This window comes from Protopterus annectens, chromosome 2.part0 (genome assembly GCF_019279795.1).
Source record: "Protopterus annectens isolate FY-2018-M chromosome 2.part0, PAN1.0, whole genome shotgun sequence".
Classification (NCBI taxonomy): domain Eukaryota; kingdom Metazoa; phylum Chordata; order Ceratodontiformes; family Protopteridae; genus Protopterus; species Protopterus annectens.
Genome location: NC_056728.1, coordinates 982,798,067 through 982,870,155, shown reverse-complemented (window position 1 = coordinate 982,870,155; position 72,089 = coordinate 982,798,067).

The window sequence follows — 72,089 nt, the reverse complement described above, 5'->3', positions numbered from 1 at the left end:
GTGACTATTCTTTCCAGTGGCAGTTTTACTATGGTGGTGGTGTCTAAATCTGCTCCGATAAAGGAAATACGCTGCAATGGTGACAACTCAGACTTGTCGAAATTTTTAGAATTCCTAACTGCGAACACAGAGTGTGATCCCTGGATTGAACTAGTTGATGCCTGGAGGTGGCGGTGAGGAACCAGTCGTCCAGGTAAGGAAGCAATCTGAATCCATAATGCCTCAGGTGAGCCGTAACCACTGCCACACATTTGGTAAATACTCTGGGCGCTGTTGTGAGACCAAAGGGCAGTGCTCGGAACTGATAATGACTGGCTCCCAGATGGAAAAGTACAGTTGTGTACACTTACCATAAATGCAGATGTTTGAGTGTATTCACTGTTGCAGTCATCACATTTGGGTTATCTGCTTGCAGTAGCCCTCAGTTGGCCTGATTATCAAAGTCTTGGGTCCTGCGTTGGTTGCTGTCTCATCTTCCATGACGTCAGGTAGTCAGGGGTATAAAGCATGCAGCCAACACCATTACATCAGTTTTTCTTGCCCCAGATATCAGGTGCCCCTCTAATGGGAGGCAATTAAACATAAATATGCAAGGTTATACCTGCAACAAAAAAGCAAATACATTAAAAAGCTTTTAAGCATAGTAAAGGAGAATAGAGGTACAGCCAAAAGAAGTCAGGGAGCTGGAGGGAGGGTAACCAGGACTGCAACAGTGAATACACTCAAACATCTACATTTATGTTAAGTGCACACAACTGTACTATGTTCTTCGTGTTTCACTGTTACAGTCATCACATTTGGGTAGATTCCCAAAGCTAAGGATGAGAGGAGGAATTTAGATAGCATTAGGACCAGCTATAAGTCCCTGCAAGACTGCAGTGGCAAAAACCAGCTCTGGATTTAGACAAAATAGGCAAATGGTAATGTTTAGGTTCATAGGTTCATACTAGGCTATCTGCGCTAGGGCATTTATAAGCCTAGCCAGAGTGTGTTTGGCTTTCGCCACCCATTTTAAATTAATTTTGCTATGCCTTTTTTTGAGGTTAGTATACTGTGCCTCTGTCTAACAGTGACACAGAAGTGATAGCCGGGGTAAACCTATGATCTCCCATCCACTCATCAAGATTCCTCTTGAAGAGAGTCAATGTGGGACTCTGCCTAACCTGGACTGGGATTTTATTCCAGAGTGAAGGGAGCCTCTGGGTTATGAATCTGTCCCTCCAGCATGTCCTATTTATTTCAGTGCTGAGGTTCAAGTCTCTCGAAGCGTAGCTCGATGGGATTTGGATTTTCTGAGGTGCAGCATGTCCATTAATTCGGGTTGGACATGGCTTTATCGTCAGGCACAGATCGCCTCTGAGCTGGCGGTATGCCACTGAGTAGAGCTGGAGTTTCTTTAACCGGGCAGCATATGGCATCTGTTTGAGCCCTTTGATCCTCTTGGTGAGGTACTTTTGGGGTCTTTCCAGTTGCTGCAGGTGTCTGGTAAGGTACATCCCAAAAGGGGCATTGTACTCAATTATGGGCCTGATGAGGGATGAGTAAAGAGGCACGATGACCTCTCCTGATCTAGATGTGAATCCCTTCATGATTAGGTGGGCTATATAAAATGTTTTTCTAACCACTTTGGCCACGTGGTTGTCAAATGAGAGATTGCTATCAACTTGGGTCCCCAGGTCCCTAATGACTTCTTTTGTACTTAATGGATTATCACCTATGTGGTAATTTGTGGGCACTTTGTTTTTGCCAAAGGGGATGACTATACACTTTTTGGCGTTTAGCTTGAGGCCATGGCTCTGGCACCAGTTGTCTGTCTCTATGAGGCACTTTTGGAGGATGCTTGTGTCGGCTGGAGAGTTGATTATGGCGCCCAGTTTGCAGTCATCTGCGAACTTGGTTCAGCCACAGTCCTTCCGTGTTGGCCTGTACCGCTGAGAAATATATACCGAACAAGAGAGGTCTCAGGACTGAGCCTTGTGGGATGCCACTTGTAACTGGTTTGGAGGCTGACATGGCTCCAGCAATTCTAACCATGTGGGTTCTGTCCTTGAGCCAGTTTGCAACCCATCTAGTGACACAGGGGTTTATATTTAAGCTGGTGAGCTTATCTATAATGCCCGAGTGATGTTTTGTATTGAAGGCTTTTGCGAGGTCCAGGTAGGCTGTGTGGACCACCTTCCCCTCGTCAATGGCCTTGGTGACTGTTTCAAAGAAATCGACCAGGTTTAAGAGGCAGGATCTGCCCTTAACAAAGCCAAACTGGGTAGGATCCAGTGTCTGTAGGTCCCCAATATCTTTATTTATGACGTCCATGATGATCCTTTCCATAGCTTTGCAGACCAAGCTAGTCAGGCTTATGGGGCGATAGTTTCCAGGATCCGTTGAGGCACCACCTTTGTGGCAAGGGACCACTGTTGCTGTACGCCACTCTTTGGGTACATATCCTGTAGTAAGGCTAAGACTGAACAGTAGTTTTATGTTTGGGTTTAGCTCTTCTTGGAGTTCATGTAGGATGCAGCCCGGGACACCATCTGGTCCCACTGATGCTGTGTTTTTTGCTTTGGAGAGGGTGGCTCTTACCTGAGCATCTGAGATGTCAGGGGGGCAGCACTCTGTTGGGATAGATATTTGCCCTTTTGGTGGGGAGGGAGAAGTTTGCACTGAACCTGTCAGCTAGGATGTTGGCAATGTCTGTGGGCTCGGTGTATTTTTTGTCATTTTGGACTAATTCTGAGCATATCTGGGAATTCCACCCAGGTTCCTAACATAACTAAAGAAAGCCTTGTGATTATCCTTAGTGTCCTGTGCAATTTTTCTCTCGAAACTGGCCTTAGACGATTTTATGAGCCCGTAGTTTTTGCTAATACTGATCAGAGATGCCTCCCTTTTGGGATTTTGCTCTATCATGTAGTAGCTTCCTCCTTCTATTGTATAGTTTGTTTATGGCTGGGGTCCACCAGACAGGACGTCTACCTTTGGAGGATTGGGTCTTGGTTTTATTTGGGATTGCATGATCCATGCATTCCTGAAGGTGTTCATAGAATGCGTTTATAAAGGATTCTGCGGTCTGGGCCGTATTTTCCACAGGCCCGGGGGCTTTGAAGGATTTCGCCTCGGTCTTGAGGCGTGTGAAATTTGCTTTAGAGAAGTTTTTCACTGTGGTTTTCTGGGCAAGGGGGAGGGGTCGGGGTGTGAATATCCAGTGAGATTAGTTTATGGTCTGATATTACCAGTGAGGGATACACTTCTGGTCTGGAGCATAGTGTCCCCATGTTGGTGATGATCAGGTCCAGTATGTTTTCCCCTCTTGTGGGAGTGGTAACAAGTTGTTTCATAGCATTTGAGTTTATAAATTCTAGGAACCTTTGGGCTAGGGTGTTGGAGCTAGAGTAATGCTCCCAGTCTATGTTTGGGTAGTTGAAGTCGCCCAATATAATGGTGTTTGGAGAGACCTTCATATTTTCCAGTATTCTCAGGAAGGCCGAGTGGGGTTCCTGTGTTTGGGAGGGTGGTCTGTAGCAGGCTATAAACTGGAAGGCAGTTTTACCCACTGTTAGCTGCACATGGATAGTCTCTGCTGCTTCATGCTGTGCCACCAACCTGGAGGTGTGGGCATCTTTGACAAATATTGATACTCCCCCTCCTTTTGTGGTTCGGTCCAAGTTTTGGGGCCGAAAAGCATGGTATGAGGTATAACCTGGTAGTGCTGGGGTGCTCTCGGGAGCCTTGAACCAGGTTTCTGTTACTGCACAGATATTGATGTTCTCCATGCTAAGGAGAGTTTCGAGTGCGTGCATCTTGAGGTTTAGACTTCTGGCGTTGAGTAGCATTACTCTTAGTTTCTTATCCGTTGTGATACCTATGGAGGTGGGTTTGTCTTTTGAGCCTTGCCTAAAACAGGCACTATGGGGGTAGCAAGAGCCTTTGCCAATATCTGAAAGCCCAGGGGTGACAGGTGCAAGCCGTCCCTAGCGAAGCATCGTGGCTTGTCGAGCATGTCATCCCAGGCTGACAGGCATTGGATCCCCTTTGAATGACATCAACACTTAAGCCAATTGTTGAAATTGATCATCTTGTCTTCATATTGTGGCATCATTCTTGGTGAGGGTAAGATGCTACTCAAGGTCAGGGTCATACCGGCCTGGGCTACATGCTCAGAGAGCTCCTCTATGTCTCTTTTCATGTAGTCCAGGGAGGTACGTCTCAGGTCATTCACACCAGCATGGACAATGACTGAGTCATATTTATACTTGCCTTGGAGTGACCTGAGTGCTTGTGTTATGTGGCGGATCCTAGCGCCCGACAGGCAGCTCACCGTGACCTTCTCCTTGTTCAGCCTGGTGAGCGGGACATCAGTGTGCCTGACGATAGAGTCACCTATTACTAGTGTATCATGTGTGCTGTTTAGCCTTAAGGGCTGTGACTGTTTGGCACACTGGCTTTGTGAGCTGTGTGTTGCACGTGTTTTGTTTTGGGGTAGCGGTTGCTTGGGTGTCTGCTTTGGAGGTCTCTGCTGCTTAGGCAGATTTTTATTTAGAGCCTCCGAGTATGTTTTTGTGTGTTTATGTGTTTGGTTTGTTGTCGTGGTAGGTCTATGTGAGACTGGAATTGTAGTGAGTGTGGTTTCCTTCTCCTCCTGACTGGTTACACCAGTACTGAGTTGAGAGAGCTTAGCCTCCAGTTTGGCTATATGGTTGCATCTCTCACGTGTTGGAATTTGTTGGGAGGAGGAGAGGGTTTTCTGTGTACATGAGGCAGTTGTAACATTGCCTCAAGATTCCCAGATTCACCAGCTGGACCGGAGAGGAGATTGACAACTGACCTTTGGACATGCTAGAATAGTACTGGGAATTCCTTTATAATTGAAAAAAAGGGCCAATGGGGAACAAGGTACTCAAGGGGAGTTTGTGAGGGTGTAGTGCTTTTAATTTTTTAGAGTTGACTTATATAATTGCTTTAGTGAGCAGTGGAAGTATGTACAGAACTCCAGGTAGCAGCTTCTAGGATGTCCCTGGTAGGGACACCTCTGACTAAGGCTGTAGAGGTAAATGCAGCCCTGGTTGAGAGCGGTGTTATCCCCTGTGGGATAGGTTTTCCATGGTGCTTACAGCAGAAATTAATGCAATGGCTTAAGCTTTGAAATGGCCTTCCCCTCTGCCCTTGCAGCAAATGCCACCAGCAGTTGTTCAGATTTCCTTTGAGGTTCAGTCCTGTCCTGTAAAATCTAAGGTGTCTGTGCACATCTGAGTGTAGTATCCGTTCCCCTTTGTTCTGTGGATTAGGAAAGAAGGTTGGCAAATGAATGGACTGATTAAGAGCCACACTGGATACTACCTTGGGCATGAAGGAGGGGGGGTTGGTCCTGAGGGACACCCTGTCCACATGAAAGATGATGAAAGGCTCCATTCCCACATAAGGGCCTGTAATTCAGATACCCTTCTTGCTGAAGTGATTGCTAAAAGGAAGGCTGTTTTCCAAGAAAGGAATTTTAACTCTGCACTTGTAGCTGGCTCAAAAGGAGGTAGAGTGAGTTTTTCCAATACAAAGTTAAGGTCCCAGGTTGGAGTTGGGGCTCTCCTGGGTGGTCTTAAGTTTTTGGCCCCTCTGAGGAACTGCTTGAGCAGTGGATGAGAGAAGAGGGGTGGTTCTGTGTTGTAATGAGCTGAAATGGCTGAGGCATGAATTTTGATGGAGGAAAAAGAAAGGCCCTTGTGAAGCATCTCAGTTAAGTATTGAAGAATCTGAGGTAAACTGGGCGCTCCTGTGCCCACCCCTTGAGTTTGGTTCCAGGAACAGAATCTTTTCCATTTTTCAGCATAAGATTTTCTAGTACTAGGCCTCCTTGCCTCCAAAATGACATCCAACACTTGTTTACTGAGGGATGGTAACGGAGAGATCAAGCAATTAGTCAGGCTGCCAGGTTCAGGGTTTGAAGCTGAGGATGCAGAATCTGGCCCTCCTACTGGGACAGCAGGATAGGGTTCTGAGGCAGGTGCCATGGTGCTAGCAGTGACACACTGTGCAAGAGGGGGTTACCAGTGTTGGCGTGGCCAGTCTGGTGCAATCTGTATCGTCCTTGGTTTGTCCTGTTTGATCTTTAGTAGTACTTTGGAGAGGAGAGGCAGAGGAGGAAAGGCATAAACTGACAGATTTTTCCAGTTGAAGGACAGGGCATCCACTTTCTAAGCTTGTTTGTGGGGAGTCCTTGTGCAGAATTTGTCCAACTGGTAGTTCTGGTGGGGGGGGGGGACAAACGGGTCTATATCTGGGCTCCCCCATTTGTTTATCAACATGTTGAAAGTCTTTGGTTCCAGTTTCCACTCATGTGGGTCCATGAGATTTCTGCTTAGTTCGTCTGCCAGTATATTTAGCTTTCCTGGCAGCAATTAAGCCTGTAAATGCACTTGGTAGCTCAAGGCTGTGTTCCACAGAGCCATGGCTAGTCTGCAGAGGAGGTATGAATGAGTCCCCCCCCCCACTTGTTTTTGTACCACATAACACTGGTGTTGTCTGTCTTTACCATTAATTGTCCTGGAAGAATGTGGTCCTTGAAGGCTGTCAGAGCATTCTGTACAGCTAACATTTTTTTTTTATTGATATGCAGGTGCATTCGATTTGAGTTCCATTTGCCCTGAATGCACTTCCCTGCCAGGTGAGCCCCCCCCCCCATGCATAATCTGATGCGTCTATTATTAGGGTTTGGGCGGCAGGGGGTAGAGTGAATGGTAGTTCCTTGTTTGCCCACCAAAGGAACTCTAACTGTAAAGCAAGGTATGATAAGAATCACTGCTTCTAGAGCCTGAGAATGTTGACACCATAGGCTTTTTAGATACCACTGTAATGTCCTCATATGCAGTCTTGCATATGGAATTAGGAGAATGCAGGAGGCCATGCACCCCAAGGCTTGCAGTATTTGCCTTGCAGATAGCAGGGTTTTTGTGGCTATTAGTCTGAAGTAAGCTGTCAAATGAATTTATTTCTCTGGGGTGAAGAAAGTCATCTGGGAAGTTGTGTTCAAGCTTGCTCCCAGGAATATAATTTGACAGGGTACAAGATGTGATTCCTTTTCGTTTATGGTGTACCCCAGACAAGTTAGCACCTTTTGTACAAACACCAGATGATTCAAAAGTATGTCCTGGCTTTCTGCCTGAATTAGACAATTGTCCAGGTATGGGTATATTTGAATATTTTTTTGCCTGCAAAATGCAATGACTGGAGCTAGAAACGTTGTCAATACCTTGGGCGCAGTAGATAAGCTAAAGGACAGTGCAGAGAAATGATAGTGCATGCAGCTTGCTTTGAAGTGTAGGTATCTTCTGCAAGATTCCCTGATTGGGATGTACAGGTAGGCTTCTTTTAAATCCAGTGTTGCCAACCAGGCATCCTTGTCTACCATAGGAAGCAACTGAACAGTTAGCATCTTGAATTTTGGGATCACCAAAAAAGTGTTTAGGATAGAAAGGTGCAGGATAGGACATCATGAGTTGACTTTTCTGGGTGCCAGGAAAAGTCTTGAGTAGAAACCTGGTCCATTTTCCTCTTCTGGTACAGTTTGAATAGCCCCTATGCTTATGAGAGAGAGAGAGAGTACTTGCTTTTGAGCCTCTGCCCACTGATTTGGGGGTAGATCTGGCCAAATGTTTGTGGAAGTGAAATCTGTATCCTTGGGAAACTATATTTAAAACCCATTTGTCCTGGGTAATTAGTTCCCAGTTTTTTGTCTGCAGAGCAATCTTTCCCCCTAAAGGAGCAGTCAGTTGAGAAGAGCTTGGAAGTTTTCAGGTTAACTCATTGAGACAGTTTACCATGAGGGGATCTTACTACTCCCTGGTTTAGAAGTGAGAGCCCCCCACTACTTAGTCCTGTGCGTACCTTGGGACTGAAGCCTGGGTGTTCTGCTGGTTCTGGGTTTGGACTGAGAACACCTGGAAGAGGCAGGAAAGGACCAATTCTTAAGAGGGCCAATGCTACTAAATCTTGGAGGCTGTACCTGTAGGAATCTTTAACAGTTTGCATATATTTAGCTTTTTCCTCCATCTTCTTAAGTACTACTTCTGCTTTGTTGCAAAATAGGCGGTCCAGCAATTTAGCTTTAACATGATCTGGCAAAGACTGCTCCTTAAGCCAAGCATGCCTTCTAAGTACAGACCCAGTGACAATAGCCCTACAAGATGCCTCTAGTGAATCAAAACTACATTGCAAAGTATGTTTTCCAACTTGTTCAGCAGAACGCATTAAATCCTGTAAATCCTTATTTTCAGCACAGTCAGGAATCATCATTTTCTGTTTAAGCAATCCAATAATATGCTGCTGATACTTTAACATATGAAACTGGCAGTTTAAGGACCTAATGGCCAAGGTTGCGGAAATATATATACCTCCTTACCCCATCTACACAGCACCCTGGAATCTCTATCACAGGGGGTAGGATTTTTGGCAGTAGTAGCCTTAATGCCCTTGGAACCCTGTGAAATCGTCTCAGGATCTGCAGTAGGATTTTTAAAAATGAACTTGTGAGAATTAGGAACCCTGTAATATCTATCAGGTTTTCTGGGAGCAGGAGGTAGAGAGTCAGGGGCCAAGCCAGATTCCGAAAAGGCATCAACAATGTCCAGTACAGGGGGATAGCTAAAAGCCTGTGTTGAGGCAGGAGTAAGAAATCCCTAAGCCTCTTTTTAGAATCAGAGCAATCCTGGTTTTCCCAGTGAAAATGCTCCCTAAGAAAATGCAAAGTTTCACCAAGAGAAATCCTCTGGAGGGGAAGCAGAGGGAATAGAGTCCTCTGAATCAGAATCCTCATAGGTAGATAAGGGTAAATCCTGGTCATCAGAGGAAACAGAAATTTCAGTATCCTGGTAAGAAGTATCATAAGCAAACTCAGTCCTAGGTCTCTTAGAGGGGGAAGGTTGTCTTCCCCTGATTAAAGTAATAAGGTCTTCATCCATTTTTATCATTTGTTTTTTTTAGGCATAGAGGCCTGTGACCATGCGGTCTGGGCGTCGGTTTTTGTTAGAAAAATATGTATTAATATGTGTATGCTTAATGCCAAATTAATAATCAAGTGTTTTTAATACGCTTTTCATTCTATTTCTCATGCACTGTGATTTATATAAATTGAGTTTCATATGAGACTGAAAATATGCTTTACTAAAACTGCAGCATGCTTACTGAAACTTGCAAGTTGCCCTCTGACCTAGTAACTGCTAGCACAGCAATATTCTTGTTTATGCCTTGTGGAAATGTACTTGAGAAGCAGGTGTTAATCTGCTAGGTCAGAAGCATATGAATAGACAATATACCATTTTATAAATGTAATGATTCTAGACAAACAGCCTTGTTCAGAGGATGGGAACCTCTGCAGCAGTTTAGAGATAAGGTAGACAAAGGATTATTAGAGAAATGAACTGCTAGCATTGTGCTCGATTTAGCTATAGTATCTTGAATGTAACATAACAAGTATCTAACTGAAAGTAACCAAGGCCATGTTGTTTTCCTCAGGAAGTTTCACATAAAAATGGTTTAAATCAGCAGAAAATCATGGGAAAGATGGTCAGCAGATGATGACCAAAAGGTGGTAATCCATTACGTCAGCATGGTAGGACAGGATTAATTTGATAACCTATGAAAATGAATGCATTTCCTGTTTCTGGTTAGACAAACTCTGTATTAGCACGTTTTTCTCTCCTTGCTGAAAGACTAAAGTGCCTTAACCTGAACCTACCGTGTTTTGATCATTTTTAAAGTATATTTTTCCTTTGACAGATTGGTCCTTCAGACCGGAATACGTATCTCTCGCTCTGGACCTAGGTCAGAATTGGGCCCGGTGGCATGCATCCGTATGGAGAAGAGGCCAAATCGGCTCTTCTGTTTCAAAAGACCTCCAACTGAACTGTCGTTTGAAAGAGGCCAGCCACGGTTTCTGATCTGGGATTGGAGGACGAGTCAACGATCCGGTGGATCAACTCACGGAGGGTCAGGTAAGGAGGAATTACTTTATTTCTGTTTCAAGATCAGGGACTAGTTACAGAACTGTTTTTTTGTCAGGTAAATTTGCCTATGCAAATTAGGAACAGAAGAAGGGGTTACTGTTTTTTGTCATAGATCAGGGAAACAGAATAGGTAGACAGTTATTCTAGATAAACTGTGAAAAAGGTGTAGACTTGTGGTACCACATGATAGAAAGAGTTACGTAACAATTTACAGCTTAGCTAAGGCACCAATGGGAAATCAGTGCACAAAAAGTTCCCGGGACACGCCCCTAACTGAAGACGCGAAGTATATGCAATTACAGCATGCCGATAATATTAAATATTATACCAAATGGGTCGATAAGTACAAATTCGAGGGTAATTTAAATAAACTTGCACTTATGAAACTTGTAAAACAATTAAAAATAGACGCGAAAGGTCAGTTAAAAAAGCAGAGACAATTAGGAGTCCCTCAGGTGAACAGGTGGCTTGAGGAAGCAAATCGTAGGGAGCAAAGAATTAAAAATTCAAAAACAATGTTTTTAGACAAAGAAGACAATAATTTAGTAATAGCAACGGCCCCTCCTTCGCCCCCTCCACTTCCGTTACCAGAATATGAAGCGAGTGGACGAGCTGATCCACCTCCGCTACACCCAGCTGTCCCTGCAAAAGCACAACCGTTCGTCAGGGATCCCATCGAGACCAGGTCTCGAACACATGACTTGAGAAGGGAAATTGAATTAAATAGAGCATCACAAGCTATGAGCGAAGAAGAGATATGTCTGCTCTTAGAAGTACCGAATCCTCAGGCAGGACAGGCAGGACAAGATCCGACTCTTTTAGTTTATAGACCGTGGACACTGGAAGATATCCGGAAAGTCACAGAAGGTATACCCCACCCAAAGGTGAATTTTAGAACATTTTTAGAAGACTTACAAGGTATGAGATTAAGTTACCATTTGAATGGAGAGGAAGTAGAAAAAGTAGTTAGACAAACTGTAGGTCCAGATTGGCACATGATTTGTGGCAGCTGGAATCCTTGTGACGCACAACTTAGACCACTCCCACATACTGATGCAGAACTGGATTGCAGAGTAAAGGGTCTAACAGACCGAATCTCTGAAAAGTGGAAGCCTAGGGCTGAATTGACTTGTATTAATCAATGCATACAGCAAGAAAAAGAAACAGTAGATGGGTACTATGCCAGATTATTAGAGTGCTTTAACAATCATAGTGGCATGACAGTTCCTCAAAATCAAACGAATGATTCCCCGTATGAACAACAATTGAAAAATGCATTTTTGAAAGGTTGCATTGCACCTATTAGTAGCTTCATTACGAAACATATGATAGATCATCGAACAAGTAAGGTTACAAGCTTTACTTGAATATGCTAGACATGCAGAAAGACATTTTAATAGTAAAAAGAAAAAGAAAACCCAAGTATTTTCAGCAGAAGATGGGTCAGAAGTATTTGTAGTACAAACTGGGAAAAAGGGTAAGAAAAATCCCCAGGGAAATAAACAATCTGACAAACGATCAGAAGATTTCCAGGAAAGAAAGAAAGAAAAAGGGTGAGTGTTTTAAGTGCAGGAAAAAAGGACATTTAGCAAGGGATTGCAGGCTAAACAAGAAGGCGACTACAGAAAATAAGGAGGATGAGGAATGACTATACGATAGTCAGGAATCATTAGATAAGACAGGGAAAGGTAAGTGTAAATGTGATAACAGGAGAAGAGGATGTGACAACAAGGGGTAGAGGATGTATATGAATACACAGACGTAGAAGAAAATGAAATTTTAGACCTAGCTCTTTTGAGCTTAGAACTTTACTTAGCAGACACGAAACCGGAAATGACGCTTCTGGTGGAGGGGAGGGAAGTTAAATTTTTGTGTGACTCAGGGGCTTCACGCACCCTGATACACCCTTCCAAACTACCGGAAGATACAGAATCACCAGATTATATACTAGTGAAAGCAGCTAATGGATAGCTGTATTGGGAGCCACTCTCCCGTGACATTACAATAATAGACCCCGTTTCAGGGATGACTCAGAAAAGTAAAATTGTAATTTCTCCAAAATTCCCAGTGAATCTTTTGGGTAGAGATTTGATGCAGATATTTGGCATAGCCGTAGTTCCAACCATGCAGGGTATGGAAGCACAGCGACAAATGGACACTTTTGTAGTGCGACCGGAGGGTGAAATGTATTATTGGTACAGCCAGGACTTGGTTACAACTGGTCCAGAGGCAGTAACCGAAGAACTAATGAATGAGCAAGTTCCCCTCCCTCGACATTGACAAACAGCATTTGTTGCATTGTACTCTATATTACTGTAATAGACCAGGACCTGATAAAGATTATGAACAAGAATTGTTTCAGAACCATGCAAACAGGCTAGTATTGCGAAACTTGTACTGGGATGAAGAAGGGAACAGTGTAGCAAGCTGTTCATTGCCCCAGGAATTTTTAGCACTCTACAAATCTAATCGACTGCCCCATGTTAGTTTGACTAAGAATAAAACTTTAAAATGGGCAGACTTAGGTGAAAAAGTCACGAGGTGGGAAAAGCAGACAGAATTAGAACTTTCAGAACAGGGGGTACAGAAACAGAAATTGAATTGGATCACACAGACACACCCAGCTGTACACTTACAGGCTAGTGAGAATAGCTGAGTATTACTCTTATTGGAAGAAGAGGAAAAAGCCTTGCGAGACATACCAGACATTCTCTGGTCAGCAGGGAAATCAGATGTAGGACTAATACGAACAGCAGGACCAGTTACCATAACGCCAAAGTCAGCTTTTAGGCCCCAGAAAAGACAGTATCCCTTGAGAAAGGATGCCCAGGTAGGAATCAAACCTATCATAGCAGCCTTACTTAAGGAAGGAGTCTTAATAGAATCTCCTGATTCACCATGTAACACACCTTTATTTCCTGTCAAGAAAGCAAACGGGGAATGGCGTATGGTCCAAGACTTACAAGCAGTGAATAATGCAGTTATACCAATGGTGCCAGATCCACACACATTACTGAATGATTTAAAGCCAGAACAGAAATATTTTTCGGTGGTAGACATAAGTAATGCATTTTTCTCGATACCGATACACCCTGACAGCCAATATTGGTTTGCATTTACATTTCAGGGAAAGCAGTATACATATACCAGATTACCACAGGGGTATTGTGAAAGTCCAACAATATTTGCACAGGAAATGGCAAGCAACCTGGCGGGATTTATCCCACCGAAAGGTAGTCAGATTCTACTTTATGTAGACGATATTCTGCTGGCAGCCCCCACCCAGCAAGAATGCAGAGAAGACACTATAGCTTTGTTACAATTTTTAGCTACTCAAGGTCACAAAGTAAACAAAGACAAGTTACAGCTTTGGAGAAAACAAGTTAAATACTTAGGATATGTAATATCCAAAGAAGGTAGAATATTAGATGAAGACAGAAAAATAGCGATTTTACAAGCACCTAGACCAACTACCAAGAAGGAAATGATGTCCTTCCTGGGAACTACTAATTTTTGTCGGAGTTGGATACCAAACTATGCTTTGGAATCTGCTCCACTGGCTGATTTAATATTTAAAAAAACTATGGCTGCACAGGATTTATTACAATGGACACCTGAAGCAGAAGCAGCTTTCTGTAAGCTGAAACAATTGATAGCATCATCCTTAGTTTTAGGATTACCAAACTATAACAAGCAGTTTATCCAAACTGTAGATTGTAAGCAAGGTTATATGACATCAGTACTGACACAGCAACATGGGGACAAACAACGCCCCATAGCTTATTATTCATCACAGTTAGATCCAGTGGCGCAGTCTTTGCCCCACTGTGTACAAGCAGTAGTTGCAGCTGCAATGGCAGTGCAGGCTTCGGCCTCAGTAGTATTATTTCACCCTCTCACATTGAGAGTGCCTCATGCAGTCGCAGTTATTTTACTGCAAGAAAAAGTAGCATATCTTTCTCCAGCTAGGCATCTTTCCTGTGTGACCATTCTGTTGAGCCAACCTCATATGACAATTGAATGATGCACAACTTTGAATCCGTCAACTTTGCTTCCAACCCCTGCAGATGGCAAACCACACTGCTGCCTGCAGGAGATTGAGCAAAAGACATTACCTAGACAAGACCTTATGGATGTTCCCTTTGATGATGCAGAGTGCATGCAGAATTGATTGCAAGGGCATGTACCTTAGCAAAAGGTAAGAAAGTGAACATTTATACTGACAGTCAGTATGCTTTTTCCACTGTACATGTTTTTGCGCAACAGTGGAAAAATAGAGGAATGATGACATCTACTGGTAAACCGATTAATCATGCGCAACTTATTTTAGACTTGTTAGATTCAATTCAGTTACCTAAGAAAGCAGCTATTTGCAAATGCGTAGCTCATACAAAACAACAGGATACAATTTCAAAAGGTAATGCATGGGCTGATACAGCTGCAAAGCAGGCAGCTTCAGCCACAGAAACTTTTCTTTTGATTGAAGAATTACAACCCTCAGAGACTTTAGATTTAGAAATGTTAAAAGCAATGCAGACACTTACTACAAATCTTGAGAAACAAAAGCGGATAAAACAAGGAGCAATCCTCGAAAAGGGACTGTACATCTCCAAGGAAAAGAAACCGATTTTGCCATCTAATTTGTTTAGATATGCAGCGTTGTTGAGCCATGTCTCAACAGGGGGGATGGTACAGTTAGTGAATCGAGTGTTTACAACCTATGGGTTTACAAACTATACAAAAAATTTTTGTGCAGCACGCCATGTTTGTAACAAGCATCATGCACAAGGGGCACTGAAGCCTAAGCGAGGGAATTTTCCTACACCACCATATCTGTTCCATACTATCTGTATGGACTTCATAGAATTGAATAAATGCGAGAATAAGAAATACTGCCTAGTTATTATAGACATGTTTTCCAAATGGGTAGAAGCGTTTTCAACTAAAAATCCAGATACAGCTACGGTTGCAAAGGTCCTTGTTAAAGAAATTATACCCAGATTTGGGATACCGGAAAAGATTTATAGTTATAACGGGACACATTTCGTCAACGAAACAATCCAACAACTTAGTCGTTATTTTGGAATATCGTTAAAGAACCACTGCGCATGCCACCTTCAATCTGCAGGGCTAGTAGAGAGACACAATAGGGTACTGAAAAACAAGCTTAGGAAATTGATAGAAGAGACAGAAAAATTGGGTGCACTGTTCGCCTTTAGCACTGTTTAGTATGAGAACTGTTCCAAATGTAAAGGGATTAACTCCTTTTGAAACTTTGTTTGGGAGGGCATATTATACACCTCAGTGGAAACCTCTCATGTCTACAGAGCAGGAGGCTGACAGTTCACTTGCAGGATATATGAGGAGATTTTTGAATAACAAACTTTTGCAGTTAAATTCTGTTTCAGATAAAGAGCAATCGATATCGGAAGCACCAGTAGCCCCAGGCACCTGGGACTGGGTGAAGATTACGAAACGGAAGAATTGGAGCTCTCCGAAGTGGGAAGGTCCATACCAGGTACTGCTGTCAACACCCACTGCAGTCAAAATCGCTGAGCAAGCTTCCTGGATTCATTTGACGCACTGTAAACTGGTTAAAAACTTTGAACTGGACAAAAACTTTGTTACTGTTGTACAAGAACAAAATGGCCAGATACAGAGTGAGTAGAGACACTGAGCAATTTCAAAAAACTTGTATGATTGTCTTTGTTGCAATATTGATCACACTGTTCTTTTTGCTGTGACCGTACTTTTTTCCTGCCACAAAGGTTGAACTGATTAGACGTAATGAACCAAACATAAACTGGCATCCGAACTTCAACACCTATCAGGCAATTACACGTGTATACGCAGAGACTTTTAATGTTTCGAACTGCTGGGTCTGTACGGCCATACCAACAGCATACGGGGGTTTGTTAATGACTGCTATCCCCCTAGGGGTCAATGAGACCTGGGAAAATCTGTTTTTTGACACAGTCGCTATTAAAGCACAAGATAAAGTAGCACTGTATTTGCCTGTGACACAAAAAGGAATTGTATGTTTTTATAAAAATGACTCCATCCAAGTTGGATGGAGTAAATGTAATGCTACTGTACAGTACAAATATTATAGAAAACCAAATGATTTGAGTGGATCTTGTAGTACAGATTAAGGCTCATTTTTGAAATCTATGCATAAAACTCTTGATCAGGTACAGCACAATCCTGTACTTTTCAAACAGTTATCAGTGATAGATAGGAAAATGTTTCATGCAGGGCAGTCATTTCGTAACAAAGTAATGACAAAGGTAGAAGACTGTTATTTTGTATGTGGAAAAAAGACATATAAATGGTTACCTGAGAATTGGTCTGGCAGTTGTTTTTTGGGATACCTGGTTCCAGCCATCCGACACACTGCAGCTTTGCCTCAGGGGAGTATTCGAAATACTCGAGACGTAACCAAAAAGACTGTTAAGAAACCGGAGAATCCAGTGGGACGAATCGAAGTGGGGTGGAAAGACCATCGTAATGTGGGAACCAAACTTGTGCACATGGACTTGAGCGATGCTGTTATATCCTGGGCAGGTATATCACCCATGTATGGCGGAGTCAAATCAATATGGGAGCTGCGAAAACTGTCCAAACTTCTCGAAATAATGAGTAATGCAACTTTTTCTGCCCTTGAACTGATAACTGATGAACTGAATGCCATGAGAACTGTAGTGCTTCAAAACCGAATGGCTCTTGACTTCACCCTAGCAGCGAGAGGCAGAACTTGCACTTTAATCAAAGAAGAGTGCTGTGCGTTCATTCCTGACCATCAGCATGAGATCAACGACCATCTTGAGGTGATTCAGCAAGTGTCGGCCATGACCAAACCAGGCCCAAACCCTCTGACAGAGTTTTTTCAGAATGCCTTTGGGGGATGGGGCTCCATCTTTATAAACATATTGATTGCTATTGGGGTAGGTTTACTCCTAATAGGAGTTTGTATTTGTTGCGGAATCCCCTGCATGAAGAAATTAATTAAGGAATTCATAGACATATCCGTATCTGAAACTATGTATCAAAGTACTGAATTTGAAGAGCTGCTAGAATGCGAGACACTTTCATAAAAGTTTAAACTGAATGACTTTCTTAACTGCAAATCCTAATTGGAAGAGGTTAGGAAAAGAAGCAAGCTGTTTATCCTTTTTTGAAAATAGAATAAAAAGTATTAACAGGACGGAGATGTTAGAAAAATATGTATTAATATGTGTATGCTTAATCTGGATAATTGAACAGAGTACCAAAATATTTTGAAGTGTAAATATACCAGTGACGAATAGTTCATTGTTTAAATAAGGCACAAAACCGACAGCAAGGTACTTTATGGTCATGACCTAGGCAAGGAATACAGTACGAATGAAAAATCTTTATGTGGTATTTGCTTTCCAGAAGAAATACAATTATTGACTTTTACTGACATCGGTTTAGAGCAAGAAGAAGTTTCCCCGATGGGGTACTTAGCTTTAGTTTAAGACTTCGGTTCTGAAACTCGAAAACGAAAATTTCAGAAGTCGGTCAACCGGCACTTGCGAACTGCTTCTGCTTCAGGCACCGCACAGCAAGAAAGACTGGTGTCAGCTGCATGCTTTATACCTCTGACTACCTGACATCATGGAAGATGAAACAGCAACCGAGACAGGACCCAAGACTTTGATAATCAGGCCAACTGAGGGCTACTGCAAACAGATGACCCAAATGTGATGACTGCAACAGTGAAACACGAAGAACACCGCAGGTGATCTCTGGATGGTCTGGCCATTTTAATATGATAGTATGTATCCTTGAGACCTATAGAGCACATCCAATCACCCATTTCTAGAAATGAAAGGATCGACTGAAGCATGACCATCCTGAACTTCTCCTTTACAAACGTGTTGCGTTTGCTGAGGTCCAAGATGGGCCTCTAAGTCCCCTATTTTCTTTGGAAGTAAAAAGAATCTGGAGTAGGTTCCGGATATGGACTGCTGGGACTGGTGGGATAACTTTTCCAGCAACCTTTGAATCTCTACGGTTGCTTGATCCCTGAGACTGGGTGGAATGTCTGGGATTTTCTTTCATACAGAGGGAGGTTCTATGAAAAGAATGACATATCCTCTGGCAATAATGCTTTGTACCCAAGAATCTTTTGTAATTTTTAGCCAGGCATCTGAATACAAAGACAAGCGACCCCCGACTGCCTCCAGAGTAGGACAATTGGGCCTCCTTTCATGAGCGCTAGTAGGGCTTGCCAAAGAACAAATCCCTGTCGCCCTGGTTTTGCGGACCCCCTCTGCCACCTGGGCGGCATCTTCCATAACTGACCCCTCTTCTGCCCCTAGAGGGGGGTTTACTGAGTGTGTTCTGAAAGGCTCCTTGGGACTTGCAGAACCACATTTTTCCTCCCTTTTACCCTTTGGGGTAAGGTCTAGAAGGGGTGGAAAAACCGACTCCTATGGCAAATAGAGTCTTTCCATCTTGTTCACACCTAGTGAGGGTCTCTCCTTCACTTTAGGCCCGAAAAGGGACAAGTCATCAAATTGGGTATTAACAAAGGAAGACTTGAAGTCTTCCACAAAGGAAGCATAAGCGCATCCCAGAATGTCTCCAAAGAGCTATTCCTGAACCTGCTGCCCGACTCATGCCATCAGCTGCATAAGAAATGAGGCGCATGGACAAGTTAACTGTAGAATTAAGGGTATTGAGCTGGGGTGTCACCATATCAGGAACGTCCTCAGCTGTAATAGAGCATCTCCAAGCTCTTTAAGATCTCTCTGAAGTCTGGCAAAATGTGTCAAATAGTCGAGCAATCGCATAGCAAAAGTCACTGAACTAAAAATGCGTTTCCCATACCTGTCCATAAACTTGGAATCTGTATTAGGAGGATGGACAGTGGAAGAGGTTTCAGACATCTCTTTCTTGGTGACAACCACTACCATGGCATCAACTGGCACTCCTTTGGCAAGACACATTTTGTCCTGTGGTGATGTAATAAACTTGTTGGGCCTCTGAGTGACAGTTTACACAGTATCAGGAGACTCCCACGTCCTTCGAGCAACCAAATCCATTAGTTTGTCGAAGGGTGGGAGTCACCCAGGAGGTGCAGGGTTGAGACCCAAAGGCCTTCAGAAGCACAGTCTCATCATCAGTATGGCTAATGGACTGCCAGCCACCCCCCCTCTGTCTCAGGATCACTAGGGCATCAGCAAAAGGGTTATCCCCCGAGGGGGACCGTGGGGACCCTTCTGACTCCTCTAAGTCAGTGTCTGATGTGACATACTCCTGTGGGGGAGTCTAAATGCCTCCTCTTGCAAAGTTTCTTCCTGGAAAACTCATCAGTGGGAGTTTCTGGTGAGGTCTCAGTAGAACATGGGTCACCCAGTGGGGCTACCCAAGGCTCTGGGTCCCGACACTTTAAAGGGATCTGTGATGTAGTGGTCCCTTTAAAGCTTCTTCAGAGCCAAAGTCAGCTGCTGTCTAATCTTCCATGATGTCAGGTAGTCAGGGGTATAAAGCATGCAGCTGACACCATTACATCAGTCTTTCTTGCAGTGTGGTGCCCGAAGCAGAAGCAGTTCGCAAGCGGCACTTTCAGGGATGAGGAAGTAGGCCCTGATGGAGTGTCTTAGAAGACATAACTCTCCTCATGGCATTGAAAGCTCCACTGCACCTATGCAAGGAAGCAGCCGGTTCTGAAGGAAATGGCAACTTCCGCGGTGCCAGAACAGTAGGCTCCGACCCAGAGGAAGGAGCTGAACTCATGCATGCAGAAGTTCCAAGAGAAAGGGTCAGAACCGACTCATCGGTTTGACTCTTCCCCCCAGAGCCGAACAGAGTGTGTTGGCTCCCAGACTCGTCTAATAGCATTGAAGTAGTCTGAGTCAACAGAGCTGCTGGCACTGGAACAGGCCTCAGCTCCGAAGGTTCCACAATCATCAGTTCTACCTCCTCCGGCTCCGAAGGCCCTGCTCGGCTCAGAGGAGGAGCAGACACAGTAGATAAGACAGTCTTCGGCTCAGAGACCAGTTGGGCCAGAGCTGACAACAATTTGGCTAATGCCAGATTCTGGAGGAGCCTCTGCACCACTTGGTCCACATCAGAGAGGCTCTTCGAAGAACGAGTCGAATGGATAGACAAAGCCACAGACTATAAAATTGGTGATGTCAAACTTTTGGAGACCGGCTCCGAATAACAAGCTCAGTTCCGAGGACCGTGGAACCGGCAACCGTACCCTCTCAGCCAATTTCAGAGCTGAAGGCTTTGGCTCCGAAGAAGCTTTCAAAGATTTGGAAGTCTGGTCAGCCTTGTCAAGATATTCCTGGAATTCTGTCCACTAGCATTCTCCTGCATTCCAAGACCCTGCTGCTGAACGAATGGCAAATGGAACAGTCCTCTTGAAGATGGACTGCCCCCAGACAGTATACAAAACTTACATGTAGATCAGTAATAGACATTTTTTGCCCGCACTTAGAGCATTTCTTGAACCCTGACTTTTGTCTCTCTTTTTCTCTTTGATCAGCCATTGTGAAAAGAAAAATAAATATATATGTATGTATGTATATATATCTATATATATATATATATATATATATATATATATAAAAACTGCCTAGACAACAACACACTCAGACAAACAGAAATAATACCTAAACCGTTATAAGTACCTAGAAAACACACACTAGGATAAACAGCTAAAGCTTCGAACAGCTATAACGGCTACAAAGAACAATACTCTCACTTTAACGTATTATAATTAAAAGAGTTAACACTCAATGGGATAGGGATCAACTAAAATGCAGCCAATAAAAAGGCCTAAGAGCAGCCACTCTATAACGAAGATATTTTGTCAAAAATTAAGTAAAGACAGTGACTAAACAAGAAGTTATGTACTCACCATAACGTTCGATGTATGTAGTCCATCTCGCCTCACATTCTTACCGGTGGGTTTGGAGCCGAATATCGGCTCTGACTCGGCCGATTTTACTAGCTCGATGTCTTTCATTGGCTGGGCTAAGCACGTATCCCATGGTGCACTGCTCCATATCCCCAGATCTAGTTTGCTGCGAAACTCATTTGTACTCCATGCACACATCACATCCAGGTAAAGATCCAGGTAAAGAATAAGCTAAGCAAGGGAACTCTGCAGATAACAACCTAACCTCCAAATCCTCCAGGAAGGGAGAAGGTGGGAGGGTAAATATGAATGTGAGGCGAGATGGACTACATACATCGAACGTTATGGTGAGTACATAACCTCTTGATGTTATGTAGTCTATCTCGCCTACATTCTTACCCGTGGGACAGCGTCCCTAGCACCTACATCCTGGGTGGCTCACAGGAAAATACTCCTGGGAACTGTGGAGCCAAAGGAAGACCTGCCCCTGGAGACCACATCCAATTTGTAATGAGAAACAAATGTGTGAGAAGAAACCCAAGTAGCTGCAACACATATATCATCCATTGACAATCTGGCTTGATAGGCTGTGGATGTGGAAACAGCCCGAGTAGAGTGAGCCTTGACCGGAAATGGCAGATCTTTACCTCCCTGCTTGATAGATGAAAGAGATACAACTAGATATCCATCTAGACAGGGTGACCCTCTAGGCCAGGGAACCCATTCGGTTTTCCAAAAAGGAAACAATGTTGGTCAGACTTCCAGATATCTTTTGTTCGGTGTAGATAGAAGCGTAATTGTCTGTGTACATCCAACTGGTGAAATCTAAATTCTGCCTTGTTAGAAAAGTGGGGAAAGAAGACAGGCAGCTCAATGGACTGATTTAGGTTAGACACGGAAGCCACTTTAGGAAGGAACGAAGGGTTTGGTCTAAGAGAGACCCTGTCTTTATGGAAGATTAAATATGGAGGTTTGATAGAGAGGGCTTGAATTTCTGAAACTCATCTTGCTGAAGTGATTGCTGCTAAGAAGGCTGTTTCCAGGTCAAGAATTTCAATTTGCAGGTAGCTGCAGGCTCGAAAGGTGGTAAAGTAAGGGCTTGTAGAACAAAATTGAGATCCCAGGGCATGATTGGTTCGGACACCGGGGGACAGAGCAACACAGTACCCTTCAGGAATGCCTTGCATAGTCTATGTGCCATGAGACTAGGCTCATTCGCTACATGGAAATTAGAGATCGCTGCCAGTTGAACTTTGATGGTGGCTGATGCGGAACCCTGATGGAAAAGCATAGACAAAAACTCCAGGACTGAAGCGATTGGAGCTGTGTAAGGATCAATGCCTCTGGTATGTGCCCAGATAGAAAACCTTTTCCATTTACTAGAATAAATCTTTCTAGTGGATGGTTTATGAGAGGACGATAATATATGAACCACTTCTGGTGAAAAATTATGAAGTCTGACTAACGATGGAAGTGGAGTAGCCAGGCTGTCAACTGAAGGGTCATCAGGGAGGGGTGGGAACTGTCCCGACATATGTGTCAGTAAATCTGGTTGAGGGTCCAGAGTCCAAGGAGTATCCACAATGAATTGCTGAAGAAAGGGAAACCAAACTTGGCGAGGCCAGTGTGGAGCAATCAGAACGATTCTGCTTCCCAAGGATTGCGCTTTCTGAATCACCCTTGACAGCAGGGGAAACGGAGGGAAAGCATAAAGCAGACCGGAGGGCCAATCATGAACCACAGCATCCCTGGGTGACTCCCCCTGTGGGGGGATCAGAGTGAAGTAGTTGCTGCATTTCGCATTGAGGGGGCTGGCAAAAAGGTCACAGCAAGGCTGACCCCCATCTGCTGAAGATTCGCTCTGCAACCAGGCGATTCAGGGACCACTCGTAAGGCATCAGAATAGCTCTGCTTAGCCTGTCTGCAATCACGTTGGACTTCCCCAGAATGTGCATTGCCACCAGAAACCATTGGGAAATTATTGCCCAATGCCACACTCGCACGGCCTGTCTGCACAGAGGGTAAGACCTGGTTCCCCCTTGCTTGTTTAGATACCACACTACTGACATGTCTGAGTGTATCGCAATCGTCCCTAGAGGAAGAACACACTGAAGTGCCTGCAACACAAGTAGCACTGCTCTCATCTCTAGGACGTTTATATGCAGATGTATCTCATGTTCTTGCCACGTGCCTTGGACTGTCCTTCCAAGATAATGCCCCCCCCCCCATCTGGGAGGCGTCTGTGATCACCGTGGCAACTGGGATGGGTGGAACGAAGGGCTTTCCCCCGTCCAAATTGTGGGTGCACACCCACCAACCGAGGTCCTGCTTGCATCTGTCCGTGAGCAAGATGGGATGAGACAGTGGAAGTCTTTGGAGAGACCATTGAACAAAGAGGAGCCATTGGAGAATTCTCATGTGCAATCTCACTAGTGGGACCAACATGATTGCTGCTGCCATAGTCCCTGAGAGCTGGAGAACACATCTTGCCTTCACTTGTCTCAGGGACATCAGCATGTGTATCTGTTGTTGTAAGACTCTGATCCTTTCCTGTGGTAAAAATGCTCACATTCGAATGGTGTCTAATTCTGCTCCTATAAAGGTGACACGCTGCGAGGGCAATAAAGCATATTTTTCCCAATTTACTGTTATACCCAACTTGTGACAGAGTGATGGTAGCATCCCTGGTTTGAACTAGTTGACGCCTGGTGGGAGTGGTAAGGAGCCAGTCGTCCAGATACGGAAACACCTGGAATCCCTGACGTCTCAAGTGAGCCATCACCACCACCATACACTTGGTGAACACCCTGGGGGCAGTGGTGAGACCAAAGGGCAGGGCTGGAAATGACTGGCTCCCAGTCGGAAGTGTAGGTGACTCCTGGATGCCCTGTCCATTTTCACATGGTAGTAAGCATCCTTGAGGTTGATGGAGCACATCCATACCTCCTCTCCCAACAGTGGGAGAATCGATTGTAGTGTGACCATACAGAACTTGGACTTGTGAACGTAGTTGTTCAGTTGGCTGAGATCTAGTTATGGGTCTCAGGTCCCCTGTTCTTTTCGGCACCAAAAAGAATCTTGAGTAAGTCCCTAATCCGATTTGGTCTGAGGGGACATGCTGGATGGCTCCTTTTTCTAGCAGCTGTGAGACCTCTGAGGCTGCTTGATCCCTTTGACTGGGTGGTACGTCTGGGATTTTTCTGATTGGCGGGGGTTCTGATGAAAATGGAATGAGATAACCTCCGGAAATTATCTGTAATACCCATCGGTCCTGGGTAATGCTTTCCCAGGCTTCCGGATATAAGGAAATTCGACCCCTGACTGACTCCGGATAAGCACAGTGGGCACACCCTCAGGAATGAGAGTATGGAGAGCCACGAAAGGAATCACAGTCTCCCAAATTGCAGGGGCCCCCTCTGCCTCTGGGGCAACGTCTCCCTGAATAACCCCCCTCCCCTGCCTCTGGAGGGGGGGGGTTCACTTTCTGCGGCAGGAAAAAACCTCTGATTTCTTGAACCACACCCCCCCCCCACCGGGCCTTGGGATAAGGCCTAGAAGGAAGGGAAAAACGGACCCCTATGGCAGACAGGGTCTTTCCCTCTTGCTCGCACCTGGTGAGGGTATCTTTCACTTTGGTCCCAAACAAAGAGGAACCATCAAAGGGGGCATCAGTGAAGGAAGACTTGAAGGCCTCCACAAAGTGACACAGGTGCAGCCAGGCTTGCCTTCTAAGGGCAACCCCTGAGCTTGCTGCCCTACTTGCTCCCTCGGCTCCATACAAAATGAGCCACATGGATGAGTTAACAATGGAGTTGAGGGTAGAGACCTGGGCGTTAACTGTCTGAGCCACCGCCTCAGGAATGTTACCTGCAAGAGTATCTCTTAACTCTTTGAGGAGATCTCTCTGGAGCAGAGTGAAGTGAGACAGGTAATTCAGCAACTGTAATGTAAAGGTTGCTGACGAGAGGGTATGCTTCCCGTACCAATCCATGGTCCTAGACTCCTTGTTAGGAGGATGGACAGATGAAGAAGACTCTGCTACTTCCTTCTGAGTGGCTGCTGCTGCCACCACTATGGCATCTACAGGGACTCCTTTAGACAGAAACCCTTTGCCCTGGGGGGTGGAAAGAAACTTGTTGGGACGCCTGGGCACGGGCTCCACAGAATCAGGGTTCTCCCACACACTTCAACAAATCAGGTCAAGGAGTTCGTCAAAGGGTGGAGGCACCCAGGAGGCGGATGGCTGAGCACCAAAAGTCTCAAGGAATACTGACTCCTCCTCGGAAGGGGCTTTGGAAGGCCAGTCATCTCTTTGTTTCAGTATCTCCAGGATATCAGAGAAGGAAACGTCATCAGAGGATGACTTGGGGGACCCCTCCGATTCCTTGAGGTCAGTATCAGAGGTGAAGGACTCATCCTGGGAGTCTATGTGCTTCCTCTTGCACATTTTCTTTCTGGGGTGCTCCTCAGGCATGAACTCTGAGGGACCCTCAGAATTTTGGGGACCACTCGTGTGGGTATCCCTAGGCCCTGGTGCTCTGCAGTCCATGGATGGGTGGTGATCAGAAGCTCTCACCAGAGTGGTGGGGAACAGAGTGACCGACCCGCCTGATGTAGCTGATGATCTGGCCTGCGCGGTCCGCATAGCCTCAAAGGCCCCCCCCCCCGAATCTGAGGAGTGACCAGTCTCTGAGGCCATGATGGTGGTCAGAGTTCCCCGAGCTGACGCACCGGGAGGGAGGCTTGGGACCGAAATAAGCCCTGAGATGTCCCCCTCGGGCACGACCGAAGAATCCCAAGTCCCGAACCCAGAGGACGGAGCCGAAGGGGTCGGAGCCAATGCCGGTACCGATGGAGCCAAATGGGGCATCGGAGCCGGCCTAGAAACATCACATGGCATGGAACACTCCAGCTCCGAAGACAGAGATGCGCTCGGAGGAGGAATGATCGAAGACGGGGTTGGGACGGGCTCGGAGCCGACTGGGCTGGAGCCGAAAACAATTTTGCCAAAACCGGTGACTGGAGGAGCCTCTGAACCATGCTATCAACATCCACATCCGAAAGGGTCCTGGAGGATTTGGAGGACAGGGATGGAGAATGAGATCTCCTCTCAGGAGAAGCTAGTCTGAGACTGGGTGATCGTCTCCCAGGAGGTTCCAATACAATTGGAGCCGACGCCGGTTCCGTCAATACTGACCCTTCCTGTGGCCCCGAGGACAGTGGAGCCGAGGAGGTCGATGCAGTTTGAGATTTTCTCCGGGGGCTCCAATGAAGCTGACGGAGCCGGAGATCTCTTTTTTGACTTGCCAAATTTTGACTTTCCACTGGAAGACGAATCCATAACTTCTTCAAAAGAGGGTTTCAATAGTCCCTTTAAAATTAGCTTATTCTTTCTCTCTTGGAGAACTCTAGGGCTGAACGCATGACAAAAACTGCAGGATTCCTGCAGATGGATGGCTCCCAAGCAATAGACACAAATGGAATGCCCATCGGTAATGGACATTTTGTACCCACATTTAGAGCACTTCTTAAAACCCGAAGGTTTGTGCTCCTTGGGATCCTTAGACATCTTAACTACTATGCCCACAACGCAAAACCAAGTCTGAAAACAATGCACAGGCGTTCACTCTATAAAAAGCGGGAACGATGCTAAATAGTAACCAACACTAAAACAGTGATCAAACACACACCAAAGATCAAGTACAAACTCTGAACAAGGGATTGAAAAACCACAAGGAAAAGGAAAGCCCAAACCTCTAACTAAAATGGTCTAGACCGTACTCACACAGAAGGCAAACAGAGGAGAACTAGGCCCTCTAACTGAAACGGGCCTAGCCCGAGGGAACAGTCAGTGGGATACCACACAACCATCACACAAACACAATTCTTGACAAACTTAGACAATTAGCGATGAAAATAGCTTTTGATAGGAATCAAACTTTTCTTAAGACAAGAAAAATAGAGGGTACTTAGCCACAGCCAAGCGAGACCACGTCCGAGCTACACGAGCAGCAAACGAGATTTGGGGATATGGAGCAGTGCACCATGGGATACCTGCTTAGCCCAGCCAATGAAAGACTTCGAGTTAGTAAAATTGGCCGAGTCGGAGCCAATATTTTTATTTTATTTATTTTACATTTGTTGACCGGGCTAGTCTAGCTTTACATGCATCCGTTTTCAGCAGAGGCCCGGGGAGAAAAGCTCCAACACTAGCAGTAAACAAAAATTAACATAAAACAACGATATGAATAAAAAAGTACAAAGGTAGTCTTGTTTAAAAACAAATAAAAACAGACAATTATATAGGACTAAAATTAAAGGATATGCATCATATTAAAGTTAGACTAACAAAAACAGATATGAAAAACACAAAGATAGAATTGCATAAAAGAGAAAGAATTTATAGTATAGCTTATTTCTAAGATGTAAAATGTCAAAAATTGAAAGTCTTATTTAGAAGCATAGTCAGGGGAGGGGAGGAAAGTTAGGAGTAGAGGAGAAGCGATTTCAGTTGGGGTTAGCACAAGCACAAAGCCACTGAGTTTTAAGATGTTCTTTGATATGTTTTTTGAAAAGAGAGGTAGAGTTTTGGTTAGATATTTCATGAGGGAGTTGATTCCATGTTTTCCCTGCAGTATTTGAAAATAGTGAGTCCCCAGCTTTATTGTAAGATTTAGTCAAGGATACTAGGAGTTTATTAGCAGAGCGTAGTGTAGCTAGGTTTTTATAAGGTGAAATCAGTTTAGTAAGGCTAGGGGTATCATCAGGGTGGAAAAGGGTCTTATGAATGATAAGTAACTGTTGATAGAGTAAGTGGTTATTCAGTTCTAACCAATCTAGTTGTTTGAGGTTAAGACAGTGGTGAGTTCTGAGGGGAGTAGCAGTAATGAATCTAGCTATACTATTGTAACAGGTAGAGAGTTTGGTAATGTTATTTTTAGATAAGTTAGTATATATAGCAGAGGCATAGAAAAGGGTGGATATAAGGTGGGTTTGAGCAATGTTTTTTCTAGCTACTGGGGTAAGGAAGGGTTTAATTCTATAGAGAGTACCAATTTTTTTGTTAACAGCTTTAATGGTGGTGTTAATATGGTCATCAAAATTCAGACGGTTGTCAATAGTTACACCTAATAGGCGAGTGGTCATATCTGGGTTAATATTGGTAGCATTATTAGAGGATATAGTGAAGAATGGTGTGGGAGATTTGTGAGTAGGAGTAGAGAGAAGTAGTTTTGTTTTTTTGGGATTAAGGAGGAGGCATTGTTGCATAAACCATTTTTCTACATTTTGGAAAACCATTTGGGTGAGGGACTGGAGGGAGGGAACATTTTTTTGCAGTGCAGATTAAAGTCGAGTCGTCAGCATATTGAATGCAGGTGGCTTGAGGTATGTTCAAGTGTAGGTCATTGATAAATAATGAAAAAAGAAGGGGACCTAAGATTGAGCCTTGTGGAACACCAATATTTACTGGGAGTAAAGAAGATAGGTTGTTGTCCCAAAGCACTGCTTGTTGCCTGTTTTGGAGATAACTCCTAAACCATTGAAGTGCTTGTGAGTCAAGAGAATAGAGATTTAGTTTGTCAAGAAGTATATTATGGTTAACCATATCAAAGGCTTTTGACAGGTCTATGAACAGTTCGGAGGAAAAGAGGTTATTATTCCGATTATTATTTATAGAGTCAGTGAAGGAAAGAAGGGCAGTTGTAGTGCTGTGGAAAGGTCTGAAGCCATGTTGACAGTTGGCTAGAAGTTTATTTTGTAGAAGGTAGTTAAGAAATTGTTTGTGTATGCATCTTTCCATTATCTTTGATAATGGAGAGAGTAAGGCAATAGGACGAAAGTTTGAAAGCTCAGTAGAAGAGCCCCCTTTATGTAGAGGAATTATGTGAGATATTTTCCATAAGGTAGGGATTTTTCCTTCAGAGATAGTCCTGTTAATAAGTATGGATATGGGGTAGTCTATAGCTTTTGCAGCTATTTGTAGGTATTCAGACGGGAGTTGGTCAGCAGATGGGGTGCAAGGTTTAAGTTTTTTGAGAAGCTTATAAATAAGAGATGTAGCGACAGGTTGAATATGAAAGGTATTAGATGAGGTTTTAGAGGTATTTGGTAAGGAAGCAGTAGGTGTGGGTAATGAATTAGCTAGGGTTTGAATGGCTTCTGTAAAATAATTATTAAAGGCATCTGGGATCTGGGTGGAATTGTTGAGGTTGAAGCCTGAAGGGGTAGGAGTAGTTGAATGTCCTGGTTTAAGAAGTTTATTAATACCTGACCAAAATTTTTGAGGGGATTGTTGACTGGTTTGTTGAAGGTGAAGATAAAATTCCTTTTTGTCTCTAAGAGTATCTTTCTTGGTGGCATTTTTTAATTGTTTAAAGAGGAGGTGATCAGATGGACATTTGGTAGCTCTCCATTTAGCCCATATTTTATTTCTTAGGATCTTTTTTTGCTTAGTTTGTTTAGTTAGCCATGGGGCAGATTTGGATCTTAGCCTAGTAGAGCAAAAAGGTGCGTGATAGTCTAGGATTTGTAGAAAGTTGGTGTTAAAGTAGGTCACTGCCTCATTAAGTGCAAGGTGAGTCAGTGGAGACCAGTCACATGCTTGCAATTCATTCAGGAAATTATCAGGGTTGAAGAATTTTTTTGAGCGGGATGTATTGAGTTTATGGGTAGTTGGGATATGCAATTTTTGTCTAATGACATATGTAAGCATATGGTCACTAATATTATCAGGAAGGGTTCCTGGAGTATAAATGCTAGGGTGGTTATTAATAAGGATCCAGTCAAGAGTTGTTTCTTTCCTATTAGGTTTATGGATTCTAGTTGGAGTGGTTATTAGTTGAGAGAATCCATAGAGATTTATGTGGTTAGTAGGGTGCTAGGATGAACAGGTTATCCAGTCAATGTTGAAGTCACCAAGTATAATGGTTTCTTGGGGTAGTTGGTTAGAAAGTGAACTAAGTAAGTTTTCTAGAATATGAGTATTGTTTCCAGGGGGAAGATATATACAAATTAGGTAGATAGATTTGTTGTTGTTAATTTGGAGTTTGGTAGATAATATTTCAGATTTGGAGTCTAGTGATGGAAGTTCATTATAGAGGGTAACTTGGAGATTAGATTTATAGATAATGGCTATACCTCCGCCTTTCTTCTTTATGCGGTCACATCTAAGTATGTTATAGCCAGGAGGGGTAATTTCTTGGTCTTGAGTAGAGGGTTTTAGCCAGGTTTCTGTAAGACATAGTATATCAAATGAGTGCAAGTCCAGGAGTGAATGTAGGTGGTGTAGTTTGTTATTTATACTTCTAATATTAAGGTGAGCTATTCGAAGGGAGTTAGCTGCTTTAGTACATGATGAAGGTGTAGGTGAAGGAATATTATTTAGGTTAAATTTATTCTTGGTATTGGGACCAGGGTTAGGATGAACATCCCCGTGTAGGAGGAGGTAGTGCTGGGGATAGAATAGGAATTTAAGGATCTTTAGTGAGTTATTAAAATTCTTTTTGTCTAAGTAGAATGTGACATGAGTTGTTCTGTGGTATTTTGGTAGTAGATAGTTAGAGGTACAGGTAATGTTACTATGATTAAGGGTGTTGAAAAAAGAGGATGGTAAAGTTTGCTGGAGATGAAGGTTTTGTTCATGTAAAGTAATGTTTTAAAGAAGGTGATAAAATAAGGTATGGATAGGGAGGCTATAGTAGTGGTAAAGAGTAGGATATATATGAAAAAAGCTTTGTGTGTTGGAGACATTGTAGTGAGTAAGTATCAGGTGAATGTAGCTTGTGAGAGTAGGTAAGTTCTAAGAGTAAGCAGAAATGTGCCAACTTACAGAGTAGGGTTTTGAGGGAAAAGAAACATAAAAGAAAAGGCAATACGAGATAAGAAGAGGTTGAAATTAACAGGTAGATACTGGAGATAGCAAGTACAAAGTGTGGTAAGGCAAGGTAAAAGGAGAAATAGAAGGAGAGGGAGAAAGAGATAGAGTTAAATAGGTAATGAAAGAGTTGGGAGATTGTTCTAGAGATAGTGTTTTGAGATAGGTGGAGCAAGAGGAGGGGAGTGAAAAAAGAGATACAAGTTAAGGGGAGAGGCCTAGTAATATGAAGGATGGAAACAGGTTAAGAGAAATAGGGGGAGTGTTGAGTGAGGTATAAGTTAAGGACCCCTGGGGGTGGGTGGGAATTGGGGGTAGGGAGGGGAGCGTAGCTCCGAACCCACGGGTAAGAATGTAGGCGAGATAGGACTGCATAACATCAATAGTTTAAGGCTAATTAGCCAAGAAACACTTTTGAGACAGAACCTATAGCTAATATATGTAACAAATTTGAAAATATGCAAATACTGCCCGAGCTCCACTCTCTACCTCAGATCTGTGGCAAACTAGATCTGGGGTGAAGCATGGGATAAGGACTTGGCCTCGAGCTACTCGAAAACCTGGAGCTTGTGAAAGCAGCGGACTCAGAGCCAGGAGATTGGCTCCAAACCCATTTGTAAGAATGAACGGCGAGATTGAACAATTTCACATGTTAATAATTTCCTTTGAAGCCCAAATAGAGAACCTCTTCAACTTGCTGCTGTAGATCTTTTTAGTGGAGGCCCTGTGAGCAGCCAGGATTAGGTCATGGACAGAAGGGGAGAGCCTGGAAAAACCATGCAGTCAATTTTAGGGCATGGAGATTGGGGGACTGTGTAAATCAATATGTGTGCATGACTAAGAAGCTTTCCAGGGGCTTGCACATGGGTATAAATACGGAGCACATGCGAGCCTGACTGCCATTTTGTAGTAAGGTGTTAAGATGTAAGCATGCATGTCTGTATAGTCTTGTCAGTTAATCAATTTTGTTTATATTTTGTAATGCTGCTATCCATCCTGATGTGTTTTTATATAATAAAGCATATACCGGCAAGAATGATAATACTCTAGAAAATATCTTACATTGGCTAGCTTCTAATTATCCCCAGGAAACCATTGTCTTGGGGGACTTTAACACTGATTGGAACACTGTTCCTCTGAAACTCCCTCCACGGGTTTACTCAGATGATTGCCACCCCCACCAGATATAGCAAAAATGGAGTCAAAGATGGTATCCTCGATAGGATACTTAACAGCCACCAATAAACAAAGAAAGTGGAAAAAGTGCCAAAAGTAAGCTGATAACCAAAAGTAACGCACTGGAAGGTTCACCAAAATAAAATCCACTGTTTTATTGATCGCACACGATATTAAAAAAAAGTAAAGCATATCCAGAACGCATTAATTGTATCACCGCGTTTTCATCACAAAAAAACTTCTTCAGATGAGCATACCAACTTCTAAAACCCCTTTATATACAGAAACATTCCCAATTAATCAATTAAACTGTTATACTTTTAAAAACAGTGCAAAAAAACTATACACGCAAACAATGAAACACAATAAGTACAGAAGTGCATAGAAAATCATTTGTTGGTCAAGCAGGAATCTTGTAAAAACATATATTTACAATTTGTAGAAACTTGGAAACAAAAAATTATTTTTTGTTTACAAGTTTTTACAATTTGTAAATAATGTATGTTTTTTTTACAAGATTCCTGCTTGACTAACAAATGATTTTCTATGCACTTCTGTACTTAGTGTTTCATTGTTTGTGTACATAGTTTTTTTGCACTGTGTTTTTAAGTGTGTATGTGTGTGTGTGTGTGTGGGGGGGGTAGTAATATTTATTTTTTTGGAGGGTTTGCTATAAGTATGCCAATAACTTTTTTCCTGTTGTTTGGTAGCAGTAAAATGAGCACAGTGTATTTACAGCAAAAGGGCATAAGTGAATATAAAGAAATGTATACTTTATTTGGGTATTTATTTTCATTGGACTACTACTGAGACATTTTATGCCCAACAGAAAACACTCAAATATGGTATATGCAACATAAAATAGAGTATTTTAACTAATTACAGAGCCCTTATAAACAGCAAAACAGAAATGCAAACATCACTCATCTTTAGCGTCTCTAATCATTCTCTCCACACATTAACACATTTTATTTTGTTTTGCTTTTATTTACCAAGTTTGTCCCACGGGGTTTAGTCAAAAACCTTTACAGACATTCAGTAATATACATGACCAGACATTAAATAATATACTGTAATAATTATACATTCATTTGCAAATCAGACTGCATTCACAAGAAATAAAGGCATTACCATAAAAAGATGCTGGTACATTTGTAGACAAACACTGTGCATTTGAAGAGGTATATTAGTAGGTTTGTTAAAAAGACACTAGATCACCTAATTAGTGCTTAGAAATTCAAGGAAAAGATAGGTACAGAAAAGTAGGGAAGACAATGTTAATACTGTATTTAAGAGGTGGAGTACAAAGCAGATTTGTAGATAATTGGACAGTTGGCTTTGATAAGGTTTATTAGAAGTACAGAGATGGGGGGTAAACACAGTCATAACTATGTTCAAGGCTGGAAGGTGCTAGTAAAACTTCTCAGGTACTGGTGAAGACTGGCTGTAGGGCAGAGAGGAATGTTTTGATAACATGGCAAGGTGAATATAACAGCTGTAATAACCCTGGAGATATACAGGAACAAAACCAGTGATGAAATAGATCTTTTAGTTGTGTTTTATGGGTTACTAGTTCACAAGCAAGTACGAAGCTAGCTCCTCTTGTGGACCATTTTATGCCTAGGCAACATCTCTTAAAGATGTTCAAAAAATGTATCTCATTTGATGCTGGACAGGCCTTGATCAATTAATTAATGACAATAACTGGGATCATACCAAAGATGATCTGAGGTGACCCGTGCATTGGATAAAGCATTTAGGAGTTGCCTCTATTCATTAGCATACAGGGAGCAGTTGTGGGGTAGATTTTCTGTTTCCCATCCATAGATCAAAGTTATGCTTGAATATGGACAGATTAGTTTTATTTTATGTAGATGGGGAGCCTGTTCCAGAGCCGTGGCATCCTCTGGAAAATACAGCTGTCACTCTTTTTTAATTTCTCCAAGTCTTTTGGGTTTCTAATACCATGACAGGAATGGACCCCATTTCTAAGTCAAAGTACAATTAAAGTTCATGAAATTAGTACTATTTCAATCTTTGATGTCAGCCAGGAGTGCTCTTCACAGCACCCGCAGTGTGCCCTGTAATGACTCCTGCAATTCGTACAGGGTTACATGGATTGGTAACATATGTAAATAGGATTGTAGATTCTTTTTTATAAGATCCATTGCTCCTACTACTATTGGAACTGTCTGGGTATTCTTCCACATTGCTCTCATTTTTGCCTGCAAATCCTGACATTTTATGACTTTGTCTCTCTTTGTAAGCAACACACTATACTCACTGGGTGTGGTGACTTCAATGATCAATGCTACTTTTGTCTTCTTTTCTTAGACCACTATATCTGGTTTTCTAGCATCTATCTTTTGAACTGTTGGTAATGGCTGATCCCATGTGATATAAACTTGATCATTTCCAACAAAGCTTTGTGGCTTACGTTTCCACTGTTTTTCAGCCACTTCAATACCATAATGTTTGCACAATCCCCAGTGCAAGTCTTGTCTCATTATTATGTCTTTCGGTATACAGTCCTTCTGCCATTAGTATATCACTTTAATTTCTCCAAGTGTTTTGGGTTTCTAATACCAGCCCGGGAACGGAATCCATTCCTAAGTCAAAGTTTGATTAAAGTTCATAATCTTGGTATGCACTGATGTTTATATATCATTTGGTGAGCATGAAGCATCCTTCTTGTTTTAATATCTAATCTATCCAACACTCTGTCAGTCAAAAGTGCACTTTGCAGCACCTGCAATGTGCCCAGTAATGACTCCTCCTGCAGTTTGTATGGAGTTACATATATTGGTAGCATATCTAAATAAGATTTTAGACTCCTTTTTATAAGGCCCATTGCTCCTACTACTACTGGAACTAGTTGGGTATCTTTCTTCCACATTGCTCTTATTTCTGCTTGCAGATCCTAATATTTTATGTCTCTGTGCGCAGGACATTGTAGTCACTGGGTGTGGCAATTTCAATGATCAATGCTATTTTTGTCGTCTTTTCCTGGACCACTATATCCAGTTTTCTAGCATCTGTCTTTTGAATTGTTGGTAATGGATGATCCCATGTGATGTAGACTTCATCATTTTCTATGATGCTTTGTGGCTCATGTTTCCAGTAATTTACAGCCACTTCAAAACCATAATATTTGCACAATCCCCAGTGCAACAGTCTTGCCACATTATTGTTGCTTTCAGTATACAGTCCTTCCGCCATTAGTATGTCACAACCAGCAATGAGGTGTGCGACTGTTTCCAGTTCACTTTTACAAAACCTACATTTGTCTGTTTCTCCCACATGTTCAATGGACTTTATAAACCAGCGTGTATGTAGCCCACTATGTTGAGTAGCCAAATATTAATCTTTCATCTCTTGGTTTGAATTCACCACTCCTTAACCATTCCTGTGTTTGTTCTTGATCAACATGAGGTTCTTCCAGAAGTTGTCTATACTTGCAACTGTATTTATGCATTTTCCACATTTTTTGCCTTTTCCATCTAATCCTTCACCTTACATATTATTTTTGTTTTTTTTGGCACATTCACTTGCTAACTGATTTTTATCTCCTTCTGGTTTGATTTCCATTCCTGCTTGATGCAGATATGCTTCTGCTAGATTAAGCAGGGAAGTCTTCTTAGATTTATTCTCCTCGTGTTTCAAAACTTTCACTACATTTGGGTTTCGTGAGGTCAGCAGATGTGTGGAGTCCGACTGCAGATCTGTACATGTGATAAATTTCAAGGAGGCCCATCCCTCCTTCAGAATGGGGAATATATAATCTTGGTATGCACTGATGTTTATATATCATTTGGTGAGCATGAAGCATCCTTCTTGTTTTAATATCTAATCTATCCAACACGTTTTGGCGCCAATCACTCACTCCAAAACTGTAAGTTAGGACAGGAAGTGCAAATTGGTTTATAGCTTGGATTTTGTTCCTAGAAGTCAATGCTGTTTTCAGGATTAATTTAAATCTTCTAAAATATTCCTTATTAAGTTTTATTCGCATTTGTTCATGCTTTATTGCTGATCCTTCATCAATCCCAAAGTATTTCTAAATTCCCTCCTACTCAAGTTTTTTTATAACAAATTCTTGTCCCAAACTGATGTTTTCCTAGTGCTGTAGTTTTCCTGCTTTAAAGGTTGCTTTTGCATATTTATCAAGGCCAAATGACAGTCTGATATAATCTGAAAAAGTTTTGACAAACTGCAGCTGTGGTTTCAGTCCCTCATCTGATGAGTTATACAGTTTTCAATCAACAAATAGAAGATGAGAAGTCTTTAGACTTTGTTGTTTTCGAGGAGCCAAATTGTAGCCATGGCCTAAGCTGTTAAGTAAACAGCTTAATGGGTTAAGGGCAAGGCAGAACAGCAACAGTGACAGTCACCCTCAAATATACCCCTTTGAATTTTTATCCCTGGGATAATAATTTGTCCTTTATCATGGTTTAATTGCAAAGTGGTCTGACACTGTTTCATGGTCACTGTGACATAGTGAATCAGTGTCGGACGTTATCTTATATATTTTTAAGCACTCAATGTGGGATATTATCAAATGCTTTTTGTAGTCGATCCATGCCATACTTCAATTCTTCCCCTTTTTACAGTTCTCCACTATGACTTTATTTAACAAATGATCCTTTGTTCCATGCGACTTTCTTTTATTGCCCTTTTGTTCTACTGCCATAACTGAGTTTTCTTCTAAATGACTATAAACTCTGTCAGCATCAATTCCCATGTACAGTTTTATAAGTAGTTGGAAGGCAAGTTATTGGTCTATAATTTTTGGGGTAGCTTGCAGGTTCACTCAAGTAGGAGCATTGTTTTACCTGTTATTAGCCAGACTGGTGTCTTTTTGGGGTGCACATATAAAATAGTTCTTACTCATGGCTAGGTCTTCATGCAAAGATGTTAATACTTTTAACCAAAAGTTAGGAATGCATCTGGGCCTGGGGGTTTCCAATTACAGGCTTTTCTTAAGTTTGTTTCAATCTCTTTGGCTGTTACTTCATCCCATTTCATATCCTGTACCTTTAAACGTCTTATTCATTCTTTTACTTTTTTTATCCATTTAGCATCTTTGTGTTCCATAGGATCTACATAAATTCATCTTCAAAATGCATCTACTTCTTTTTTTGGTGGTCTTTCAATTCCTTTAACCTTGCTTCACAATTTTGTACTTTTCCTTTATATTTATCTGTGTATCTTCTAAGTTTTTCCACCTGTGCTGAAAGTTTTAATTTATTTGCAATAGTGCATGACAGATCCTGGTCTGTTCTAATACTGTGCACTGCTTTTATCACATCTATCTTTCTTCTAACACTACCTCTTGTCTTAATTGCTTTATATTTTTCTCTATTTGATACTTCCATGATGGTATTGGATTTCGCCCCTTTCTCTCCCTCACTACCCTGTGTGCTTGTTGTAGAACTTTATCAGTTATTATTTTAGTTGCACAGTAACATATCCTGTTTACTTCTGTTATATCACATGGATCTCTATAGATGGTCCTAATTACTGTGTTCATTTGCATTATTAGACTTCTGACTTTTGGGGTTTTATTGACCTTCTGCAGTCTATTTATTTCACTGATTTTAATATAACTGTTTCTATTAAAATCAAGCAACTCTTCCCTTTGCTCATTTTCTTCCAGACTGAGGGCATATCCCTTATTTTTCACTTCCTGCGGGCATTCTATAGAAAGTTCTATAGCATCTGCCTGTAGCACCCTATTTTCAATTTCATCCTGTTCATAGGTAGGTACTAGGATATCGGCCCTAGGGCCTATACAGGCCCAGCCAAAAAGGTACCCTGGCTTTTGCCACCCAATAAAATAATTTTCCTGTGCCACTGTCGAGCAGAGACACAGAAGTGATCCCCGGGGTGAATTTCCTATTTCCCATCCTATCAAGATTTTTCTTGAAGAGTGCTAATGAGGAGCTTTGTTTGATATAGATAGGTAGTTTATTCCAGAGTATGGGAAGTCTCTGGGACAGGAATCTATCCCTCCGGCATTTTCCGTTTATTGTGGTGACAAGGTTTAGGTCCCTAGAGCGTGTAGCTTGGCGGGATTGGGACTTTTAAGTGGAGCATGTCCAACAGCTCTGGGTTTGACATAGCTTTGTATGTTAGGCAGAGATCACCTCTGAGTAGGCTTTGGTGACTGCTTCAAAAACGTCTATCAGGTTTAGGAGACATGATCTGCCTTTTACAAACACAAACTGGGTGGGGTCCAGAGTTTGGAGATTACCAAGTTCCATGATGAGACGTTCCATGGCCTTGCAGACCAGGCTCATCAGGCTAATGGGGCGGTAGTTCCCAGGGTCCATAGTGGCTCCTCCCTTGTGGAGTGGGATAACCGTCGCTGTGTGCCATACAGCGGGTACAAAGCCTGAGGTGAGGCTATGACTGAACATGGTACTTAGGTGGGGTGCCAGTTCGTTCTGTAGTTCATGTAGAAAGCAGCCTGGGATGTTGTCTGGTCCCATGGATGCTGTGTTCTTGGCTTTGGAGAGTGTGGTTTTTACCTGTGCAGTCGTGATTACAGGAACTCTGCATACTTCCGGTATAGAGATGTGTTCTTTAGGGGGTGAGAGGGGAGTAAAGTTAGCACTGACCCTATCTGCCAGTATGTTGGCAATATCAGTTGGGTCTGTATATTTAGTGCCATTGTGCTGTAACTCAGAGCAGATCTGAGTGTTGCCATTGAGATTCTTGACATAGCTATAGAATGATTTGTGGTTGTCTTTAGAATCAGTGGTGATTTTGTTTTCATAACTAGCTTTGGAGGATTTTATCAGGGATCGCAGCTTCTTACTGTGCCATCTGTTGCCGATTCATATGGAGACTCACTGGCCTATCACTCCTCAACATTGACTGCATCAGAGTTTTTGCCGTTTCCTGTTCCTTCCCTTGCTGTCTAGCTTTAAGTTAATGTTTATACTGGTTTTCTGTGGAAGGCTCCATGATTTCTTAATGTGGCACCTGACCAGTTGCTTCCTGTTTCACTGGTTTCCCCTTAATTTGGATATTCATTGCTCTTCCCTGTTGTGGTGCTTTCTGCATTAGATTTTCTACACAGAAATCCTTCACGTTCTAGGTGCTCCATAACCTCAATTTGTAAACTTCTCCATTACTGATCTGCTTTTCTACTTTTCCTCTGTCTTATTTTTTGTATTGTAAATTTTCTATATCTGGATTCCTTTGCCTGTATTTCTCTTCAAGTATCTTTGGTGTTGCTCCTTTTGTACTGGTTAGTTTTGCTTTTTCCTTGGCATAAATATTACACTATATTAAATCTCTTTCTTTCACATGTCCATAGTTCTTCTTCAGATGTCTCGTTACTTTGGAGACTCACTCGATCATGCTGTGATGTAGTCTGTGTTAGACTTTCTACATTGAATCCTTCTCTCCACAGACACTCCATAACTTCAACTTCTATTTCTTTAACTTCTGCTTTACTAATCTTTTCCACATTCCATCTTCGTGATATATTTTTTATTGTGAAAATTTCCATATCTGGATGCATTTACCTCATTTTTCTTGGAATATCTTTGTGACTGCTTTCTCTACATTAACTTGGCTTTCTCCTTTGCATAAATATTGCATCATATCAAATCTCTTTCTTTCCCATGTCATTATTTTTTTTAATACTTTTCAAAAATGTCTAGATTTTGTTGTTTACATTTTCATACTTCCTCATAGTTTCATAGATAAGTACTAGGCTAGTTGCCCTTGTGGGCCATTTTAAGCCTAGCCAATTTCCTCTCAAAGTTGAGAATCAAAGCATGTACCTTGTGTGTCTAAGGTAAACACATTAACCATTATACCACCCCCCAACTCCCTCAAATGCTTCTTTTTCCAAACAGATCAAAGTTTCTTGATCTATATACTGTTTTTCAAAAATCTGTTGCATTAATGAACACAAATTTTGATTTGAAGTTTCTAACAGTTTTTCCTGTGAAAATATTTTTCTTTCCTCGAATTTATCTCTTAATCTCTTTATATATCCTCGTTCTGGTAATTCTGGACTTTTTGCATAATAGTAACAATACATAACTTCTGTCTTATCCTCAGTAGTCCAATCTATTGTCTTTATGGCTCTTCTTTGTCCGATCAGTTTTTGTGATTTTTGTGGACTGCTGCTTCTTTCAACAACAGGGGACCATCCTCCCCTTGGGCCTGGCCTGGCCCCATTGTAGGAATGTTTCCAGGTTTTCAGGATTCTACACTGTCATTTTTTCCAGTCCTGGCACCAGTGTGCCTACCAGGATTGGGCACTTATTATTATACTGTAAATTCTAGAAAGCTGGTGGAACCAATAAACCCAAAAAGTACAAATGAGAAAGTATATATAGGCGTATAGGCTGGAGGTTAAAACCACAAGATTATTTACTGTAAAAACAGGTAAGCGCTTTCGAGGAAATCCTCTTCATCAGACCTTAATAAAGAATGCAAAGACAGAGAATTTAAATAAAAATAAATAATAAAAACACATTTAAAAATCAGTGTGGTAACCCTCTTTTTTTCAAAAGAAGTTTTAGAGATGGCACTATTTAGGCCAGGAGGTAAATAGGCCTTAAAGTCAACAATCCATCTTAGTTCAATGTATTCACTCTCATTATTGATATCACCTTCTCTCAAACTTTCATTAATTTTTTGCAAAACCAAAAATCTAAAACTATGTTTAACACCAAAATCTGACACATGCTTAGCCAGTGCATTTGTAGACTTATTTCTATGTCATTAAGATGTTCCATCACTCTCACCTTCAACATACGATTTGTCTTACCAATATAGAACGCACTGCATAGATTACACTTAACCAAATAAACAATATTCCTAGGGGAACAGTCAGCATAAAATGAAAACTCTATAGGCTTCTAGTGTACCGGGTGCATGACCATACAAGTAGACCAAATATTACCACATACTTTACAAGCTCTGCATTGATAAGTACCTCTTCGTTGTGTAACAAATCTCTCACACATACTATTTTGCTTATAACACAACCTCTATTTCAAATTTTTACTGTTCCTAAAACTAAAGCTAGGTGTAGATCCTATAACACGACTCATGCTAGGATCAGTAAGCAGAATGGGCCAGTTCTTTTTAATTATCTCACATGTCCTACTGACATCACTAGAAAAGGTTAAATACAGTCTATTTATAGTCTGAGCACTTGCCTGTCCTACAGCTTGTGCACTGACTGAATGCCCACCAGAAAAAATAAGGCTTAGTCCTATAGCTGTCAAGGCAATCAACTTCCTCTACAGCTTTATCAATATCAAATGTTTTGTATACCCTATCCATGAGGTCTATGGTCAGGTTATTCATTGCTTCCACAAGATCTTCACTATCTGTGTTAAGTCTCCTACAACATAATACCTGATTTTTGACAATATTCGTCGTAATATGCCTAGGATGCATACTCGGGCGATGAAGAATATTGTTCTTCCTGTAATCCTTCCTATGCATCCTAGTGGAGATGTTACCTAGCATGTTCTTGCTAACATTAACATCCAAAAAGTCTACCTTACTCTTTGAATACTTAAGGGTTGCTATGGGGGCACCTTGAGCACCCGCCTTTGCAAATTTGGTCCTAGCTAATTGGGAGGAAACACATATATTTAACTCAAAGTTTGTGACCTGTTGGAAGCTTTATAGGAGGTTTTTAGATGACATTATAATCTTTTGGATTGGAGGCCAAAGTAGGTTGGACGAATTTATGGAATATTTTAGTGGAACCACTGAATTTCTTAAATTTACATCTGTGATATCAGAAAAAAATATTCAATATCTTGATATAGAAATATATAAAGCAAATAATTCCTTGGAAACTAGAGTGTTTAGGAAACCTACATACGTAAATTCCTATTTGCATTTTAATAGTGCCCATCCTATCCATTGTAAGCGAAACCTTGTGAAAGGACAATTTGTTAGAGGGTCACGGATGACTAGTAACAATGAAGATTTTATAAAAGAGTGTGACCTATTAGAAAAAATGTTTCTGGAAAGGGAATACCCTAAGGAGTTTGTTAAAAAATTGAGATTGGAAGTGGACAAATTTAAGTCCATCCTAGGTGAAAAGGAAGTTAAAAACCAAAACTGGGAGTTGAAAAGGAAAGGGACAGAATTTAATAGGGACTTTCAACAAGCCCTTATAATAGAATATAACGCATTAAATAGTAATACTAGGGCAATATTTCAAAAAGAATGGGAGAAATTTACCCTACTTACAGACTTGGAAGGACTCACTCAAAGAACACCTAAGATAGTTTTTAGGAACTCCATTAGTATAAAGGGTATATTGGAAACAAGGAAGAATTTGTATAAAGATGGAGAAAGGGGTAGTAGAGAGAAAGTTGAAACATATAGGTGTGGGAGATGTAGACAATGTGAGTTCATAATAAATATTGAGAAAATTTATTTGGAAAGTAGAGGACGTTGGTTAACTAGCAAAGGCTACTACAATTGTGATTCCAAGGGTTTGGTATATTTTGTCACCTGTGAAAGGTGTAACTCCTATGTGGGCAAGACAGAAAGAACCCTCAAAAAAAGAATATATATGATATAACAAGAGGGAAAGAGACAAATGCTCTGTTTAAGCATTCTAAGTGCTGTGTGGGGTAGAAATTTCGTTTTTTTGTCCTGGAGCAAATTAAGAGTGATGTTAGAGGAGGTCCCTGGGAGGAAACAATAGGTTACAAAGAATTATGGTGGCAAATATTTTTGGAAGCAAATAAAGCCCCAGGACTCAATGAATATATATCTATTCTTCCCCTTTCGAAATTGCGAGCTATAAAAGTGTAAAAGGAAAATTTTAAACATGGAAGGTGTAATATAAAATTAAAACAGCAGGTGGCAGTGTTGCTAAGGGGATTTTCATTCTCTATAATATTTGAATGTATTTATGTTTATGAACAAAAAGTGTTTTTTAAAAAAAAACTTTTTTAAAAATCTCTTTATACATACATACACAATTTTTAAATGTTTTAAACATCTAAACATAAATAAATGAATTAGTACATTAACATATTGACAAGAAATGACATAATAAATAGAAATATGTTAAAGAAATGTATTAATGTTGGTTATAAATATTTAATGAACTAATTTAAATGAAATTTGATTGGTTTATTTGAATGAAATGAATTGGTTTTTATTGGTTCTTATTTTTATTGATTGCATAAAAGGATGTGATGAATGGAAAGTGTTTTATCTGATGAAGTCCATTTTTGTGGTACGAAAACGCGATTGTATTGAAGGCGTTCATATCAATTTTTGCTGTGTGGATCTATATTAAAGTTTTTGGAGAAGTATTTCCTCTCCTTGTGTTCGTTTCTCTCTTGGATTTATTTGGTGACTTTGGAGAGACTTCGCCTTATAAGGGAGAAGGAGAGGTAAGAGATGGTATTCCCAAGATATTTCACAAACCACAAGTCTCGATTGCAAGGTGGCTCCCCAACCTGAGTCTGAGGCATCTGTATACAATATTTGTGTGGGTTGAGGGGGCTGCAGTAGAAGCCCCAGGTTTAGTTGTACTTGTTGGATCCACCAAACGATTTCCTTCTTTAAACAGGGAAGAAGGGGGATAACTTGTTCCACGCGATTCTGGTGTTGTGACCAGATATTTTTGAGGTAACATTGCAGTTTTCGCATATGCATTCTGGCCAATGGTAGCATGGGAATGGTTGCTGCCATCAATCCCCGGAGTCAAAGGAATTGCCTTGCAGTGACGGTCTGGGAGAAGAAGACTTCTTGGAAGTGAGAAGTTAGAGATAGAACCTTGTGCTGTGGGGGAAAGGCTTTCATTCGATCTGCATTGATTCTGCAACCTCGAAATATCTTGTCCTTGTCTGGATTCAGGGAGGACTTCTTGAGGTTTTGGGTGAACTCTAAACTTTGTAGAAGGGACACTGTAGATGCCTTAAGAGGGAATCTTTGGACTGTGCTAGGATATCGTCCAGATGTGGGTAAATCTGGATTCCTTGGATCCTGCAGAAGGCAATGGCTGGAGCTAGGCACTTTGTAAACACTCTTGGGGCAGTGGATAAACCAAAGGGCAAGGCCATAAATTGGAAGTGTGAGGATGGGCCAGAGAAATGCAGGAAATCTCTGTGTGAGGCCCTGATGTGGATGTGCAGGTAAGCATCTTTTAGGTCCAAAGTGGCCATGAAAGCATTTGAGGGTATGAGGGGTAAGAGAGTGGGAAGTGACAGGAGTTTGAAGGTGAGTACCTGCAGGTAAAGGTTTAGGAAGGAGAGATCCAAAATGGGCCTCCAAGGACCATCCTTTCGAGGGACCAGGATCAGATGGGAGTAGAATCCCTTTCCTTCCTGTCCTGTGGGAACAGGCTCTATTGCGTCTTGTTGTTGCAGGTCTGACAGAATTTGTGGAAGGAGATGGCATTGTTTTTTTAGGGGAAATGGAATGCCCTTTCAGGGAGGAATTCGTTTCCAGGCTAAAAAGTGCCCTTTTTAAATAATTTATTTTATTTTTTATTTATTTAACATTTGTTAACCGGGCTAGTCCAGCTAGATATATTTCCATTTTCAGCAGAGGCCCGAGGAGAAAAGCTCTAATTGTAAAACATACCACCACCACACCAAAAGGTTTACAACAGACAAAAAGGAATTAGCTATAAATTCTAGGAAGACAAAAAGACATACTATACTAGATACATCATACATTTACAGAACATTTTACAGCATGTAAGTCTAGGGCAATCCCAAGACACTATTAGAAAAATACCTTTAAAACTTTGGTAAATCTAGTTTATGCAGACAGTTACTTTTCCTAAAGATTATATGCTAGACATATTATTAGAAAAAAAGGAAGGGAGAGAAAAAAAAGGAGGGTATATTAATTAAAAGGCAGGGAATACTACCAACAGGGTACATTGATATCTCAGCAGACAAGATATCTAATTGTTGTCAACAGTTAATACCCATTGGTTTGTAGTGATTTTTTGCCAGAAAGGGAGACAGTGGGTAAGGCGAGCTGAGAGGGGCAGATGGGCAAGACAGTCACGCATTATTAGGACCTCCCCTGTCTTGAAAGGGGTGTCTAGGCTGAGGAGGTGGGCCAGTAGGCCTGGATGAGGAATGTCTTCTAGTTCCTCTTCTGGGTCTGGAGGAGAAGGCAGCAGAATGTGGGATATGCCTAACAAAGGTAGTCTTAGCTGGGTAGTTCCTATAAAATTTGGGTATAGGAGAAACCAGGAGATGTTTTATATCCTGCAATTCTTTGCTTTTTTTCTTGCAGATTCTTAAATAGGTCTGCAGATTGCTTTCCAAAGAGGAAGTTGTGATCCAGGGGGGCATCCAAGATTTTGGACTTGAAGTCCTCTGGTAGATTCTGTAGTCTAAGCCAGGAATATCGCCTAAGGACAGATGCTGATGCTGCAGAGCGAGCAGAAGCTTCTGCAGCATCATACCTGCATCTTATGGAGTGTCTAGCCACTTGTAGGACTAAGGACAAGTTGGAGGAGATATCAGTCTTACTTGGACTGTCAGGAATTGAAGCCAGCATACACGTGGCTTGGGATACTAAGTCCAGAGCACACTTGGTCATGTGTGTTTGATAGTTAATGGCACTGAAGGCCAAAGTGGAGAAAGTGCGCACATTCTTGCCTATCCTATCCATGGATTTGTTATCTTTATCCGTGGGTAATAGGGAGGCAGAAGGTAAAAACCTAGACTATTTATCAGGGGCAGTGGCAATCACTGCTGGGTCTGCTAAGGGTGGCTTTATGAGAAAGTTTTGTTCCTCTGGCATCCTGTAGAAGCAGTCTAGGCACTTAGGTGTAGGAGGAGGAGTGTCAGGTGTTCTAGAGGCTGCAGTAAAGGCATACAAGTATGTGGAAAAACAGAGGGTACAGCTGTAGGGGAGGGGGACTCCACTTGCAGCAGTTCAAAGTATCTTTTTTGGGGTTTCTGTCATTTGGGTAGTATCTCATTTGAAATAGTCTTTCATTTTGGTGATGGTTTCACCAAATGTAATGTCTTCAGGTGGAGAATCCCCTTCCACAGAATCCTCATCAGGAGAATAATATTCCTTGGGAGAAGCAATCTGGGATGCATAAGAGATGGATTAACCCGAGGAAGAGTGTTCTTCATCAAGGAGGGGAGCCATGGGATGGAAGAAGCAGAGGGATGCATAGGGCTTAACAAAGGCAATGTAGTTGTGGATGAGGCAGAAGGCCTAAGGGCCATAAATGCCTGCATAAGAGAAGAGGTGAAGGCCTCCCAGTCTGGAAGGACTTCAGAAACTGGAGTAATGTGTTTTGTTTTCTGCTTCTTTTTGGTTGGAGTGGTCTTAGGAGTCTGTCTAGAGCCAGGATTGGCAGCGTCTCTATCCGAGGTCTGGATCCCGGTCGAAGGAACCACCAAATCTGGTTCCCCCTTAACATCGACAGGCGTCGGTGTCGGAGAAAGCTCCGTGGATGTGCTGGTCGTCGGCTGTGCAGCAGCTTCCGCGAGGGAGGTCGATGGAGCAGACTGATCCACCGAGCGCTCAACTCCTACATCGGCAGTTGGCAGGGCATCTGGGTGCAAAGCGGTGGGCGATGAAGGCCTAGGCATCTTGGCCTTCTTTCGAGGAGGTTCTTCGGTGGCCTCTGAAGTGGGATCCATCCTGAGAGCCAGCTGTTTGAGGTGTTTATTTTCTAAGTAAAGATTTAAAGCTGCAAGGCAGATACAAATAGGGCAGGCATTATGGTCGTGCTCCCAGCCTAAGCAGAAAACACATTTGTCATGGGCGTCCTTATGGGGAATTTGGCATCCACAGTGGCACTTTCCCTTTTTCACTGACATCAGCTGAAAGCTACAACAACCAAGCTTAGGCAATGCGAAAGATTGATAAAATATTAGAAATGCAAAAAACTCAATGGGTTACCTTTCTATAGTAGATCCGAAGTCTGGAGAGCAATCGTACGATGCAAAGTTGTCTGCGGCTGAAATGTTCTGAGGATTGTGCATGCAGACATCCCAAACAGGCACCCTGGTTTATGGCCATACGTGTGATGTCCCATGCAGCTGCAAAAGCCAAGCTGAAGCTTTTGTATAGGAGCCGATGTATTCATAGGTTCATAGGTTTATACTAGGCTAAAGGCATTTATAAGCCTACCCAAAGTTTTGTGGCTTACACCACCCCTTATATGAAAAAATACTGTGCCCATTAGTTTGTGTGCCTCTGTCCAGCAGTGACACAGAGATGATTCCCGGGGTAAACCTACGATCTCCCATCCACAGGTCAAGATTTCTCTTGAACAGAGCCAGCGAGGTGCTCTGCCTCACATGGACTGGGATTTTATTCCACAGCATAGGGAGTCTCTGAGTGATAAATCTATCCCTCCAGCACGTCCTATTTATATCCGTGCTAAGGTTTAAGTCACTTGCTCTAGTGGTTTTGGTGGATTTGGATTTTTGAGGTGGAGCATGTCCATTAATTCCGGGTTGGACATGGCCTTGTATGTCAGGCACATGTCACCTCTGAGCAGACGGTATGCGACTGAATAGAGCTGGAGTTTCTTCAATCTGGCAGCATATGACAGATTTTGGAGTCCCTTTATCCTTTTGGTGAGGAACTTTTGGGGTCTCTCCAATTGCTGCAGATGTCGGGTGAGATACATCCCGAATGGGGCATTGTACTCGATCATTGGTCTGATAAGTGAAGAGTACAGGGGAACAATGACCTCACTAGATCTGGATGTGAATCCCTTCATGATCAGGTGGGCAATGTAGAAGGTCTTTCTAACCACTTTATCAATGTGAGTGTCAAAAGAAAGGCCACTGTCAACCTGGGTCCCCAGGTCCCTGATAACCTCTTCTGTGCTTAGTGGATTGCCACCTATATGGTAGCTTGGGGTTACCTTGTTTTTCCCGAAGGGTATGACTATACATTTTTGGTGTTTAACTTCAGGCCATGGCTCTGGCACCAGCTATCTGTTTCCGTGAGTCCCTTCTGAAGGATATCCGTGTCCGATGCACTTTCCACTATGGCGCCCAGTTTGCAGTCGTCTGCAAACTTTGTCAGCCAAATTCCTCCCATGTTGGCCTGTACTTCTGAGAAGTAGGTGCAAACAATAGAGGGCCAAGGACCGAGCCCTGTGGGACACCACTTGTGACCGGCTTGGAGTCTGACATAGCACCAGCAACTCTAACCCTGTGGGTTCTGTCCTTAAGCCAGTTTGCAACCCATCTTGTGACATATGGGTTTACATTTAAGCTGGTAAGCTTTTCTACAATACCCGAGTGGGGTATTGTGTCGAAAGCCTTTGCAAGGTCAAGGTAGGCTTTATGGACTGCCTTTCCCTCATCAATGGCCTTGGTGACTGTTTCGAAGAAGTCGACCAAGTTCAAAAGGCATGATCTGCCCTTGATGAAGCCAAACTGGGTCGGGTCCAATGTCTGCAAGTCCCCTATATCTTTGTTTATGAGCTCCATTATGATCCTCTCCATAGCTTTGCAGACTAGACTTGTTAAGCTTATGGGGTGGTAATTACCAGGGTCTGTAGAGGCACCGCCTTTGTGGAGTGGTACCACAGTTGCCGTACGCCACTCTTTGGGCACGTATCCTGTGGTAAGGCTGAGATTAAACAGCTGCCTTATGTGCGGGTTTAATTCCTCATTTAGCTCGTGTAGCACACAGTCGGGGACACCATCTGGTCCCATTGATGCTGTGTTTTTAGCTTTAGAGAGAGCAGCTTTCACCTGCGCGTTTGAGATGTCTGGGAGGCTACACTCTGCTGGGATAGTTATCTCTCCTTTAAGGGGGGGAAGAGGGGGGTGAAGTTTGCACTGAACCTGTCTGCCAGTATGTTGGCAATGTCTGTGGGTTCAGTGATTTTTGTATAATTTTGGACTAATTCTGAGCATATCTGGGAGTTTCCACCCAGGTTCCTAACACAGCCCATAAAAGGCCTTATGATTGTTCTTTGCATCCATGGCAATTTTTCTCTCAAAATTGGCCTTAGTTGATTTTATGAGTGCTCGTATTTTTTTTTACTAATAATGATCAGGGGTGACTTCCCTTTTATGGATTTTGTTCTATCAAGTAATAGCTTTCTCCTCTTATTGTAAAGTTTGTTAATGGCTGGGGTCCACCAGACTGGACGTTTGCCCTTTGTGGAAACAGTCTTGGTTTTATTTGAGATTGCCTGATCCATGCAGTCCTGGAGGTGTTCATAGAAGGCATTTGTAAGGGCTTCCGCAGCTTGGGTTGTGGTTTCCACTGGCTCAGGGGCCTTGAAGGATACCAAACCAGTCTTGAGTAGTGTGAAGTTTGCTTTAGAGAAGTTCTTCACTGTGGTCTTTTTTGTTTGGGGTGGGGCGGGATGTGGATTTCCAGTGAGATTAGTTTATGATCAGATCTCACCAATGAGGGATATACTTCCGTGTGGAGCATTTTGTCCCCATGTTTGTGATAATGAGATCTAGTATATTTTCTCCTCTCGTGGGAACAGTGACTAGCTGTTCCATGGCATTTGAATATATGAACTCCAGGAACCGTTGGGCTAGAAAGTTAGGGCTTGAGTAATGTTCCCAGTCTATATTCGGGTAGTTGAAGTCACCCAATATGATGGTGTTTGGAGATACATTTATACCCTCCAGTGTCTTCAGGAAGGCTGTGTGGGGTTCCTGAGTTTGAGAGGGTGGCCTGTAGCATGCTACAATTTGTAGAGCAGTTTTGCCTATGGTTAGTTGCACCTGGATGGTTTCCAAAGCTTCGTGCGTTGCCACCAACCTGGAGGTGTGGGTATCCTTTATGAATATGGATACACCCCCTCCTTTTGTGGTGTGGTCCGGGTTTTGGGGCCGGAATGCATGATATGAGGTAAAACCTAATAGTGCCGGGGTGCTCTCAAGAGCCTTGAACCAGGTTTCAGTTACAGCACAGAATCGATGTTCTCCATACTGAGAAGGGCCTCGAGTGCGTGCATTTTGAGATTTAGACTTCTGGCATTGAGCAGCATTACCCTCAGTTTCTTCCCATTTTTGTTTTCTAGGGTGGTAGGTTTAGAATTTGAGTCTTGCCTAAAAAAGGCACTATGGGGGTGGCAAGAGCCTTAGCCAATATCCGGAATCCCAGGGCCGACAGGTGCAAGCCGTCCCTTGCGAAGCAGCGTGGCTTGTCAAGCATGTCATCCCAGGCAGACAGACACTGGATCCCCTTTGAATGACACCAGACATTAAGCCAATTGTTAAAGCTGATCATCTTGTCTCTATATTGTGGCATCATTCCTGGTGAAGGAAGGATACTGCTCAGGGTCAGGGTCATACCTGCCTGGGCTACATAATCAGAGAGCTCCTCTATGTCTCTTTTCATGTAGTCCAGGGAGGTACGTCTCAGGTCGTTCACACCAGCATGGACAATGACTGTGTCATATTTGTACTTGCCGTGGAGTGACCCGAGTGCTTGTGTTATGTGGCGGATTCTAGCACCCGATAGGCAGCTTACTGTGACCCTCTCCTTGTTCAGCCTGGTGAGTGGGACGTCAGTGTGTCTGACTATGGAGTCACCTATGACAAGTATGTTTGGTGTTGTATTTGGCCTTAAGGGCAGTGACTGCTTTGCACACTGATTTTGTGGTTTATGTGTTGCTTGTGGGGTGCCTTGAGGTAGCAGTTGTTTGGGTGTCTGCTTTGGAGGCCTCTGCTGTTTAGGTAAATTTTTACTCAGAGCCTCCGAGTATGTCTTTGTGTGTTTATGTGTTTGATTCAGTGGTGTGGTAGCATTATGTGAGGTTGGTTTTGTGATGTGTGTAGTTGCCTTCTCCTCCTGTCTGGTCTTGCCAGTCCTGAGTTGAGAGAGCTCAGCCTCCAGTTTGGCTAAATAGCTGCATCTCTCGCAAGTATTTGTGTTATGTGGGAGGAGGAGAGGGTTGTCTGTGTACATGAGGCAGTTATAACATTGCCTCAAGATTCCCAGATTCACCAGCTGGACCGGAGAGGAGATTGAAAACTGACCTTTGGACATGCTAGAATAATATTGGGAATTCCTTAATAATTGAAAACAAGGGCCAGTGGGGAGTGAGGGTGTAGTGCTTTTAATTTTTAGTGCTGACTTATATAATTGCTTTAGTGAGCAAGTGCCAGGTAACTTGAGTGCAATGTGTTACAAGTAACTAAATGCAAAAACGACAAACCGTGACTTTCTTTCAAGTGAAACAAGGAAATAAGTACAGTAAGCAATGCAGATATCACTAGTGATCCACAGAAGCGCTGAGAAGCCACCTATTAGGTGGAATTAGCGTTCCAGGGAAATAACAAGCAAACAAACAACAAGCATATAAACAAAGCTAGATTCAGTAGGTCTGGATCTAGTCTATGCTACAGCAAACAAGGTGTACCAATTTCAGTAAGATACAGTTCAAATATTCAGGCACTATAAACCTTTAACCAGAAATTCCCAGCTCAGAAGGGCAGAGTCCAGCCTCTTCTCCCACAAGAGTGCAGACCACGAACCTTCTTAATGTAAAATAACTGGCCTGAAGCCCAAGTGCTTAAACCAGAACTAATACACTTGGACACTGGGCTCTCAATCAGCAGTTCCCAACTTAGAAGGATGAAAGCTACCTGTCCTGCCACCACAGTGCTTGCCACAAACCTTCCTAATGTAAAACAACTGGTCTGAAGCCCAAGTGCTTAATCCAAAAGACTTAGAATGATAGCTACACTTTAATCAAGTTACAACCAAGCAGTAATAAATACAATTGAATACTTTAGAGAATGTCTGGATTAGTGCTCAAGTTACACAAACAAAGCTAGATCCAGGAGGCCCGAATCCAGTCTATGCCACAGCAAACAAGGGGCACCAACTTCAGTAAGAAGCAGTTCAGATATGCATGCACTATAAGCCTTTAACCAGAAATTCCCAGCTCAGAAGGGCAGAGTCCAGCCTCTCCTCCCACAAGAGTGCAGACCACGAACCCTCTTAATGTAAAATAACTGGCCTGAAAGCCCAAGTGCTTAAACCAGAATTAATACACTTTTAGAGTAACAGACACTGAGCCCTCAGTCAGCAGTTCCCAACCTAGAAGGATGTAAGCTACCTGTTCTGCCACAACAGTGCAGACCACAAACCCTCTCAGTGCAAAACAACTGGTCCGAAGCCCAAGTGTTTAAACCAAAAGGCTTAGAATGAGTTACACCAAGCAGTAATAAATACAACTGAGTATTTTTAAGATGATGCAAAAGTAAAATGAAGTAGGTAGAAACACAAGTACAGTAAAAGCAGATGAAAATTTTTTTTTTTTAATCTGAACAAGTGCTGAGATCAAAGAAACAGATTTGAGTGCTGAAACTAGAAAACTGGCAAGTTATCAGAAAAAAACAAGCTAGAAGGCTTCCCTCAAACACAGAAGGGCTTGGGGGCTCAGAAGCCTACAAATAGTCTATACCACTTAACAGGAAAGGCAGGAAATAAGCTTAATTTTTTTTTGTCTGTTTCCCAGATGCTCTCTTTGTACACAGTAGGAGTGCCTGCAATCAGAATATGATCTCACTGCACTCAGTTGAGTGAGCAAACGAGATGGGCCCAGAGGCAGGCTGAGGGGCGGGCATTTTCAAGGCCACTAAGATTAACACCAAAACAAAAACAGGGAGAGTGGGTGGGAATAACTGAAGAGCAGAGTTTAAACTGCCAGTTCAGTTAAATATTCCTTCAACACAGTTTAAATCAAATTAAATACTGTATTTTTTTTAAAAAAGTGCAGATAAAGGTACTTAAATTCTCTTATACGTCCAGTTGAATATAACCAAGTTCTTAGCCGGCCAAAGCTGAGGTTTTTAAGCAGAAAATATTTTACACTGTACCAGTTAAATAGGCAAGGACAGGAAATCAAAGAATGTGGCTACCCCCACACCTGTAATTACTAGCAAATAACAAAATTCAGCAAACACTAGCTTCAGTTCTGAAGAGCAGAGTTTAAACTGCCAGTTCAGTTAAATATTCCTTCAACACAGTTTAAATCAAATTAAATACTGTATTTTTTTAAAAAAGTGCAGATAAAGGTACTTAAATTCTCTTATACGTCCAGTTGAATATAACCAAGTTCTTAGCCGGCCAAAGCTGAGGTTTTTAAGCAGAAAATATTTTACACTGTACCAGTTAAATAGGCAAGGACAGGAAATCAAAGAATGTGGCTACCCCCACACCTGTAATTACTAGCAAATAACAAAATTCAGCAAACACTAGCTTCAGTTCTGAAGAGCAGAGTTTAAACTGCCAGTTCAGTTAAATATTCCTTCAACACAGTTTAAATCAAATTAAATACTGTATTTTTTTAAAAAGTGCAGATAAAGGTACTTAAATTCTCTTATACGTCCAGTTGAATATAACCAAGTTCTTAGCCGGCCAAAGCTGAGGTTTTTAAGCAGAAAATATTTTACACTGTACCAGTTAAATAGGCAAGGACAGGAAATCAAAGAATGTGGCTACCCCCACACCTGTAATTACTAGCAAATAACAAAATTCAGCAAACACTAGCTTCAGTTCTGAAGAGCAGAGTTTAAACTGCCAGTTCAGTTAAATATTCCTTCAACACAGTTTAAATCAAATTAAATACTGTATTTTTTTTAAAAAGTGCAGATAAAGGTACTTAAATTCTCTTATACGTCCAGTTGAATATAACCAAGTTCTTAGCCGGCCAAAGCTGAGGTTTTTAAGCAGAAAATATTTTACACTGTACCAGTTAAATAGGCAAGGACAGGAAATCAAAGAATGTGGCTACCCCCACACCTGTAATTACTAGCAAATAACAAAATTCAGCAAACACTAGCTTCAGTTCTGAAGAGCAGAGTTTAAACTGCCAGTTCAGTTAAATATTCCTTCAACACAGTTTAAATCAAATTAAATACTGTATTTTTTAAAAAAAAAAGTGCAGATAAAGGTACTTAAATTCTCTTATACGTCCAGTTGAATATAACCAAGTTCTTAGCCGGCCAAAGCTGAGGTTTTTAAGCAGAAAATATTTTACACTGTACCAGTTAAATAGGCAAGGACAGGAAATCAAAGAATGTGGCTACCCCCACACCTGTAATTACTAGCAAATAACAAAATTCAGCAAACACTAGCTTCAGTTCTGAAGAGCAGAGTTTAAACTGCCAGTTCAGTTAAATATTCCTTCAACACAGTTTAAATCAAATTAAATACTGTATTTTTTTAAAAAAGTGCAGATAAAGGTACTTAAATTCTCTTATACGTCCAGTTGAATATAACCAAGTTCTTAGCCGGCCAAAGCTGAGGTTTTTAAGCAGAAAATATTTTACACTGTACCAGTTAAATAGGCAAGGACAGGAAATCAAAGAATGTGGCTACCCCCACACCTGTAATTACTAGCAAATAACAAAATTCAGCAAACACTAGCTTCAGTTCTGAAGAGCAGAGTTTAAACTGCCAGTTCAGTTAAATATTCCTTCAACACAGTTTAAATCAAATTAAATACTGTATTTTTTTTTAAAAAGTGCAGATAAAGGTACTTAAATTCTCTTATACGTCCAGTTGAATATAACCAAGTTCTTAGCCGGCCAAAGCTGAGGTTTTTAAGCAGAAAATATTTTACACTGTACCAGTTAAATAGGCAAGGACAGGAAATCAAAGAATGTGGCTACCCCACACCTGTAATTACTAGCAAATAACAAAATTCAGCAAACACTAGCTTCAGTTCTGAAGAGCAGAGTTTAAACTGCCAGTTCAGTTAAATATTCCTTCAACACAGTTTAAATCAAATTAAATACTGTATTTTTTTAAAAAAGTGCAGATAAAGGTACTTAAATTCTCTTATACGTCCAGTTGAATATAACCAAGTTCTTAGCCGGCCAAAGCTGAGGTTTTTAAGCAGAAAATATTTTACACTGTACCAGTTAAATAGGCAAGGACAGGAAATCAAAGAATGTGGCTACCCCACACCTGTAATTACTAGCAAATAACAAAATTCAGCAAACACTAGCTTCAGTTCTGAAGAGCAGAGTTTAAACTGCCAGTTCAGTTAAATATTCCTTCAACACAGTTTAAATCAAATTAAATACTGTATTTTTTAAAAAAAAAAGTGCAGATAAAGGTACTTAAATTCTCTTATACGTCCAGTTGAATATAACCAAGTTCTTAGCCGGCCAAAGCTGAGGTTTTTAAGCAGAAAATATTTTACACTGTACCAGTTAAATAGGCAAGGACAGGAAATCAAAGAATGTGGCTACCCCCACACCTGTAATTACTAGCAAATAACAAAATTCAGCAAACACTAGCTTCAGTTCTGAAGAGCAGAGTTTAAACTGCCAGTTCAGTTAAATATTCCTTCAACACAGTTTAAATCAAATTAAATACTGTATTTTTTTAAAAAGTGCAGATAAAGGTACTTAAATTCTCTTATACGTCCAGTTGAATATAACCAAGTTCTTAGCCGGCCAAAGCTGAGGTTTTTAAGCAGAAAATATTTTACACTGTACCAGTTAAATAGGCAAGGACAGGAAATCAAAGAATGTGGCTACCCCACACCTGTAATTACTAGCAAATAACAAAATTCAGCAAACACTAGCTTCAGTTCTGAAGAGCAGAGTTTAAACTGCCAGTTCAGTTAAATATTCCTTCAACACAGTTTAAATCAAATTAAATACTGTATTTTTTTAAAAAGTGCAGATAAAGGTACTTAAATTCTCTTATACGTCCAGTTGAATATAACCAAGTTCTTAGCCGGCCAAAGCTGAATTTTTAAGCAGAAAATATTTTACACTGTACCAGTTAAATAGGCAAGGACAGGAAATCAAAGAATGTGGCTACCCCCACACCTGTAATTACTAGCAAATAACAAAATTCAGCAAACACTAGCTTCAGTTCTGAAGAGCAGAGTTTAAACTGCCAGTTCAGTTAAATATTCCTTCAACACAGTTTAAATCAAATTAAATACTGTATTTTTTAAAAAAAAAAAGTGCAGATAAAGGTACTTAAATTCTCTTATACGTCCAGTTGAATATAACCAAGTTCTTAGCCGGCCAAAGCTGAATTTTTAAGCAGAAAATATTTTACACTGTACCAGTTAAATAGGCAAGGACAGGAAATCAAAGAATGTGGCTAGCCCCACACCTGTAATTACTAGCAAATAACAAAATTCAGCAAACACTAGCTTCAGTTCTGAAGAGCAGAGTTTAAACTGCCAGTTCAGTTAAATATTCCTTCAACACAGTTTAAATCAAATTAAATACTGTATTTTTTTAAAAAGTGCAGATAAAGGTACTTAAATTCTCTTATACGTCCAGTTGAATATAACCAAGTTCTTAGCCGGCCAAAGCTGAGGTTTTTAAGCAGAAAATATTTTACACTGTACCAGTTAAATAGGCAAGGACAGGAAATCAAAGAATGTGGCTACCCCCACACCTGTAATTACTAGCAAATAACAAAATTCAGCAAACACTAGCTTCAGTTCTGAAGAGCAGAGTTTAAACTGCCAGTTCAGTTAAATATTCCTTCAACACAGTTTAAATCAAATTAAATACTGTATTTTTTTTTAAAAAAGTGCAGATAAAGGTACTTAAATTCTCTTATACATCCAGTGGAATATAACCAAGTTCTTAGCCGGCCAAAGCTGAGGTTTTTAAGCAGAAAATATTTTACACTGCACCAGTTAAATAGTCAAGGACAGGAAATTCAAGAATGTGGCTACCCCACACCTGTAATTACTAGCAAATAACAAAATTCAGCAAAGACTAGCTTCAGTTCTGAAGAGCAGAGTTTAAACTGCCAGTTCAGTTAAATATTCCTTCACCACAGTTTAAATCAAATTAAATACTGTATTTTTTTTTAAAAAAGTGCAGATAAAGGTACTTAAATTCTCTTATACGTCCAGTTGAATATAACCAAGTTCTTAGCCAGCCAAAGCTGAGGTTTTTAAGCAGAAAATATTTTACACTGTACCAGTTAAATAGGCAAGGACAGGAAATCAAAGAATGTGGCTACCCCCACACCTGTAATTACTAGCAAATAACAAAATTCAGCAAACACTAGCTTCAGTTCTGAAGAGCAGAGTTTAAACTGCCAGTTCAGTTAAATATTCCTTCAACACAGTTTAAATCAAATTAAATACTGTATTTTTTTTAAAAAGTGCAGATAAAGGTACTTAAATTCTCTTATACGTCCAGTTGAATATAACCAAGTTCTTAGCCGGCCAAAGCTGAGGTTTTTAAGCAGAAAATATTTTACACTGTACCAGTTAAATAGGCAAGGACAGGAAATCAAAGAATGTGGCTACCCCACACCTGTAATTACTAGCAAATAACAAAATTCAGCAAACACTAGCTTCAGTTCTGAAGAGCAGAGTTTAAACTGCCAGTTCAGTTAAATATTCCTTCAACACAGTTTAAATCAAATTAAATACTGTATTTTTTTTTAAAAAGTGCAGATAAAGGTACTTAAATTCTCTTATACGTCCAGTTGAATATAACCAAGTTCTTAGCCGGCCAAAGCTGAGGTTTTTAAGCAGAAAATATTTTACACTGTACCAGTTAAATAGGCAAGGACAGGAAATCAAAGAATGTGGCTACCCCCACACCTGTAATTACTAGCAAATAACAAAATTCAGCAAACACTAGCTTCAGTTCTGAAGAGCAGAGTTTAAACTGCCAGTTCAGTTAAATATTCCTTCAACACAGTTTAAATCAAATTAAATACTGTATTTTTTTTAAAAAAAGTGCAGATAAAGGTACTTAAATTCTCTTATACGTCCAGTTGAATATAACCAAGTTCTTAGCCGGCCAAAGCTGAGGTTTTTAAGCAGAAAATATTTTACACTGTACCAGTTAAATAGGCAAGGACAGGAAATCAAAGAATGTGGCTACCCCACACCTGTAATTACTAGCAAATAACAAAATTCAGCAAACACTAGCTTCAGTTCTGAAGAGCAGAGTTTAAACTGCCAGTTCAGTTAAATATTCCTTCAACACAGTTTAAATCAAATTAAATACTGTATTTTTTTTTAAAAAGTGCAGATAAAGGTACTTAAATTCTCTTATACGTCCAGTTGAATATAACCAAGTTCTTAGCCGGCCAAAGCTGAGGTTTTTAAGCAGAAAATATTTTACACTGTACCAGTTAAATAGGCAAGGACAGGAAATCAAAGAATGTGGCTACCCCCACACCTGTAATTACTAGCAAATAACAAAATTCAGCAAACACTAGCTTCAGTTCTGAAGAGCAGAGTTTAAACTGCCAGTTCAGTTAAATATTCCTTCAACACAGTTTAAATCAAATTAAATACTGTATTTTTTAAAAAAAAAAGTGCAGATAAAGGTACTTAAATTCTCTTATACGTCCAGTTGAATATAACCAAGTTCTTAGCCGGCCAAAGCTGAATTTTTAAGCAGAAAATATTTTACACTGTACCAGTTAAATAGGCAAGGACAGGAAATCAAAGAATGTGGCTACCCCCACACCTGTAATTACTAGCAAATAACAAAATTCAGCAAACACTAGCTTCAGTTCTGAAGAGCAGAGTTTAAACTGCCAGTTCAGTTAAATATTCCTTCAACACAGTTTAAATCAAATTAAATACTGTATTTTTTTTAAAAAAAGTGCAGATAAAGGTACTTAAATTCTCTTATACGTCCAGTTGAATATAACCAAGTTCTTAGCCGGCCAAAGCTGAGGTTTTTAAGCAGAAAATATTTTACACTGTACCAGTTAAATAGGCAAGGACAGGAAATCAAAGAATGTGGCTACCCCCACACCTGTAATTACTAGCAAATAACAAAATTCAGCAAACACTAGCTTCAGTTCTGAAGAGCAGAGTTTAAACTGCCAGTTCAGTTAAATATTCCTTCAACACAGTTTAAATCAAATTAAATACTGTATTTTTTTTTAAAAAAGTGCAGATAAAGGTACTTAAATTCTCTTATACGTCCAGTTGAATATAACCAAGTTCTTAGCCGGCCAAAGCTGAGGTTTTTAAGCAGAAAATATTTTACACTGTACCAGTTAAATAGGCAAGGACAGGAAATCAAAGAATGTGGCTACCCCCACACCTGTAATTACTAGCAAATAACAAAATTCAGCAAACACTAGCTTCAGTTCTGAAGAGCAGAGTTTAAACTGCCAGTTCAGTTAAATATTCCTTCAACACAGTTTAAATCAAATTAAATACTGTATTTTTTTTAAAAAGTGCAGATAAAGGTACTTAAATTCTCTTATACGTCCAGTTGAATATAACCAAGTTCTTAGCCGGCCAAAGCTGAGGTTTTTAAGCAGAAAATATTTTACACTGTACCAGTTAAATAGGCAAGGACAGGAAATCAAAGAATGTGGCTACCCCACACCTGTAATTACTAGCAAATAACAAAATTCAGCAAACACTAGCTTCAGTTCTGAAGAGCAGAGTTTAAACTGCCAGTTCAGTTAAATATTCCTTCAACACAGTTTAAATCAAATTAAATACTGTATTTTTTTTTAAAGTGCAGATAAAGGTACTTAAATTCTCTTATACGTCCAGTTGAATATAACCAAGTTCTTAGCCGGCCAAAGCTGAATTTTTAAGCAGAAAATATTTTACACTGTACCAGTTAAATAGTCAAGGACAGGAAATTCAAGAATGTGGCTACCCCACACCTGTAATTACTAGCAAATAACAAAATTCAGCAAAGACTAGCTTCAGTTCTGAAGAGCAGAGTTTAAACTGCCAGTTCAGTTAAATATTCCTTCAACACAGTTTAAATCAAATTAAATACTGTATTTTTTTTTAAAAAAGTGCAGATAAAGGTACTTAAATTCTCTTATACGTCCAGTTGAATATAACCAAGTTCTTAGCCGGCCAAAGCTGAGGTTTTTAAGCAGAAAATATTTTACACTGTACCAGTTAAATAGGCAAGGACAGGAAATCAAAGAATGTGGCTACCCCACACCTGTAATTACTAGCAAATAACAAAATTCAGCAAACACTAGCTTCAGTTCTGAAGAGCAGAGTTTAAACTGCCAGTTCAGTTAAATATTCCTTCAACACAGTTTAAATCAAATTAAATACTGTATTTTTTTAAAAAAGTGCAGATAAAGGTACTTAAATTCTCTTATACGTCCAGTTGAATATAACCAAGTTCTTAGCCGGCCAAAGCTGAGGTTTTTAAGCAGAAAATATTTTACACTGTACCAGTTAAATAGGCAAGGACAGGAAATCAAAGAATGTGGCTACCCCCACACCTGTAATTACTAGCAAATAACAAAATTCAGCAAACACTAGCTTCAGTTCTGAAGAGCAGAGTTTAAACTGCCAGTTCAGTTAAATATTCCTTCAACACAGTTTAAATCAAATTAAATACTGTATTTTTTTAAAAAAGTGCAGATAAAGGTACTTAAATTCTCTTATACGTCCAGTTGAATATAACCAAGTTCTTAGCCGGCCAAAGCTGAGGTTTTTAAGCAGAAAATATTTTACACTGTACCAGTTAAATAGGCAAGGACAGGAAATCAAAGAATGTGGCTACCCCACACCTGTAATTACTAGCAAATAACAAAATTCAGCAAACACTAGCTTCAGTTCTGAAGAGCAGAGTTTAAACTGCCAGTTCAGTTAAATATTCCTTCAACACAGTTTAAATCAAATTAAATACTGTATTTTTTTAAAAAGTGCAGATAAAGGTACTTAAATTCTCTTATACGTCCAGTTGAATATAACCAAGTTCTTAGCCGGCCAAAGCTGAGGTTTTTAAGCAGAAAATATTTTACACTGTACCAGTTAAATAGGCAAGGACAGGAAATCAAAGAATGTGGCTACCCCCACACCTGTAATTACTAGCAAATAACAAAATTCAGCAAACACTAGCTTCAGTTCTGAAGAGCAGAGTTTAAACTGCCAGTTCAGTTAAATATTCCTTCAACACAGTTTAAATCAAATTAAATACTGTATTTTTTTTAAAAAAGTGCAGATAAAGGTACTTAAATTCTCTTATACGTCCAGTTGAATATAACCAAGTTCTTAGCCGGCCAAAGCTGAGGTTTTTAAGCAGAAAATATTTTACACTGTACCAGTTAAATAGGCAAGGACAGGAAATCAAAGAATGTGGCTACCCCACACCTGTAATTACTAGCAAATAACAAAATTCAGCAAACACTAGCTTCAGTTCTGAAGAGCAGAGTTTAAACTGCCAGTTCAGTTAAATATTCCTTCAACACAGTTTAAATCAAATTAAATACTGTATTTTTTAAAAAAAAAAGTGCAGATAAAGGTACTTAAATTCTCTTATACGTCCAGTTGAATATAACCAAGTTCTTAGCCGGCCAAAGCTGAGGTTTTTAAGCAGAAAATATTTTACACTGTACCAGTTAAATAGGCAAGGACAGGAAATCAAAGAATGTGGCTACCCCACACCTGTAATTACTAGCAAATAACAAAATTCAGCAAACACTAGCTTCAGTTCTGAAGAGCAGAGTTTAAACTGCCAGTTCAGTTAAATATTCCTTCAACACAGTTTAAATCAAATTAAATACTGTATTTTTTTAAAAAAGTGCAGATAAAGGTACTTAAATTCTCTTATACGTCCAGTTGAATATAACCAAGTTCTTAGCCAGCCAAAGCTGAGGTTTTTAAGCAGAAAATATTTTACACTGTACCAGTTAAATAGGCAAGGACAGGAAATCAAAGAATGTGGCTACCCCCACACCTGTAATTACTAGCAAATAACAAAATTCAGCAAACACTAGCTTCAGTTCTGAAGAGCAGAGTTTAAACTGCCAGTTCAGTTAAATATTCCTTCAACACAGTTTAAATCAAATTAAATACTGTATTTTTTTTAAAAAAGTGCAGATAAAGGTACTTAAATTCTCTTATACGTCCAGTTGAATATAACCAAGTTCTTAGCCGGCCAAAGCTGAGGTTTTTAAGCAGAAAATATTTTACACTGTACCAGTTAAATAGGCAAGGACAGGAAATCAAAGAATGTGGCTACCCCACACCTGTAATTACTAGCAAATAACAAAATTCAGCAAACACTAGCTTCAGTTCTGAAGAGCAGAGTTTAAACTGCCAGTTCAGTTAAATATTCCTTCAACACAGTTTAAATCAAATTAAATACTGTATTTTTTTTTTAAAAAGTGCAGATAAAGGTACTTAAATTCTCTTATACGTCCAGTTGAATATAACCAAGTTCTTAGCCAGCCAAAGCTGAGGTTTTTAAGCAGAAAATATTTTACACTGTACCAGTTAAATAGGCAAGGACAGGAAATCAAAGAATGTGGCTACCCCCACACCTGTAATTACTAGCAAATAACAAAATTCAGCAAACACTAGCTTCAGTTCTGAAGAGCAGAGTTTAAACTGCCAGTTCAGTTAAATATTCCTTCAACACAGTTTAAATCAAATTAAATACTGTATTTTTTTTAAAAAAGTGCAGATAAAGGTACTTAAATTCTCTTATACGTCCAGTTGAATATAACCAAGTTCTTAGCCGGCCAAAGCTGAATTTTTAAGCAGAAAATATTTTACACTGTACCAGTTAAATAGGCAAGGACAGGAAATCAAAGAATGTGGCTACCCCCACACCTGTAATTACTAGCAAATAACAAAATTCAGCAAACACTAGCTTCAGTTCTGAAGAGCAGAGTTTAAACTGCCAGTTCAGTTAAATATTCCTTCAACACAGTTTAAATCAAATTAAATACTGTATTTTTTTTAAAAAGTGCAGATAAAGGTACTTAAATTCTCTTATACGTCCAGTTGAATATAACCAAGTTCTTAGCCGGCCAAAGCTGAATTTTTAAGCAGAAAATATTTTACACTGTACCAGTTAAATAGGCAAGGACAGGAAATCAAAGAATGTGGCTACCCCCACACCTGTAATTACTAGCAAATAACAAAATTCAGCAAACACTAGCTTCAGTTCTGAAGAGCAGAGTTTAAACTGCCAGTTCAGTTAAATATTCCTTCAACACAGTTTAAATCAAATTAAATACTGTATTTTTTTTTAAAAAGTGCAGATAAAGGTACTTAAATTCTCTTATACGTCCAGTTGAATATAACCAAGTTCTTAGCCGGCCAAAGCTGAGGTTTTTAAGCAGAAAATATTTTACACTGTACCAGTTAAATAGGCAAGGACAGGAAATCAAAGAATGTGGCTACCCCCACACCTGTAATTACTAGCAAATAACAAAATTCAGCAAACACTAGCTTCAGTTCTGAAGAGCAGAGTTTAAACTGCCAGTTCAGTTAAATATTCCTTCAACACAGTTTAAATCAAATTAAATACTGTATTTTTTTTTAAAAAGTGCAGATAAAGGTACTTAAATTCTCTTATACGTCCAGTTGAATATAACCAAGTTCTTAGCCGGCCAAAGCTGAGGTTTTTAAGCAGAAAATATTTTACACTGTACCAGTTAAATAGGCAAGGACAGGAAATCAAAGAATGTGGCTACCCCCACACCTGTAATTACTAGCAAATAACAAAATTCAGCAAACACTAGCTTCAGTTCTGAAGAGCAGAGTTTAAACTGCCAGTTCAGTTAAATATTCCTTCAACACAGTTTAAATCAAATTAAATACTGTATTTTTTTTTAAAAAAGTGCAGATAAAGGTACTTAAATTCTCTTATACGTCCAGTTGAATATAACCAAGTTCTTAGCCGGCCAAAGCTGAGGTTTTTAAGCAGAAAATATTTTACACTGTACCAGTTAAATAGGCAAGGACAGGAAATCAAAGAATGTGGCTACCCCCACACCTGTAATTACTAGCAAATAACAAAATTCAGCAAACACTAGCTTCAGTTCTGAAGAGCAGAGTTTAAACTGCCAGTTCAGTTAAATATTCCTTCAACACAGTTTAAATCAAATTAAATACTGTATTTTTTTTTAAAAAAGTGCAGATAAAGGTACTTAAATTCTCTTATACGTCCAGTTGAATATAACCAAGTTCTTAGCCGGCCAAAGCTGAGGTTTTTAAGCAGAAAATATTTTACACTGTACCAGTTAAATAGGCAAGGACAGGAAATCAAAGAATGTGGCTACCCCCACACCTGTAATTACTAGCAAATAACAAAATTCAGCAAACACTAGCTTCAGTTCTGAAGAGCAGAGTTTAAACTGCCAGTTCAGTTAAATATTCCTTCAACACAGTTTAAATCAAATTAAATACTGTATTTTTTAAAAAGTGCAGATAAAGGTACTTAAATTCTCTTATACGTCCAGTTGAATATAACCAAGTTCTTAGCCGGCCAAAGCTGAGGTTTTTAAGCAGAAAATATTTTACACTGTACCAGTTAAATAGGCAAGGACAGGAAATCAAAGAATGTGGCTACCCCCACACCTGTAATTACTAGCAAATAACAAAATTCAGCAAACACTAGCTTCAGTTCTGAAGAGCAGAGTTTAAACTGCCAGTTCAGTTAAATATTCCTTCAACACAGTTTAAATCAAATTAAATACTGTATTTTTTAAAAAAAAAAGTGCAGATAAAGGTACTTAAATTCTCTTATACGTCCAGTTGAATATAACCAAGTTCTTAGCCGGCCAAAGCTGAGGTTTTTAAGCAGAAAATATTTTACACTGTACCAGTTAAATAGGCAAGGACAGGAAATCAAAGAATGTGGCTACCCCCACACCTGTAATTACTAGCAAATAACAAAATTCAGCAAACACTAGCTTCAGTTCTGAAGAGCAGAGTTTAAACTGCCAGTTCAGTTAAATATTCCTTCAACACAGTTTAAATCAAATTAAATACTGTATTTTTTTTTAAAAAAGTGCAGATAAAGGTACTTAAATTCTCTTATACGTCCAGTTGAATATAACCAAGTTCTTAGCCGGCCAAAGCTGAGGTTTTTAAGCAGAAAATATTTTACACTGTACCAGTTAAATAGGCAAGGACAGGAAATCAAAGAATGTGGCTACCCCCACACCTGTAATTACTAGCAAATAACAAAATTCAGCAAACACTAGCTTCAGTTCTGAAGAGCAGAGTTTAAACTGCCAGTTCAGTTAAATATTCCTTCAACACAGTTTAAATCAAATTAAATACTGTATTTTTTTTAAAAAGTGCAGATAAAGGTACTTAAATTCTCTTATACGTCCAGTTGAATATAACCAAGTTCTTAGCCGGCCAAAGCTGAGGTTTTTAAGCAGAAAATATTTTACACTGTACCAGTTAAATAGGCAAGGACAGGAAATCAAAGAATGTGGCTACCCCCACACCTGTAATTACTAGCAAATAACAAAATTCAGCAAACACTAGCTTCAGTTCTGAAGAGCAGAGTTTAAACTGCCAGTTCAGTTAAATATTCCTTCAACACAGTTTAAATCAAATTAAATACTGTATTTTTTTTAAAAAAGTGCAGATAAAGGTACTTAAATTCTCTTATACGTCCAGTTGAATATAACCAAGTTCTTAGCCAGCCAAAGCTGAGGTTTTTAAGCAGAAAATATTTTACACTGTACCAGTTAAATAGGCAAGGACAGTCATACTTGTTTTCTTATAGGGTTTTCATATTGTTATTCCATACTCCAGTTTGAGTCTAATGCAACTAACAAACAACGACTTCATTATTTTTGATTTCCTAGACTTTATAAATCTTTTTATACAACCTGTAGTTCTATAACTATCATTAACCAACTGGTTGATATGATTAGAAAAACGCATAGCTGAATCTATCTATATACCCAGGTCCTTAAATGAGTCTATAGTTTCAATCACTGTGTGCTGTATTAAATACTCACCTTTCAATTTATGTCTACCAAATCTCATATGCTTAGTTTTTGATGTATTTATCAGCATATTATTTTCCTGTGCCCAAATGGTCAATTTAGTCAAGTTAGTTTGCAAACATGCCTTAGCTGTAACACATGTAATCAGTTTACCCAAATTCAGGTCGTCTGCAATATAGACTGTAGAATACCTCAGATGAAAAAGTTAGGTCTGTAAGACACAATCTAAATAAGTAAGGGCCTAGGACAGAGCCCTGTTGGACACCCTGACTGTAACCAAGGATTTTGCTTGTCCAGTTCCTGTATGATACTTGCCATGTCCTATTTGTAAGCCATACAGCTATCTGTCTTATCAAGAGTACATCAATACCTAGTTGTACTAATTTATTGATCAGTGTTGTGTATGACTCTGTCAAATGATGAAGTTAAATCTATATAAATTACATCACAGCACAATTTGTCATTCATAGCTGTTGTATTGTTATAGAACATCATGTTCCAGTGGTACGAGATCTGTTTTCAACATATGCATGCTGATATATGGTTTCAAGTCTCAACCTATCCAGTTCTGACAATAACTTATCCAATATTACCCTCTCCATTATTTTTCCACAACATAAAAGTAGACTTAAGGGTCTATATGAATCTGGGTTTGTCCTACACTCCCTTTTCCCTTAAAAACAGGTTTAATAAGCGCACGTCTCCAGTATTGAGGAATCTCCCCATATTTAAATGGCATAGTGAATGATAGATAATTGCTGAAGTGCTCTACTGTTACTAATTCCGTCTCCTTACTGTGCTTTGTTTGGATCTAGTTTGCACAGTTCTTTTTCAATATAATCTAATTTGATTCCAGTATCTGGAATTACCTGGAAGTCACTAGAACAACTTACTACCCATTTTGTGGAGCCAAACTGTTTTGCATAAGATTTTGTAAATATATCTATAATATATTGTGTCTGAGAATAAATTTTAGAATCTGCATACAGTTTATCAATTTGTGAGTCTTTACTCCTTCCACATCTTATGTAGCTATAAAAAGGTTTCATATTATGCTCAATATCTTTATATAAATTTTCTTCAAATTTTTTTTGATCTTGTCTCACACTATGCTTAATCTGTTTGTCCAGCTTGTTTATTTCAGTTTTCAAAGTTGTAGTTCAACCTGTATTCCATTTCTTATATTTTTTGTCTCTCACCTTAATTAGATATCTTGTTCTTATGGAAACATACCTGCCTGATGTTGTATGCCTAGATCCTGATGTTAAAATGTTAAAACATTTTGATTTTTTTTGCACTCAATTTCTTTCAAAACTTTCCATATTCCATCTGCAGTTTTTCCACTGAACACCTCAATCCAGTTAGTTTTACATAGTGACTGTTTTACTTCCAAATAATCTCTAATTAACCTTCTGTGTACTGGCCTAGATTTCAGTTTGGCAGAATTATCTAGCAACAAATTAACCTTTATAACCCCATGATCACTGCACGTCAGTGGTAGTAAAACTTGACGAAGTTACAGTAATTTCTTTGGGAACACACACAATGTCTGGTATGTTCCATCCCCTGGTAGGTTTTTTACAATCTGAAGCAACTGTTGTTCCTGAATATGCACTGTGAATAATTTCCTTACCAACACTGTAGAATCAATATTATTCTAGTCTGTTTCTGGTAAATTTAAGTCCCCAACTAATATTACTCTTCCCTCCTGTATTTCATGCAAGAAATTTATGAATTCCTCTAGGTCATCTGCACTTGACTTTGGTGGTCTATACATTCCAACAACTGTTATATATTCCAAGGTTGCCTTTACTGTCACAGTTACACAGTCTATAGTGTTGGTGTTATCACTGAACATGTAATAATCATAGATCTCATAGCCATCTTTAATCTGCATCATAACACCTCCACCTGATTTTTTATTAAAATGTCTGTTACAGTAAAAACATTTATACCCAGACAGAACTGGTTTCAAGTCTTTGTTCTTTACCCATGTTTCACAAACAATAATATCAATCTTGTGGAAATGTAGCAAACTTTCCAATAAAAAAACTATTATTAATGCTCCTAGCATTAACAACCATCAGAGAGGCATCCGATGTTGCTATCTGTGGGCTGTTAAATTTTAAAAATGGCAAAAATCCTGCCTAGTGTGTCAAACATTGCAAAATATCTGCTGCAAAAATTCGATCTAGACAAATGCACGCCATCCTGTCTGAACTGTCCAAAACAAGGCTTGGATGCTCTATACATTTTCAGTTTTTAAAACAGAAATTTTTTTCCATGTAGGTATTTACCAAAAAAAATCTTTTCGTTCACAGTGACCTGACTATCCTTTCTATAGGCGATTTGTGAAAAATATGTGCTAACACCAATACAAGCAGTACTAAGAAGGCTATCAGTTCCCTACAACAGTCAGAGAATCCTTGCAAGTGACCATTTGTACCAAAAGGAATAAAAACAGAGCCATACTTCCTTACATTAAGGCATTCCAAGGCTTGTCTCGCATCTTCTCCTTTCACTCCTGGCATGCATAACACTATTCGATGTTCATCATCTCTGCAAATATACATATCAGTTCCTCTAATAATTGAAACTCCAATTACAATATCTTTGCTGGCCAACTCTGAAGAATCTACAGCTTTGAATACAGTAACATCTGCTCTATCAATTGTTACGAAGGAGAGATCTTCATCATGATTAGTCTTATTAATCCCACTGTTTTCATTGTGTATTAAATTCTCATCCAGCTGGTTTTATAAATCCACAGCTTGCTTCATGTAATCAACATATGTCTTTCTCCTCTTTTTTTCTTGCAGTGATGTTCTTCAATCCTTTTGCCAACAAAATCCAAGCCAACCAGGACCACTACCGTAACCTTAGAAACACAGCTTAAATCCAGGTTAAATTAGACAAAAAAAACTTCTACAGCAATATTCAGCTAAAACACAATCCACAAAAATTGTGGTCTGCTATAAAAAAAACCTCCAGCATCCCAGCCAACCATCAACACCAATCCCATCAGTTACTAGTACTCATGGCAGCATAGCTTCACAATTCAATTCTGTCTTTACTAATTCTACACTAACTGCCTAATAACTTCTGCAAATCTCCACTTACTATCCCAAAACCACACATGGAAACCAATTATACCTTCTCTTTTAAACCTATCCAAACTAGCACCATTAAAAGTTACTCAGACTTAAACCCACTTCCCTTGCAGCTGATAAACTTAGCTGCTAATTTCCTTAAACTAGCAGCAGATGCCACCTCCTACCCTAACTCAATTCTGATCAACTGCACTATTTCAGAACACTAATTTTCCAAAGAAGTGGAAATCATCACCACACTGCATAAAGGAGGGAATTCTGCTGAGCTCTCCAATTATAGACCCATAGCAATCTTATCCCCCCTAGCCAAAATACTTAAAAAAAATGTACTCATAACCAGCTCTTCAACTATCTTTTATCCAACTTCCTATCTGATACACAACATGGTTTCCTCACTAATCACAGTACCAAAGTTGCCCTTTTAAGTTTTACTAACACCATCAACGATAGAGGATACTGCTTTGCCTTCATTTCTGTATCTTCTTAGACCTGTCCAAAACATTCAACACAGTTTCCCATGAGTAACTCCTCACTGAGCTTGCCTCCCTTAAACTTAGTCAATCATCCCTTGCTTGGTTCCATAGTTAACTGAGCACCAACAAGCTGTCAAATGGCATCAGGATCTCTCATCTCTTTTACCTGTTTCCATGGGGGTCCCTCAGTGTTCAAACCTAGGTCCTCTTCTTTTTAGTATTTTTACCAACAAACTTCATACTTCTACCCACCTTGCCAACAACGTTCAATATACAGACAATTCTACACTTCTGTGCTGACCCCACCCTACAACAACTCAAAGTAACACAGCAGGCCTTATCATTTGTGGAATTGTGGCTGATTCACAACTGATTCTTAATCCAAATAAAAACTAAGCTTATGTTCTTCCATCCTGGGAAGTCCTTTGACTCTCCATTTCATTTCACATATATTCCTCAGACAATACTACTATATCAACAGTTTCCCCAAACTAAATTGTTAGGTGTAATAATTGACAACATGAAGTTTGACAAACACCTATCACAAGCTACCAAAAAGACAAATATAAAACAAGGTTCTCTTTACAGAATCACACCTTTCCTCTCTACTGCTACAAGACAAGCAATTGCTAGAACCCAGTTATGCTCGACATTACAATATACATCCCCTACATTCACCAGCTTAAAGAAAACAGATACAGCAAAACGTGAAGCTTGCAACAATAAAATAGCTAAGTTTGCAACAAACTCCCCCATCGAGCTCACTACTGTGTGACCTTACAACTCAACTGGTTAGAACTAACCCACTATTTAACCTTCACCCAACTCATTACCGTCCACAAACTCATTCACCAGCCAGACAAATCCCCTGCTCTCCAACAATTGCTCCACCCCTACACTAATGCTCAAGTCCTTTGCTCCTCAAATAAACCTCTTCTGCACATTTCCAAATCCAACAGCAGTGCTGCTGTTTCTTTTCACTCCAACTATATTTCTTAACTACTGCTAATCTAACCCACTTCAAGAAACTAAGTGTCAGAGTAACAACTGGCTCTGCTAATGATCTACCCCTGGCTAAATCCTAATCGTGAAACACCAAACAACTACGTTTGACAGAATGACGGAGTTTAATTACTTACACACATCCAGCTTGTATTTGAAATTTACCTACCATACCAGTAGTGAAGGTATTTCCTACTTGGATACTTATATCTCCCTGACCAACAGTGGATTTAAGTCCAGAATTTTCAGGAAGGACACCTTTAGCAATACCTACTTGGAGTATTCCAGTTGCCACCCAAGTAGGCAAAAGAAAAACATTGTCAAGGGACAATGTATACAAGGTGCTCGTATGACCTCAGAATATCAGGATATGGTTCAAGAACTGGAACATATAGGTACCCTATTTTTGGAGAGAGGGTATCAGAGATATGTAGTCGAGGATGCCATAGGTTACATTAGAAGTGAGTGGGGGAATAAATATAACCACTATTGGGGGTGGAAATGGTTAAGAATAGTAATCAAGTTGAGGATTTGACATCCACTAGTTACAGTAGAGCATGTGTAATATCCTTCAATGGTTTCATGGGGGATGTCAAAAAGATTATTAGAAACAATTGGAACATTTTAAAATGTGACAATGAGATTTTCCAAATAGTGGGGGACGAACCAAAATTTGTTCCCAGGATAGGTTGCAACCTTAAAAGGAAATTTGAGAACAAAAGTTATATTACTCAGTCCACTATGGGTGGTACCACCAAGTGTGGACACTGCAATCAATGTCAAGCAATTTTCGAAGACAATACACTGGTAGTAGACAACAAGGATCACACTGTATTGAGATTCAAGAAGGGGAATCATCAGACGCAAAATGTGATGTAACCTTGCTAAGTGCAATGGGTGTCCTAGTTTTTATGTGGGAAAGACTGGGAGGCATCTAAGATGTAGGATTTATGACCATCTGTATGCCATTAGGAAAGAAGATGGAAACAATGCCTTACAGGCACATTAGGGATAGTGATAAATGTTCCACCTTCAAATTTGCCATATTAGAGGTGTTGAACAAACCAATTAGAGGGGGTAATGTTAAAGCATTACTAGGAGAGAAGGAAGTTAGATGGCAAATTCTTTTGAATGCCACAACTCCACCAGGTATTAATGACCATATCCCCATCAAACCTGTTACTGAAGCCAGGATTTATTAAAATAGAGTTTTTTCCCCCCAACATGAATGGGGATGTGACATAATCTAGTAAATATTGTAATCAGACAATGAGGAATTGTGATTGGTCATGTTGAAGTATTTAAATCTTAACTCATTTATTGTATTTGTTCTGATGAAGTCTATTTTTGGATGAAAATGCTTAACTTGTAATTCTTTTAAATAAAAGTTTTAACTTTCAACTGAGTCGCACGCACCCCGTATATCAACAATTCTCTGGTATCTTTCACGTAGTTTGGTGTTTCATTCTCAGTGGACTACGTGGATTTCCTGCAAATATATAAATTCTAATCTTCTTATCTTTTACTTCCTAATCTATAATCTATCCACTTTATGTTCAGACATAAATCATTTATTTCCTAATATCACTCCTTTCCCTCACAATTAACTATCCTAAATCTACCCCTTCCATTCTTACCCCTAATAACCCTCATCTTCCACTCCCTCCCACCCTTTTTTCACCAACTCAAATTTCCCTCACTCTTTATTCCCCGCACCATACTTATCTAAACACTTCTCCTACGCTCCCCATTCTACTCTAAATATTCTTTACTCTTATCTTCCTCAGTCAGCTTTTCTGCAGTTTTGTTGTACTGTTATAAGTGTATGTATCTGCCTTGCTCATCAGTGCAAAATATTACTATACTTGATATCTTATGAATGCATTTTTACTAAACAAGATC